Here is a 72,089-nt window from a genome sequence, read left to right as displayed (position 1 = left end):
GTCTGTTCCAAAATAAATAACACATTTATAAATTTAAAAATAACTCAACTTTAAACTCTTCATTTTACTCATTTTACCCTTAATGAGAAGTTTTAATAACCACAAAAAATCATGGCCCCACAAAGATTTTATCCCTTAAACTTTTAAGACCACAAGTTTCAAAAGTCTTTTTTTTTTCTTCTTAAACTCTGTGCCGAGTCAAACTACATCATCTAAATTGAAACGGAAGAAGTATTTTATATGGCTATATATTATATTTGAACACCCTTAACACAGTTGACTGAGGCAGTCCAATGATTCAGGTTGTTCAAAGTAACGTGTTGTCACGGGTTCAAAGTTCTGCTCATTTTATTTCCCAAAACTAAACGGAGATCACCATGTATGGATTAATTGATTCTTTTTCAATCTAAATAATTTCCTAATAAAATTACTCTTAAAACTTAAAATTTGTGTAGAAATAAACAAATCTTAAAACCAAATATTTAGCTAAAAGATTATTTCTTAAGTAAATTTTATAATTTAAAAGTCAAGCTTTACAAAAATAATTTCAACAAAAGCTCTCTGCAAACTACAAATCCTCTTGACTCTCTCTTTAATTTGGTTTTATGCTTACTTTTATTAGTAAAATTTCTAATATTGTCTTTTTGTTAGTTTAATTTTGATTTATAAAATTATAGTTCTATTAAAAAAAAAAATTATATAGTTTAGCTAAATGTTGTGTAGTTTGATTTAAAATTTTGGTACTCCATTCATTGACAAAAACAATTATTGACTTGTTTAAAGTTTGAACACCCGTAACAAGAATTCGTGGCTATACCACTTCAAACAACAACTAAACATATCACGACTGTAGTTGGATAATGCTCCTTCACAAGAATCAAAGATCTCGTTTTTTTTAAGGTGGATAGAATTTTGGTTGTATATTCATATTGGGACATAGTTGAATCACTGGGCTCTCAAAGCGGATCGGGTGTTAAGATATGAAGCATTAAGCAAGGTATTTAATAGAAACTGAAATATCAAATCGAACCAAAAATTGACTCAAATACATTGAAAATATTATCGATGTGTTTTTATATTAATTACAGCTTAAATGTACGAAAACGATAATATTTTATTTGGTTTGATAAAAAACGGAATAAGTTGAGCTGAAGTCGAAGGAATGATAATATATGTGCTTTGTAATTTTATATTGCAAATAAATATTTTACATATTTTTTCTTTCGTTTTTCCTGTCGGCTTCCTCCTAAAGCCAAAGTTGATTAATTTATATGTCAAAGGAAACAACATATGATGATGTTATTGAACATTTGTACGAAACATGCACAGTTGAACAATAAAATTACTATCATTGGAATAATTATGGTTAAACAAGTTTTTTGTTACTACCATGCACCGTTGTTGATTAAATAATTTAATTATTTTTTCCTTTGTTCTTAGAATAGTATACACAAATAGTTTATCAGTTAAAAAAAAACAATTGTGCCTACCCATGGTGGATGGGCAATTTGGGTGTGTTGCTATGACTTGATCAGTTTCAATTCCATGGTTTGTTGCTAATGCACCCATAGTGGGCGAGTTTGTAAAGTCACCTTCTTTAATCAAGTTCATGGCTAACACACCCTTGATGGGTGTTTTTGTTTTTCCTCAAAATCGGATAACAATTAAATTTGTAAGTGATTTTAAGGATACGTGGATTAATTCGATACGAACGATAAATTGCGTTAGATTAAACAAATAAATGTATAGTAAATTCAAACCATGTGAGTAGGATAATTCCAGCCTTGATGAAATATCCATCCTCGATCTGGACTCACGATGGCCAGCATTGATGAACGAGAATAAGAACTATGAATAATAGTGAAAAAAATAACAGTATATTGCTTTGGGATGCGTGTTACAATGTCTCCAATGAATAATCAGACTACCCTTTATGTAGTAGGGTAGTTCTACCCTAAGTACAATTCTATAAAATGTAAAGTTCTCCCGTTTAACTGATTACTGGATTCCCGTTGGTACGTGCCGAGATCTGCACTGTGATATCCGGTCAATCGCGGATATCACGGCCTTCCGTTAATCGTGTTTGATCGCCCAATAATGATCTTCGAAGTCTCTTGAGATTTGAACCGATCCGGGGTCATGTTCTCGATTTATTTGAGGGCGGGCGACGTGCCCCCTATGCCTGACTCGGTGAGTCCCTTACCTCGATTTTGGTTCCTTGCCATCGCGTTCTTTACTCAATTTATTTTATCGGAAATCAGGCAGGCTTATGGGTCCGGTTTCACCCGTATACAGATAGTCCCCTCGTTTCTCAGAGAGTAAGTTTTACGGAAACAACGAGGAATGACATGAGTTCTTCGATCTCTTCTTCAACACGCTGCGACACAAAACGACAAAGAAACCGAAGCGTCCTGTCAGTCGCGTCATAATGACCTCAAATGCGTGTCAGCCGTTGGCTGGCTGCCCCTGGACGCGAAACATCGTGGAAACCCTATAAATATCCCTTCCTTCGTTCATTTTCCATTTCACGTCCAAACTTCTACCCTCAATCCTTTAAGATATTACAGTCTTCTTTTATCCCTCAATATTCTTACCTTCGTTACTCAAAATTTCTCAGTACGTTGCAAAAATTTTACTCATCCTCTATTCAAGCCAACACATCTGAGCTTTCAACTTTCACCCTTTGTCTATCTTTTTCAATTTTTTGCAGATAACAATGGCCAAAACCTCCAAATTTGTTCCACAAAAGGTCGCTTCTATCTCCCAACCGACTGCCAAAATTAACGAAACCGCTCCCGATGTGGTCGACCTCGGGAGGTCTGCCGCTGACGTTGCTACCGATGAACTGGCTTCGGAACCTCCCTTAAAGATGTTCATTCCCATAGGTTGTTCGATCGCTGACGACTTCAAGGTTGAGAAGCCTTCTTCGGTGCAGGGTCGACGTGAGGAGGCATCGGGATACACTTGCTCAATTACCGAAGATGACCTCCCCGCGGTCCAAAAGGATTGCAACTGTACCGACAAAGACATAGTAGTCCCCGACTCTGAGGAGGCCATTACTACCCATATTGAGGGATACCTAAGTATTTACACTTATCCCTTCACGCTGGGTCCGATGGACCCGGTCATTATAGACTTCTGTAAGAGGTACCAGGTATGCCTTGGTCAGATTCACCCATCGCTGCGGAGGATCGTAATCCTCCTTCGATGTTTTGTGAAGCTCGTGCGTCGGGCTAATAAAGCCCCATTCTCAAGCATCGATGAAGATCGGGATCGAGGCTGACAGAGACACTTTGTCTGGGTAGGGACCTAAACTTGATTTCGGCCGAATTTAGGCCATTCCCTGAGAAGTGGAATGCATCACGTAAGTTTGTTTCATGTGCATCTCCATTTTCCTCATTGGTATTCATGGCGGTGCAGCTGTTGCTCGGGTCCCAAATGCTATCCCTTGGTTAAAGGAGTGGATTGAAGGAATTGATTCACAGATGCCCTACTCCGAGCGCTCGTGGCGCAAACTCTCGAAGGGCCATTGGGAGGCCTATTCCCATGGTAAGATCTCTTTCCCGAATAAGTCACGTTAGGCTTTTTCTTCTAGTATCACTTTCTTATTTCTTGTATTTTCTTTTTGTAGGTTTGCCTAGGATCGTCGAGCTTAGGCCTCCGGTCGGGGACGAGGACTTGCCCGTTGATTCTTCTTCTTCGGCGTAGCCCGGAGCCACGGCAGGAGAGAAGAAAAGGAAAAGGTCCCTAAGCTCGGAGAAAAAGAAACCAAGGAGAAGGTTGGTTCGTAAGTCAAAGAAAAGCTCCAGCTCCCAAGTGCCTGACTCGGGCTCACTTTATCGGCTCAGGGACAAGCCCGAGGAGGATGAAGTTTTTGTGGCCCACGAGCCATCTGTCCCTGAGGAGCAGGTGGCACCCGAGGGGGAAACGACGGAGGCAAATCCCCCTTAAGTGTATGAGGCTGGCGCATGGGTGAGGGTTGAGAATCCTGGAGACGTCGGCTCCACCCCACCCGGTGTCATAGAAATTTCAGGATCGCCCTCGTTCACAGAGTCTATGAATAAGCGATCCAACGATGACGTGGCGATCCAACGAAGGGGTCCATGGAGAGGACGATCCCCTTCGATGCTTCTTTGATGGTGTGGATTCAACCGCTCTGGAAAACTTCACTGGGTTGGGAAATTTAGAGGTGCCAAGGAAAAGTCCGTCCTTGGAGGTCGGTGGGTCAAACTCGAGCCGAGTTTGATCAATCGGTTCCCCGCTCCGAGCACTGATCCTGGACGGAAGCGATCAGTTGTTATCACTATCCCGAAGAATGCCCGGGTTCTTTTAGCCCATGTCGGGGGTTGCTAGCTACCTCCGATGCCTGGTAACTGAAGAAGATCAGGAAACAATGAATGATGTGGATGCGCCATGCTTGTTCAACGAAGCACAACAGGCGTTGAACTGGGTGAGGCATTATCATACTCTTTTATCTTCAAATTTGGGTTTTTGATGACTCTAATGCCTTCTCTTTTTCACATTTTGCATGCCTCGGTGCTTCATCATGAAACCTTTCTCTGGTACCGGGATGAGCTTAGCCAACTCGGTGTCGAGGTCAAAGAGCTTGCTGAGAAGAGAGATATGTATAAGCTTCTCAGCGAGCAATGTGAAGGAGAAGTTAGGACCCTTCGAGCCGAGTTGGACGCGGCTCAGAAAGAACATTCCAACTTGGTGGAGCAGGTAAAGATCTTTGAATTTAGTGATGACGAGTTAGACATGGTGACTAACGATCAGAACCCGCAGGTCCAGCAGAAGGTTGATCGGGTCAACCAGCTTTGAGCCGAGATGGACCAGGTCAAGGCCATGTCCGAAGAATGGAATGGTAAAATGGACTGATTGGCTTCGGAAAAGGAGACTGCCCGGGAGCAGCTGGCCTCGGCGGAGGCCCAACTTCGAGCGGCGAGGGAGAAAGCTGAGGCCCGGTCCTAAAAAATCGAAGACCTCCAGTCTCAACTGGCCTCGGTCATTGCCTAACGGGATACCCTTGCCAAGAAGCTTAAAGCGGCCAAGTCAGTGCCGGAAATAACCAAGGTTGATGCTGAAGAGATGGTGGCCCAGTACAAAGCTGGCATTGAGGCAGCCCAGGACCACCTGAAAGTTATTGTCGATTATGTGAAGTGGTAGTCCCAAAGGGAGGCTCTCGAGGAAGTTCATGCCCGGGGTTTCGACTTAACAGTCGAGATCGAAAATGTTAAGAGGCTCGAGGCCGAGGCCAAAAAGTTGGCATATCCCGAGGACGAGTGAGGCTCTGAGGGCTCCAACTGATCCAAGGGCGGAGAAGACCTCGATGATCCCGGCGATAAGGCGCGCTTCGGCGAAGATCATGCTTAGGTGCCTTGTAGATTTTTCCTTGCTTTTGTATTTTTGTATGTTTTGTTGAGGCAGATTAGACTTTTTAAAGATCTTTATATATATACAAGGCTTTTATTTTTTCCCTTTGGCAATTTTCAAGTTTCGTTTCTTTCGGCTTTTTCTTTACGATTACAAATATTTCAAATACCTTAGAACGTAGTAATAAGGTCTTGTTCGGAGGTTCGAACAAGGCTCGTTCTTGATGTGACTTTATTTATAACTCGTAAGGGCTTGGTATGATCGGAAGCTTTCCCCAAAGTACTTATTTAGAATTTTTTAGATTATAATTTTGCCAAGGGTAGCCTTTGGACCAGTTTAGAAATTTTGAAGGCCTTATGTTTTGGTTACGGGTTTCAGAAGTCTCCTAGCCATTTCTAGGATGGTCGTAGCCTTTTAAGTTTGGGTATTGCCCAATAGTCTTATTACCCCGAGCTTCGATGCCCGAGCCATCCGGGCTTGCCCAGGATGACAGTCCCTAAATGGGGGTGGTCGTAGCCTTTAAAGTTTGGGCATTGCCTAATAGGCTTTTGTGCCCTCGAGCTTCGATAGCTCGAGCCGTCCGAGTTTGCCTTGGACGATAGTTCGCGAGTGGGGTGATCTCTTGGATCCGGATAGAGGTGGCCCTTGGGCCCGATGTCCTTAATGAGCAAAATGTGGTAGCTTTTAAGAGACAAAATATGTATCTGCAAGGTAGAAACTTTCTTTCATTTTTGTGTGCAACATACAAGATGGAAAATGTGTACGAGCTTCATGTTATGGCTTAAGTGGTCTATGTGGGCACGGTTCATTTAACTGTTTGGCCCTTATAATAAATCCTATCCACTAAGCTCAGGTTGTTCGAGCACAAAGTTTCTTTCCTTGCTAAAATAATTATCAAGGTTGATGGCCCCCAGTATTCGAGGCCGATCGTACAGAGGGCTCGGATACTGTTGATGTGACCCTCGACTCTATTTCATAGCCGGTCCTCAATTCTATGTTAGCACGATCTATTGTTGTCTCGTTAAAAACCTTGCCGGAAAACCCATTTGGGATAAAATCGGCCCAAGGAAAAAAGAATGCAATGCGTGCTTTCTGGCCTAATAACTGCATCATTCTTTGGCCGTTGCATGCAAGTGTTAGTTCAATTCGTAATATTAGGTAAAGAAAAAAAAATGAAGGGGGTCATAGCTTAGCAGTAGTACCGTTTTAAGTGGGTCACATTCCAGTTGTTCGGTAGTCGCTCACCATTCCCTGCTTCGAGTTTGTATGATCCTTTGCCGGTGATCTCAATAATTCGATATTGACCTTCCCAATTCGATCCCAGTTTTCCTTCATTCGGGTTCCGGGTGTTTAGTATCACTTTTCTTAACACCAAATCCCCGATATTGAAGTGTCGGAGGTGGGCTCTCCGGTTGTAATATCTTTCAATCCGTTGGTTTTGGGCAACCAACCGGACGAGGGCGGCCTCACGCCTCTCGTCCAATAGTTCCAGGTTCGTGCTCATGGCTAGATCGTTTGACTCTTCGGTCGTGTATCAGAACCTGAGACTCGGTTCCCCTTTTGACCGGTATTAGCTCTTAGGCATTGTAGACCAATGAGAACGGGGTAGCCCCGGTACTAGATTTTGATGTCGTTCGATACGCCCACAGGACTTCGGGCAAAACTTATTTCCATTTCCCTTTGGCGTCAACCAACCTCTTCTTAAGATTTTGGAGTATGGTTTTGTTCGTAGACTCTGCTTGCCCGTTTCCACTAGGGTGGTAGGGTGTCGATAGGATCCTTTTGATATTATGGTCCTCGAATATTTTACTCACTTTACTGCCGATGAACTGCTTTCCATTGTTGCACACGATCTCGGCCGGTATTTCGAACCGGCATATTATGTGGTACCAAATTAAGTCAATAACTTCTTTCTTCCTGACTTTCTCAGATGTCTGGGATTCCACCCATATAGTCAGTCATAAATAATATAAATTGAACCTTACCGGGTGCCCATGGCAGGGGGCCAACTATGTCCATTCCCTATTTTATGAATGGCCAGGGTGACAAGATCGAATGTAGTAGCTCCTCGGGCTGATGAATCATCGGTGCATGTCTCTGTCGCATTTTCACACGAACTCCTTCGCGTCTTTTTCCATGTCGATCCAGTAGTATGCGGCTCTGATTATCTTACAAAACAACGATTCAGCACTCGAATGATTCCCGCAGCTGCCTTCGTGAACTTCCCTAAAAACATACTCGGTATCTCCCGGTCCCAGACATATGGCGAGTGGGCCATCAAACATTCTCCTTAATAGGGTGTTGTCTTCGGACAAGCTGAACCTGGATGCCTTCGTACGCAGAGCTCTCAATATTTTAGGGTCCGAGGTCAATTTTCCGGTGTTTAGGTAATCTATATACTTGTTTCTCCAGTCCCAGGTTAATCTTGTAGAGTTTATCTCGGCGTGGCCTTCTTCTACTACCGATTTCATTAGTTGTATGACCGTTCCCGAGTTGAATTCATCTTCATAAATCAATGATCCTAAGTTGGAAAGAGCATCGGCTTCGCTGTTTTGTACTCGAGGTACATGTTGCAAAGTCCATTTCTTGAACCGATGTAGCGTCACCTATAGTTTGTCCAGGTACCTTTGCATTCATTCCTCTTTGACTTTGAACGTTCCATTGACTTGGTTCACCAAAAGGAGGGTATCGCACTTAGCTTCAATCACCTCGGCCCCCAGGCTTTTAGCTAGTTCTAGACATGCAATCAAGGCCTCATAATCGACCTCATTGTTAGTCAATTTTATAATTTTAATAGATTGCCTAACTACATTACCCGTTGGTGGCTTCAACATGATGCCAAGTCCGGACGCCTTTACGTTTGAGGCACCGTCCGTAAATAGGCTCCAGATCCTGAGGAGGTCCCCGAGTTCAACAACAACTCCTTCTCGACCTCGAGTATCAGGGCTGGCATGAAGTCGTCCACGAAGTTTGCCAAAATTTGAGATTTGATGAAGGTTCGGGGTCAATACTCGATATCGTACCCGTTGATTTCCACGACCCATTTGGCCAATCTTCCCGAGAGTTTGGGCTTATGCATTATGTTCCTCAACGGGTAAGTAGTCACGACACATATGTGATGACATTGAAAATACGGTTTTAGCTTCCTAGAGGCGCTTAGCAAAGCGAGCGCCAATTTTTCCAGGTGAGCATACCTAGTTTCGGCCTCGCCCAGAGTTCTGCTAACATAGTAGATAGGAAATCGCGTACCTTCTTCTTCCTGGACTAGGACTCCATTTACCGCTATCTCGGATACCGCTAAGTATAGGTATAACTGTTCATCTGCCTTCGGAGTATGAAGTAAAAACTGGCTCGAAAGGTACCGCTTGAGTTCTTCCAAGGCTTGTTGACACTCCAGGGTCCATGAGAAATTCTTCTTCTTATTCAATAACGAGAAGAACCGATGGCTCTTGTAGGAGGACCTTGAAATGAATCGGCCCAGAGCGGCTATGCGCCCGGTTAACCTTTGATCGACCTTGACATTGTCCACCACTGTAATGTCCTCTACGACCTTGATTTTATCGGGGTTGATCTCGATTTCCCGGTTAGACACCATAAATCCAAAAAATTTCCCGGATCCGACTTCCAACACGCATTTCTTCGAGTACAGCTTCATATTTATTTCTTCAATATGTTGAAGGTTTCCTGCAAATGTTTCAAATGGCCCTCTGCTCGCAGGGACTTAACTAACATATCATCAATGTAAGCCTCCATTGATTTTCCCATTTGTTCTTCGAACATCCGATTTACTAGGCATTGGTAAGTGGCACCGGTATTTTTTAGTCTGAATGGCATCACGTTATAGTAGTAGGTACCGTACTTAGTGATGAAGGACGTCTTTTCATGGTCGCCCGAGTCCATCCGAATTTGGTTGTACCCGGAATAGGCATCGAGTAAACTGAGGATCTCGTGGCCGGCCATCGCATCGATCATGCGATCGATGTTGGGCAGAGGAAAAGAGTCCTTGGGGCATGCATTATTCATGTCCTTGTAATCTACACACATTCTTAATTTATTCCCCTTTTTAGAGACCACCACTACGTTTGTTAACCAATTCGGGTATTTAACCTTCCGAATGGGCCCTATTTTAAGGAGTTTAGATACCTCGTCTTTGATGAATGCATGCTTGACTTCGGACTGAGGCCTCATTATCTGTTTGACCGGGTGGAACTTCAGATCAAGGCTCAGCTTGTGAGTAGTTATTTCCGGCGGAATCCCTATCATGTCGAGGTGGGACCAAGCTAAACAATATATTTTATCCATGAGGAATTTAATAAGTTTCTTCATGAGCTCGGGATTTAACCCCGTGCCCACGTATACCTTACGATCGGGAAGGTGCTAGATCAATATGACTTGCTCCAGTTCTTCGATCGTTGATTTGGTGGCGTCGGAATCGTCGGGGACTATGAAAGATCTGCGAGCTCTGTAATCGTCATCCTCATCCATACCCTGCTTCTCCGGTTTGGTCAGGGTCGGTGTCGGTGATTGGTATTTGGTTCCTTCTTTGGTGACCGAACTCAGATCCTTTGGTGTAGAAAGTGTGGATATCGGAACCACTTCGTCAACCGCGAACATCTCCTTTGCAGCCAGTTGTTCTCCATAAATTATTTTAATCCTTCTTGGCATTGGGAATTTCAACACTTGGTTCGGTGTCGAGGGCGCTGCCCTCATGTTGTGAATCCAAAACCTCCCGAACAGAGCATTGTATCTCATGTCTCCTTCGATCACATAGAACTTTGCTTCCTGAATGGTTCCGGCGGTATTCACCAGTAGTGTTATCTCTTCTTTAGTGGTCTCACGTGCCATATTGAATCCATTTAGAACTCAGGCTGCAGGCACAATTTGGTCTTGCAGACCCAGCTGCTCTATGACTCTCGATCTGATGATATTGACCAAGCTACCTGGATCAATTAACAAACGCTTAACTTGAGATTTATTTATGAGTACAGATAATACCAGTGCATCGTTGTGTGGTTGCACGATGCCTTCAACATCCTCATCGTTGAAAGATAAGGTTCCTTCTGGGATTAATCTCGAGTCTGTTTCTCTCTAGTGATGGACACTTTGGGGCGCTTTAACATCGGCCTCTGGGGGACGTCAACCCCACTGATGTTCATGTTAATGACATGCTGAGGTTCTTCCTGCTTGATCTACTTATTAGAGTCCTTATTCCTGAAAAGGTTTTTGGCTCGGTCGCTCAGGAACTCTCAAAGATATCCGTTGTTGAATAACCGGGCTACTTCCTCCCTCAATTTTCGGCAATCTTTCGTTCTGTGGCCGTAGGTGCTGTGGTATTTGCACATTAGGTCCGGTCCCTTTGGGCTGGATCGGACTGTAGAGGTTGAGGCCACTTGGCATCTTTGATGCATCCGATGGCAGATACAACGGAAGCGGCATCGACATTGAAGTTGTACTCTGATAACTTTGGCGCTTCCCAAGGTCCGATAGGCATGTCGAAAGTTCTTTTACTCATGAGTCCCCGGCTATTTTGACCTCGATCACTTCTCCTTTCACTTCTCACAGAGTTTCATCCGGACCCACTACCTCTTCGGTCTCTATTGTATGGTTGATACCGATCCCTATTTGATCTGGTTCATGATGAATGTCTCTCTTGGATATGTCGATAGCTATGACGAGATAAAAAGACCCGGAAGGGGCCCCAAGCTGATCATCGTTGACTCTAAGATTTGACTGATACCAGTTATGTACGTCGGCCCAAGACACAGCCGGATATTCTATCAAATTTTGCTTCAACTGATGTGAAGCCAGTGAGCTTCGAGTATTGAGTCCTTGGGTAAAGGCTTGTATGGCCCAATCGTCTGCGACCGAAGGCAGGTCCATTCATTCCATTTGAAAAGGTCTGACTTCCTGGTCTCGACCTTGATGACCCTGGTGTGTGCTTTCACGAAGAAGTCTGCGAGCATAGCAAATGAGTCAAAAGAATTATGAGTAAGTTGTGATACCATATCATATCTCCCTTCGAGAAAGTTTCCCCAAATGTTTTCAGCAGGACGGACTCGATCTCATCATCCTCCAAGTCGTTCCCTTTGATAGCGCATGTGTAGGAGGTCACATGCTCATTTGGGTCGTTTGTTCCGTTATGCTTAGGAATTTCGGGCATGCGAAACATTTTTGGAATTTGTTTCGGAGCCGCGCTCGGAGGGAAAGGTTTCTGAACAAACTTCTTGGAATCCAGACCCTTCAACAGTGGTTGTGCTCTTGGGATTTGGTCGACCCTGGAATTGTTGGTTTCCACCTTTTTGTTATTGGCCTCGATTTTCTTTTCTCCCGATTCTACCTATTTTGTCAGTTCCTTGAGCATTTTTATGATCTTCGGGTTAGTGTCGGGTTCAGCTTTGCTCGGCCTCTCCGTAATTGATTAGTTTCTGCGAGTGATTTCCAAGGACGGTTCGGGCTCAATTCTGCTGGGGGAGCGATTTTGGTTCCGCAGCTGGGCTATCGCCGCCTGTTGGGCCTGCAACATTTTGAAGATCACTCGCAAGTTAATCTCACCTCCTTCACCATTGCGTGTATTTTGGGCTATCGATCGGACTTCCCCCGCGAATGGTGTTCTCAAGATCGGTAGGCATATTTGCATAGATGGCCACATGTGAGTTAGCATCGACCCGGTACGCGATCAGAACTACCATATTGTTGTTCTCGCCGTGTTGTTCTCAAGTTCCTCGAGCATTTTTATGATCTCCGGGTTAGTCCCGAGTTCAGCTTCACTTGGCCTCTTCGTGATAGATTCATTTCTACGAGTGATTTCCCGGGACATTTCGGGCTCAATTCTGCTAGGGGCGCGGCTTTGGTTCTGCAGTTGGGCTATCGCCGCATGTTGGGCCTGCAGCATTTCAAAGATCACTCGCAAGTTGATCTCACCTCCTTCACCGTCGCGTATATTTTGGGCTATCGATCGAACTCCCCCGCGGACACTGTTCTTAGGATCGGTAGGCAGATTCGCATTGATGGCCACATGTGAGTTAGCGTCAACCGGGTCCGCGATCGGAACTCTGCTGGAATCGATAGGGGGCACCTCGTTACTAGGTACCATATTGTTGTTCTCGTCGTGGTGACTGGACTCAGCATCCACATTTAGAAGTGCAGATTGGGAGTTTGACATTTTGAATTTTGACCTGAAATTGAAGATACTTCAAAGAACAAGTGTAAAATAGGGTGCTATGGAAATTCGTATCAAATTGCCACTATTATCCTTCGCCCCATGGTGGGCGCTAAACTGTTTACCCTAAAAAATGGATAACAATTAAATTTGTAAGTGGTTTTAAGGATACGTGGATTAATTCAATACGAACGATAAATTGTGTTAGATTAAACAAATAAATATATAGTAAATTCAAACCACGTGAGGAAGATAATTCTAGCCTTGATGAAATATGCACCCTCTATCCGGACTCACGATGGCCAGCACTGATGAGCGAGAATAAGAACAATGAATAATAGTGAAAAAATACCAGTATATTACTTTGGTATGCGTGTTACAATGTCTCTAATTAATAATCAGACTCCCCTTTATATAGTAGGGGAGTTTTACCCTAAGTACAATTCTATAAAAGGTACAAATCTCTTGTTTAACTGATTATGGATTCCCGTCGGTACGTGCCGAGATCTGCGCCGTGATACCCAGTCGATCGCGGATATCACGGCCTTCCATTAATCATGTTCGATCATCCAATAATGCTATCCGAAGTCTCTTGAGATTTGGATCGATCCGGGTCATGGCCTCGATATATTCGAGGGCGGGCGTCGTGCCCCCGATGCCTGACTCGGTGAGTCTCTTATCTCCGAAGTCTCTTGAGATTTGGACCGATCCTGGGTCATGGCCTCGATATATTTGAGGGCGGGCGTCGCGCCCCCGATGCCTGACTCGATGAGTCCCTTACCTCGATTCCGGTTCCTTGCCATTGCGTTCGTTACTCGATTTATTTTATCGGGAACCGGGCCGGCTTATGGGTGTGGTTTCACCCATATACAGTTTTCTCAAGATACCACGTTGTGGTGCCACAATCAGTAAAGTGTTCACTTCCGTAGAATCGAATTTGGAAAAGGTAAAATGAATGTGTAGTTTAGCGGATTCGTTTTTGTGCTCTTACATTATTTATTCTGTAGAGATACACTTAGTAACTATTTAGTTACATATTTAATGTAATTTCCTACTATTTCCTTACTAACTAATGATTTCATTTGTCGGGTGAATTTCATTGTATTTAATGTAATTTCCTATTTCCTTACGATTCTACACTCTGATCAATACATATATAAGAATCATCTTTGTACAAAGGAATATCCAAATTTGTAGTCCAAGAAAAAAAAAAAAAAAAGGGTAACATTGCTGAGCTACGAATGTTTGCCAATTTTTTTTTAGCGATTATTAATGATTGTGTTCATAAGTTGTAGGAAAGCATAAGCGAGGGATATTTATAGTGCAACCAACAAAGATATGGAAGAGACGACGAGAACAATATAATTTATTATGGTATTGACGAGTGGGTATCTGCTACCATGACAAAGAAAGGGACAACGACCGTTGCCAATTTTTCTTTATTTTTCCTGTCTGCTTTCACCTTGGACAAAGTTTATTTATGATCATTTTTGTGTCAAATTACATATGATGATGTTACTGAATGTTTGTAGTAAACATGCACAATCGAATAAAAGAATAATAGGCTTATCGAAACAATAAATGCAGATTCAACTTTGTCTTCTTACTTCATAAACAATTTATGAGTAAAATTTTTAAAAACAAATAGTGTCCCCCCCATAGCGGATGGGCATGCCGCAACAGTTATTGACATTATTGTGTGGGATCGGATGCACACCACAACGGATAATTGTATTACTGATTGGGATCGGGTTGCACGTCGCAACGGTATATATATATATATATATATATATATATATATATATATATGGATCGGATTGCGCGTCGCAACAGAGGAGACTTATTATTGAGATATAATTATGGATCGGTTTGCGTGCCGCAACAGAGTATGATGTGCAGTACTGTAGATGTTGTATAATTTATTCTGGTACTGTGATGTGAGGTTTGAGAACATGTTATTCTGGGGCACTCTGGTAGTTGACTTTCTTGTCCGTCTATATAAGTTTACTGCCTTATCTTTTTTTCATGTTTAGTTGTTATTATAATTATTCGTACAGGTTTATTGTGAGTGTCTTGTCATAGCCTCGTCACTAATTCGTTGAGGTTAGGCTCTGCACTTACAGAGTACATGGGTTCGGTTGTACTCATGCTACACTTTTGCACTTCTTGTGCAGGTGCCAACGTTGGTCCCAGCAACGTATAGAGGAGTTCTTGCCCGGATCGACTTACAGCAGGAGACTTGAGGTAGAGCTGTTGGCGTTCACAATCTTTAAAGTCTCCTTCTATCATATCTTTACTCTTTACTTTATTTCAAACAATTGTGTTTCGTTCAGACCATACTTTGTAGTATTCTCGTTGCTCATGTACTGGTGACACCAGATTTCTGGGTTTAGACTAGACCGTGTTATATTATGGATTTATCTTTTGTAACTCTGTTTTAACATCGTTAACAACTATTATTGCTCTATTTTAAATTGTTAAAATGGTTAATTGACTATCTAACATTGGCTTGCCTAGCAAGAAGATGTTAGGCACCATCACGACACCGAGGTTAGAATTTTGGGTTGTGACAAGTTGGTATCAGAGTACTAGATTGTCTAGGTCTCACGAGTCATGAGCAGGCTTAATAGAGTCTAGAGGATTGGTACGAAGATGTTTGTACTTATCTTCTAGGGGCTATAGAGCTTTAGGAAATGTCCATTCTCTCTTTCTCTATCGTGCGACTTTATTCTATCACTAAAGTTTGAACCACTCTATTCTTGTTCTCTCGCAGATGGTGAGGACACGTACAACATCCACAGTCGGGCGGAGCCGGAGCCCCAGGTTGCAGCCACTACCAGGGGTAGGGGCCGAGGTAGCGCCCAGCCTAGAGCACGTGCAACAACACCCACCATAGAGCATCAGATTGAGCAGAAGGAGGAGATCCCTGCTCCAACCATACCAGCTGAACCAGCTCAGGTCCTGGAGGGGTTCATAGCCACTCCCGTACTTTAGGACACCCTAGTTCGCTTGGTGAGCCTTATGGAGAGTGCGGACCAGGCCGGGGTACTTCCTATGGCACTAGCTGTCTCTTAGGCTGGGGTAGGAGCTTAGACTCCCGACACTCACTCTCTGAAGCAGTTGGCTCCCTTATATCAGACTCTGGTGGTTCCAGCAGTTGGAGTAGTTCAGCCCGTTATTGCTACGCATACTGGAGAGAGACTCTCTATGTCGTCAGAGGGGTTGAAGAGGTTGGACAAGTTCACCAAGCTCTTTACTATTCATTTTGGTGGTACACCTTCTGAGGACCCACATGACTATTTGGATCGTTGCCACAAGGTGTTACACAACATGGGTATTATGGAGTCCAATGTAGTTGACTTTGTTATGTTTCAGATGACCGGTTTTGCCAAGAGGTAGTGGCAGGATTATGAGCGACGTAGACTAGCAGGTTCACCTCCACTCAATTGGGATCAGTTTTCACAGATATTTTTGGAGAAGTTCATTCCTTTTACTCTAAGAGAAGAGTACTGCAGCCAGTTTGAGCGTCTACAGTAGGGTAGGTTATAGATGGTCTCACTTATGATATGTTACCCAGTACGAGACCAAATTTGTGGACCTATCTCGCCATGCAGTTGTTTTGATCCCTACTGATAGGGAGGGAGTGGGAAAGTTTATAGATGGCCTCTCCTACGGTATCAGGCTTTAGATGGCCAAGGAGATTAGGGATGATATTTTGTTCCAATAGGTTGTAGAGATTGCTAGACGGATCGAGAAGGTTCGTGGTCAGGGTAGAGAGGCGGTATCTGAGAAAAGGCCTCGTCATTTTGGTGGTTTCAGTGGCTCCTCGTCTTGAGGCAGGGGTTCCTTTGGTAGAGTCTATCCTCAGAGGCCGATTCAGTCACCGCTTCAGGTACCGCGCAGTGCTTCGGGCAATCGTGGTTTTATGGGTCTCGTCCTAAGCAACTAGCCTATAGTGCACCTTCACCTCCCATCAGTGCATTGCTGATTCAGAGCTATCACGATGGTTTATTTGGGTCGTCAAGGTCAGTCTCAGATTCAGCAGCCACAACGGCTGAGAGAGTTCTTTGAGTGTGGAGGTACGGGTAATGTGCCTCAACAGGGTTATAATTCCATGGTTCCGGCATCGGTTGCTCTACAACCCACTTATCCAGCTAGAGCTGGGGGTCAGACAGCTAGAGGAGGTATTATTCCAGTTTGCTATAGAGATGCATCAGTTCTATTTGATCCAGGCTCCACTTATTCATATGTGTCATCCTATTTTGCTTCATATCTAGACATGTATCGTGATTCCTTGAGTGCTCATGTTTACATGTCTACTCCTGTCGGAGATTCTATTATGGTAGACCGGGTATATCGTGCTTGTTTGGTCATCATCGGGAGCTGTGAGAGTAGGGTAGATCTTCTAACTCTTCATATGGTGGATTTTGATGTGATCTTAGGCATGGATTGGTTGCTACCTTATCATACTATTTTGGATTGTCACGCGAAGACTGTGACATTAGCCTTTCCAGGGTTGCCTTGACTGGAGTGGAGAGGTACTCCTGGCCATTCTACTAGTAGAGTCATCTCATATGTGAAGGCTCGGCGTACAGTCAAGAAGGGATGTCTGGCATATTTGGCCTATATCCATGATCCTAGTTCGGAGGTTCCTTCCATGGATTCAGTACTAGTTATGTGTGAGTTTTCGAAGGTATTTCCTACAGATTTGTCGGGGATGCCGCCCGAGAGAGATATCGACTTCTGAATTGACTTGGTTCCGGGCACTCAGCCCATTTCCGCCGCACTATACTGAATGGCCTCAGTTGAGTTGAGAGAATTGAAAAAGCAGTTACTGGATTTTCTTGACAAGGGATTTATTAGACCTAGTATCTCGCCTTGGGTGAAGAAAAAGGATGGAACAATGAGGATGTGTATAGATTATCGGCAGTTAAACAAAGTCACTATCAATAACAAGTATCCGTTGCCGAAGATTGATTTGAGAACTGGCTACCATCAATTAAAGATTAGGGCATCGGATGTCTCTAAGACAACTTTTCGGACTAGATATGGTCATTATGAGTTCTTAGTGATGTCATTTGTCTTGAAAAATGCCTATGTAGAATTTATGGATTTGATGAATCGGGTGTTCAAGCCCTATCTCGATTCTTCTGTGATCGTCTTCATTGATGATTTTGGTAGAGACCCGCAGTCGAGAGGAGCATGAGTAGCATTTGTGGATCGTACTTCATACTCTGAGGGATCAATAGTTATACGCCAAATTTTCAAAGTGTGAGTTCTGGTTGGACTCGATTGCCTTTTTGGGCAATGTTGTATCTTCTGAGGGCATTAAAGTGGATCCTAAAAAGATTGGGGCAGTTCAAAACTGGCTTGGACCTACTTTACCTACAGAGATTGAAAGCTTCTTGGGTTTGGCGGGTTATTATCGCTAGTTCGTGGAGGGATTTTCATCTATCTCACCCCCATTAACCAAGTTGACCCAGAAGGGTGCTCTTTTCAGATGGTCCGACGAGTGTGAGTTGAGCTTTAAGAAGCTCAAGACTACATTGACTACAACCCCAGTGTTGGTGTTGCCTACAGGTTTGGGATCTTTCACCGTGTATTATGATGTATCACATATTGGGCTTGGCGCGACATTAATGCAGGACGGTAGGGTGATTGCCTACTCATCTCGGCACTTGAAGGTTCATGAGAAGAATTACACTATGCATGACTTAGATCTGGAAGCCATTGTTCACACGTTGAAGATTTAGAGGCACTATCTATATGGCGTTCCATGTGAGATCTATACCAACCATCGGAGTCTCCAGCACCTCTTCAAGCAGAAAGATCTTAATTTTCAGCAGCGGAGATGGTTAGAGTTTTTGAAAGATTATGATATCACCATATTATATCATCTGGATAAGGCCAATGTAGTGGCCGATGCATTGAGTAGGAAGGCAGAGAGTATGGGTAGTTTGGCATTATTAAGCGGTAGTAGAGAGGCCACTAGCTATGAATGTTCAGGCTTTGGCCAATCGGTTTCTGAGATTAGATGTTTCGTAGCCTAGTCGGATGCTATCTTATGTTGTGGCACAGTCATCAAAGTTGGAGTATATCAAGGCTCGCCAGTTTGATGATCCTCACTTATTGGTGTTGAAGGATACGGTGCAATCAGGTGGTGCCAAGGAGGTTATGATTGGTGATGGTGGTGTTATACGGCTTCAAGGCCGGATATGTGTTCCAAATATTGATGGGTTGAGAGAGTTGATCCTTAAAGAGGCGCACAGTTCACGTTATTCCATTCACCCAGGTGTCACGAAAATATACTATGACTTGAAACAACATTATTGGTGGCGGAGAATGAAGAAAGACACCGTTTCTTATGTATCTCGGTGTTTGAATTGTAAACAGGTGAAGTATGAACATCAGAAACCGGGTGGATTGACTCAGAGATTGGAGATCCCAGAGTGGAAATGGGAGCACAACACTATGAATTTTGTGTTAGGCTTACCACGGACCTTGAGAAAATATGACGCAGTCTAGGTCATTGTGGACTAGTTGACTAAGTCCTCATCACTTCATTTCGGTTGCGATTTCCTATTCTTTAGAGTGGTTGGCTCAAATTTACATCCAGGAGATTATTCGCCTGCACAACGTGCCCATTTCCCTCATTTCTGACTGAGGCACGCAGTTCACATCGCATTTTTGGATAGTCGTGCAGCGTGATTTGGGAACGCGGGTCGAGTTGAGCATAGTGTTTCATCCTCAGACGGACGGACAGTCCGAGCGCACTATTTAAATCTTGGAGGATATGCTATGTGCCTGTGTTATGGATTTCGAAGGTTCTTGGGACTGGTTCTTACCTCTAGCAGAGTTCGCCTACAATAATAACTTCCAGTCAAGCATCTTGATAGCTACGTATGAGGCCTTATATGGGAGGCGATGTCGTTCGCCGATTGGTTTGTTTGAGCCTGGTGAGGCTAGATTGTTGGGCACTGATTTGGTCTATGATGCTATGGAAAAGGTTAAGGTGATTCAGGAGCGACTTCGTACAGATCAGTCCAGGCAGAAGAGTTATGCGTACCGGTAGGTTTGAGATATAGCTTATATAGTGGGTGAGAAGGTTCTTCTCCGAGTATTGCCTATGAAGGGCATGATGCGGTTTCGGAAGAAGAAAAAGTTGAGCCCGAGTTTTATCAGCCCATTTGAGATCTTGGAGAGTGTTGGGGAGGTTGCTTATAGGCATGCATTGCCTCCTACACTAGCAGGCGTACATTCGATATTTCATATTTTCATGCTTCGGAAGTACCACGAGGATATCTCACATATTTTGGACTTCAGCGGGGTGCAACTTGATGAAAATCTGACCTATGAGGAAGACTCGATGGCTATTCTAGACTGCCAAGAGTTTTTCTTCTGTGAAGGTTCAATGGATGGGTCATCTGATTGAGGAGGCTACGTGGGAGTCTGAGTCCGATATACGGGGTAGTTATCCCCACCTTTATATCAGTCCGGGTACTTTTCTATGTTCGTTCGAGGATGAATGTTTCTTTTAGAGGTGGAGAATATGATGACCCGATAGGTCATTTTGAGTACTAGCCTTTATTTTTATGTTTTGATGTCTTTATTAGCTCTATTTTATATTTCTTGATTTGCGTGTCTGGTCCGTGTTGTTTCGCATTTGCGACCACTGGTATATTAGCTTCGCAATTGCGAAGCTTTTGGGCGCATTTGCGATGAGGGTAGTTTTGCATTTGCAATCAAATTGTCGCATTTGCGACTTCTTGCCGTCTGATGCACTAATTGCATGCGAAGTTCGCATCTTCTAACAAATATTCACAGATGCGATACCTGCAGCTAGGTAAAAGAGGAGAATTTTTTTTATTTTTTATTTTACACCATTTCTCAACCCTAAATACTCTAGAGGCGATTTTTCAAGAATTTTTCCTTCCCAAAATCATTGGTAAGTAACTCTAATCTACTTTCTTTCAATTCCCCATTACGTTTCATGAGATTTTAATATAAAATCTAAGATTTTTATGGTAGAAATTCGGGATTTGGGTAGGATTTAGGGACCTCAAATTGAGGTCGAATTTCGAAACAAATTACATAATCAGGCTCGGGAGTGAATGGGTAATCAAATTTTGGTCCGGATCTCGGATTTTGACCAAGCAGGTCCGGGGTTGACTATTGTTGATTTTTCAATTTCATCAAAGATTGAACCATTTTCATCTGTGGGTAGTTTCTAAAGCTTATTTTGAATTGTTTGATCGATAATTGGCTAGATTCGGTTGGTTTGTAGGCTTGTTCGAAAGTCAAGGTCGTGGTTGGTTGATTGATTTGGTTGCGAAGTGAGGTAAGTATCATGTCTAACTTTTATTTAAGGAAATTAGGACTTGCCGGTCTATTTGTTATGTGAATTATGTAAGAGAATGGTGTATATGTGAGGTGACGAGTATATATGCGCCGACACGGGTTGGGGTATTTATTTATTATTTACAATTATTTCATGCCTTCATTTAATTTGTGTTATTGCATGTTAAATGTTTTAATTGATACTTGCTTTAATTGCTAATTATTTGCATGTATCCGTATCTTTATTTATTAACTGTCTTTACTTGATTTTTTTGAACTTGTGTGTTAATAGATAGCTACTTTTATCTGCCTTATGCCCTTAATTGTTTAGTTCTTTTATTGCATTTTATTCAAACTATGTCGTAGTTGTGTGAACGTTCACATTATTATTCTTCTGTGGTATCGGGTTGCAAGTCGCAATGGTTATTGATATTATTGTGTGGAATCGGGTTGCACGCCGCAACGATTATTGACATTATTGTGTGGGATCGGGTTGCACACTGAAATAAATATTGATATTATTATTTTGGATCGGGTTGCACGCCGCAACAGTATATATATATATATATATATATATATATATATATATATATATATATGTGTGTGTGTGTGTGTGTGTGTGTGTGGATCTGCTTGTGCGTCGCAATGGAGTATAATGTTCAGTAACTGTAGATGTTATAGAATTTATTCTGGTACTGTGATGTAAGATTTGAGAACATGTTATTCTAGGGCCTTATCTATTTTTCCCATTTTCTGTTATTATTATTATTCGTACAGGTTTATTATCGTCACTACTTCGTCGACGTTAGGTTCGGCACTAACATAGTACATAGGGTCTTATATCTGGTCTATTTGCTTTGATGACCTTAGTTGATAGCCATGTTATTGAAGCCATGCATGTTCTGTACATTTAATAATTCATGTAAGCCTGTCATTATAGTATGAAATCATGTAGTGAATCTGCTATCATAGATATCACATAACTTGCTCACTTGCAATGTTTTGATCTGCCATGTCCCTTTGCTATTTCATAACTATGAACTTTGTAGTAGTGGCTACCTAAAATCTTAACTGTTGTGATGGTTGAATGACTCTTATTGACTTCTATGCTTGTGCCCACATTCATCATGTTACTTCTTCTAGTCAAGTGATATTTATGTACCCTCACATGCCCTTCAGTTGAGAAAGTTTCATGGTTAAACTACTATGTCCCTTGTTGAAAGCTTCTCTTGTCAGATTGAGTACTATCTACTTTAATAACTTAGTAATTTGGTTGAATGATGTTGAACATAGGATCTGTAATGAGAAGTATGTTGTTGTAACCTGCAAGTAAAATTACTTACATGTTTAAGTGAACTGGTTGAGGTCTGTTTACCTTGTTTTAGCCTACTAAAAATGAAGAACTCTACTTATTGGATCATGTCTGCTTGACATCTCTGTTTATAAAGAATTTAATCATGGATTTGAAGTTACTTGGATTTGGCAATTTGGAATCTGTTAGACTGTATATTGTCACAACTAGATACCATACCATTAGGTCTAAACAAGACTAAAACTAATTTTTTTTGTTTACATTGATGTCTCTGTTGGTAATCATCTTCTGTAGGAAGTCTGAACAAGGTTGTTAGTTCAAGTGTTAGTGAAGTAAGGTCTCAGTTGTGTATATATTTGCTCTGAACTATTCTGAAGATTGTTGAAATATCTGTTGACCTATTCTAAGTGTTATGAACCTATTTAAGGATCCATAAATGTGGAACCTTTATTAGAATTGATGAGACTAATACATATGACCTTACCTGTCATTTACTTATGCTTAGATCACTTAACAAGACATCTCTGAATCTTAACTAGTTAGAGATAACACCTATCTATTGATGATATACAACTAGCCCTCTTCATCCAATAACTATCTTCTAGTAATGATCCCCTAAAATATTCCCCTAGAATGTTTTGATGCATGTTATGATCAACCTTTAAGGTCATTGAGGTTACTGGACCCTATAAGTTCACTTGCAGTGATTTGTATTTATACTTATTGTTCTGGTAAGAGACCCTAAGGTCAATATTATGATTGGTTCTGAACCATTCATATCTTTGTACTCTAATGATAGAGTAATGTTCTTTATAGCTGTTTGTTGAACTCCTGTATGTCTGAACCTTTATGTTCACTTCTGTCATTGTAAAAACTGCTAACTTGTCCCTTCTAAACCCTTGAGGAAGAGTTATAGTGAATGGCTAAGGGTATTTAGGGTAGATTTAGTTTGTGGTTAAGGTACCCCTTCCTGACACAAGCACTTCTCAGGGTCCATGAGACCATTGTGAACTCTGAAGTGTTAGGCGCCCATAGGGATATTTTATACACAAATAAGACTTTACTCTGAGCCTTTGGTCATCAACTCTCATTAATCCTCATATGATTAACACAAATTAAATTGTCTTTATTGTATTCCTTACACCTTTATTATTATTACTTGTTTATGACTTTTATCTTGTTTACCCTATTTGACGTACACTAATTACTTTCTCAATCTTTTGCATGCATGTTCGAATTGGGCCTGTTGAGTTCTTTGGGACTCAGGCCCAAGTCTCAGATATGGATCGCTTGTTTACCATGCTTTGTTGGAGTTTGCCCCTGATGAGAACCCTATTGGGTCTGGCCTGCTCGCCAAACCAATTCCAAGAGTCCAACTCTCCTCTCTCTTATTTTGAAACGATAGTTAATCATTATGTGTTTCTACTGTATGTGCATATATACCTTTGAAAACTAACTTTGCTATTGGTTATTCTTTCACATTTTGTTGTTTAGGAAACATAGGAAAATTAAGACCTATAGGTAAAAAGGTTAAATTAGGTTATGAAATTAGTTTGCTTTTTATTACTTTAATATATTTTGAACAATAATATTTGAGGCTAATCTAGTCAATAAATAAATAGTCAACTTATGTTCTTCGCTAATGACTTTCAGTGATTTCAAGCTTTGGCAGATACAAAACGAAAATGAATCCTCTTTGAAAAATCATCAAATAAATCAAGAGCTATTTTTCAAGAAATAAAAACAACACACAACCAAGTTTGCAAAGGATAAATATCGATAAAGTTTAAAAAACACAAGGCTTTCCCTTTGAAACGATTTTCAAATAAGGTTTAATCATTTTCAACCAAAGTGTATATTTTAGTAGTCTTTTATTCATTAAGTTATCAAATCTCAAAAGTAATTATCACTCTTTTAGAAAGAAAATACATCATCATTTCCAAAACGATGAGTTTTCAAACAACACTTAAATATTTTTATTTGGCCAATTTAATCATTAACTAAACATAATATAGACATTTTTTTTCCCAAACTTAGCCTAAGTTTAAGGATTTACCTCAGGCAGATTTTAAGGGATGCCTAACACCTTCCCCTTAGAATAACTAGAACTCTTACCCAAATCTCACTGGTTAGCAGACCATTAAGATAATAATTTTTACAGACTTATATGTACCCTAATATACCTTAAATATTAGGTAGCGACTCTCTTTTATTAACATCATAAGAACCATTAGTTGTATTGTATTTTGACTAGTGCAAAATAGGGTGCAACAGCAGTGGTTGTGCCAGTGCACTGCTGGCAGTCAGTACAGTGAGACAGATTTTATAACTATAGAATTGACTGTATGACGACTGAGGAACTGATCACATCGAGTCTCTTATCTGGTTCCTTGCGAACATTTGGCCAGACATCAAAACATGAATAAATATATCACAACAAGCCCAAAGGAACTGATCACAGCTGGTTCCTATCTGGTTCCTCGAGAAAGTTTGGCAAATCATCAACATGTCTAACTTATCATCTCGCATACATATCTAAAGAAGTGTTTTAAAAGACGTGGGCAAGAAGTGAGACATTTTATCTAACATGGAGGCAAGGCAAAAGCCTTGAGGCGTGGAGCTTAAGCCCCATGAATATTTAAATTCTAATATTTGATAAATTAATAAAATAAATATATAAATAACAAAATACATTAAAATTATAAATAAGTCAAGAAAATTAGTATTTATATATATATATATATATATATGTGTGTGTGTGTGTGTGTGTGTGTGTGTGTGTATGTGTGTATGTGTGTGTGTGTGTGTATGTATATATGTATATATATAATGACCCATGCAAAAGAGTATGTACAAAGGAGAAGACTAGTTTTTCTTTTATACTCACTAGTTTGAAATTCATGTAAAATACAAACCTGTAGTGATGTCGAACAAAAAGTATAATTTCGTTAGGAAGTTACTTTAATATGTTGATTATTCAAGAAGGGATGTATCATATTATCTTGATGCTTTAATATTGTATTATATATATATATATATATATATATATATATATATATATATATATATATATATATATATATATATATATATATATATCACACACACATACACACATATATATACACACACACTAACATGTGCATGACCCATGCAAAAGAATATTTTCTTTTACTTGAAAAAGTAAAAGACGTAAAGATATATTACACCTTTAAGGCTAGCACATGACTATGATAGAAGTTTGCACTTTATAGGAAAGCATCTAAAGTGTATCTGTTACTCAATACTAAATGAAAAATAAAAAAGATTATAAAATTAGAATAAACAATTAGAAGAAAAAAAACTTTGACCTTTGAGATTTTTAGTTTGAAAATTTACTATAAGTTAACTTTTGATATTTAAGTTAAAAAATATAATTGTTAATTAATTTTAGCTCAAATTTTAAAAAGTTCATGGGCTTGCCGTCCAAATGAATACCTAGAACGTTGGGACTTATGCTTAGGCGAATGCTTGGAATGTTGGGGCTTACGCCCCACAATATTTATGCAAAGCCAGTATGCTTAAATGTGTTTCTAGGATGCCTTGCCCCGGAGCTCGCCCAGAAAATACCTTTTAAAATACGGATCCAAAGTAATATAAGTACATAGATACACTATAGCTCCTCCAATGATCAGTTCAAATGAATTTATAATGTTTAACTCGATTTTATTATTAGTTCTAACAACTGTGAAAAGAAAATCCAAGATTTTGAAAATTAATGTTTCTCCTTAGCCAAGCTAGATAATTTTAACCTGCCTTTGAGTGGTTGAGGAGATGCATCTTTATTATGAATCTAAAGAAGTAGCAAGTGAAGGTTGCTAGTTTAAGGCATGGGTCATTATTACTGTCATGGGCGGCTTTCCAGCCATACCTCATGACCCCTTGGACGCGCCCCATGGCGTCCTGGCAAGCCTCCCATTGCCTAGCACCATGGACGTCCCCGTGGTCTTGGCCGCACCAAGTGAAAAGTGCGCATGTGCCTATATCACACCACCGATAGCCTTCGTCAGCGCCCAGCCGCAGGCAGATGCCAACAGCGCCACGCGTGCAGACTCTGATGCTAAAGACAAGGTTGCTGTCAACGGATTTGTTTCTACCTTATAGGAATCTAAATCATTTCTATTATAAATATAGAGTAGTTTTATTTCATGTATTTTCATTATGTCTCTCTAGCTTAGTTATGTCAAGTCATGTAACTTTGGTTTATTTTTTTAAGCATTATTAGGGTTGATCAAGCAATCAAACTTTCGAGCAAGCAAACAATTCTCTGTACTGGTGTCTATCCCTCTTAACATTGTGTTGCCTTTCTGTAATAGCCTTCATTAATGCAATCAAGCATTCTTTCATTCTCAATTCTCTTTTTTGTTCTCTCAATTGCTCTTGACACTGGTTTTTCCGTACGGCACTGGCAGTCTCATCTAGTGTACAAAGGGGATCTCAGTTGGCGGATCGTAATTACACAGACATCAATTGCTTAGCATTACATCGCCCTTCCAAGAAATCCCAGGAAGGTGTCATGTAATAGTTGGCATCAGAGCCTAAGATCGACATCGAATGAGGGAACAGATTGTTGTTACCATCATTTCTGACCATGATAAATAATGGGGACCGCATTGCGGCCATTGAAGAGACAACTAAGGTATTACAACCTATCATGAATACGATGCCTGATCTAAGAACCAACCTAGTGTAAAGATTTGACGACCTAGACCATAGGATACGGTAGGCCGAAGGTGATATTGCCAACATCAGTCGCGACTCTGAAGGAGACCGGCAAACGGCAGCCACAGAGGCAGGTGAAATTTTTAGTAAATTCGAGGGCCTCCAACAGGAGCGGACCAAGAATTTAGCCTATAGAGCATAAGAGGCATACAAGGTGACTGTCATGCAGGAAACCATAAACAATTTGACAGGCCAGCTTAATATTGTCAATGCTGCACTACATGCCTACTTCGAGGGGGCAAAAATCAGATTGGGGGTGTTGTGAACCTCGCCCCTCTGCCACAAAACCTGAAGATTCCTGAGCCAAAATCATATAATAGAGCTCAGAATGTCAAGGAAGTGAAGAAATTCATCTTCGACATCGAATAGTACTTCGATGCCATGGGGGAGTTAGAAGAAGCAAAAAAGGTAGAAATTGCTGCCATGTATCTTCATGGTGATGTTAAACTCTGGTGACGGGTGAAATACGAAGCCATCAGGACCGGTGAAGATACTCTCGAGACATGGGAAGAACTAAAGGAAGCCATACGCCTACTGTTCTTCCCCGAAAATGTTGAGTACAATGCACGAAGAAAGCTACGGGAGCTCCACCAGACCAAGTCAGTGCGGGATTACGTGTGGGAATTCTCCGCGCTCATGCTGAACATACGGGATATAGGGGACAAAGATAAACTCTTCATATTCTTGGAAGGTTTGAAACCTTATCCTCGTATAGAGATGCAAAGACAAAGGGTAGATACTTTACCTAAGGTGATCCAAGCAGCGGAATGCCTTGGAGACTACCAAGTAGAAGCTCGAAAGGACATGCCTCAACCTCTTGTCCGAGAAGGATACAAAGGGGGCCAACCTAGCAATGGTGGACCTAGCAAAAGTGGGGGAGATCGGAGTGAGACCAAATACAAGACTCCTTCCTCAGGCAGCAATGGTGATGCGTCTCACGCCAAAGATAGGGGGAGGAAGCCCCCCTCAGGATGGTGTCATTGCGGCGGGCCATATTGGAATAATGAATGCCCACATGCACAAATGAACGCCCATCAAACTTTTGATGATGGGACGGATGACAACACGAATGATGATGACTAGACATAACCAATAATTGCCTTTAACACACTTATTTGTTGTGTTTCTGAGGCTTTAGCAGAAACCAGTGCCGATATCCGTAAGAAGAAGGACACATGTCCAACCACCAAGAAAGGGAAAAAGAAGGCGAATAAGGGACCTCCTTTTAACCAAGAGAATACCTTGATGTTCGCGAAATGAAAGTTAATGGCAAGCCCATTCGGGCGATGATAGACACGGGCTCTACTCATAACTACTTAGTCTCAACTCAGGTAGAGCGCCTTGGTCTAGTTGTGGGAAAGGGTATAGGTCGTATCAAGGCTATCAGCTCACTGCCTCAGGCAGTGGGTGGAATAGCCAAAGGAGTAACAGTGAAGCTAGGTCCTTATGGAGGAAAATTCAACTTGCGCGTGGTGATCATAGATGACTTCAAGCTGATAGTTGGAATGGAATTCATGAGACAAACCAACACCATTCTTGTATCTTATGCAGACATGCTGATGATGATGGGAGAAAATAGGGCCAAGCCCTGCATCATCCCATACACAACCATAAAGATGGCTGCGACGAATATCTCGGCCTTGCAGTTGAAGAATGGAGTCACAAGACATGAACCTATATTCCTGGCTACCCTCTATATTGAAGATAATGAATTCTCTTCAGGTCTTATTCCTGCACTCATAAAGGAGATGCTTGTCACGACCCTAAATTTTCCACCGACGGGACCGTAATGGCGCCTAACATTTCACTTACTAGGCAAGCCAACGTTAGAGAATCATTTACCAATTCCTTATTTCCGTTCACTAATTAGCAATAATTAACTACGATAAAATATAACAAGTGCGGAATATCATAAATCTGTATTAACTACTACCACCCGAATATGGAGTCACAATTCACGAACATTCTAGAACTTACTACAAGTAATAGTCTGAAAAAAATATAACTGTCTGAATGAAAGAAAATAGTAGAACATAAAAAGATAGACGGGGACTTCAAAGTCTGTGAATGCCGACAGATCTACCTTGAGTCTCTGGGCAGCGGACCAATAGCAAATCTCGATCAACCTGAGCCGGTATCAAAATCTGCACAGAAAGTGCAGAATGCAACATCAGTACAATCGACCCCATGTACTGGTAAGTGTCGAGCCTAACCTCGACGAAGTAGTGAAGAGGCTAAGGAAAGGCACCTACAATCAACCTGTACAATTTAATAGTGTATACACAAATAACAGGAATGAAGAACTAAATAGGAAATGTCGGGAGGGGAGACATACTGAGGGGAATACAAGATAAAGAACTACAACAGAATAATCACCGGAGCAGTCAATATACCATGCATCAACAGGAATAGTGAATACAGTAAAGAAGAATGCACGGCATCACCCTTCGTGCTTTTACACTCTCCCTTACCATAATGCAATGCATAAATAACAATATGGAGATAGAATAACAAGTACAAACCTTACTTCAACATTTGGTTCCATAATATCAATCTTAACTTTGAAATAAAAACTCAATTATCACCAGAATATATCCGTAAACATGATAAGAACGATAATTTGAACAACACCAGTATAACACATAGCAATTTGGCATAAGAATGAGACAATATCAGAAAAATAGAGAAACATGGAAAAACAGGTAATTTGGCGGCGCATAGGTACTCGTCACCTCACATATACGCCGCTCACATGAATTTCAATTAGCAAATAATCTAAGGCTAATTCCATCAAGTCAGGGTTAGACACAACACTTACCTCGCTCCGAAAGTCACTTAATTCTCAATCACAACTTTTCCTTTGGAATTCACCTCCAAATCACTCGTATCTATTCAAAAATGACTCAATAATATCAAATATAACTAAAGGAATCAATTATATTTCATAAATTAAATTTCCAAATTTTCCTCCAAAAAGTCAAAAAATCGACCCCGGGTTCGCTTGGTCAAAACCCGAGGTTCGGACTAAAATCCTTTTACCCATTCATCCCCGAGCCCGAATATGTAATTAGTTTTGTAATCCGACCTCAAATTGAGGTCTAAATCCCCAAATTTCCGAAATTCCTATTTTCTACCCTAACCCCCTAATTCTACAATGAAACTCTAGATTTCTAGGTTGAATTCTAGTGAAATGAAGTAAAAGATTGAAAACAACGAGTTAAGGAACACTTACCTATGATTTGGGGAAGAAAATGTCTTTGAAAAATCGCCCTAGGCCTCCTATCCTTTTGAAAACGAGAAGAAAAATGGCTGGAGTCCGAATTAAATGCTCACTGCCCAGCGACCTTCGCACCTGTGGTGCTTTGGTCGCACCTGCGCATCCGCATATGCGGACAGGGTGTGCGCTTCTGCGGAAAAGGGCTGGGCCAACTGGGGCTGCACCTGCGAACAGGGTTCCGCTTCTGCGGTCCCGCTCCTGCGGAGAAACGTCCGCATATGCGAAAAAATGAAGTCCAGTCCTGGGTCGCATCTGCGGGGCATTTGCTCGCACGTGCGACCAAAGGCTCGCAGGTGCGGGCACACCAGATTTGGTGCACCAGCAGCCTTGTTGAGGTTTGAACTCAACTCGTGCATCGCCCGAATGGCTCCCGAGCCCTCGGGGCTCCAAACCAAACATGCACGCAAGTCTAAAAATATCATGCGGACCTGCTCGCGCGATCAAATCGCCAAAATAACACCTAAAACTCTAAATTTAGTACCAAATCAAATGAAATTCTCAAGAACACTTTAAAAAATTTTTTGTCTCAACTGGACGTCTGAATCGCGTCAAATCAACTCCGTTTCTCATCATATTTCACAGACATATCTTAAATATCATAATGAATCTGTACCGATCTCAGGAACCAAAATACGGACCTGATACTAACAATGCTAAATATCAATCAATTCTTAAAAAAAAAATTCCAAACTTTTAATTTTCATCAAAAATTCATAACTCAAGCAAGGGACCTCCGAATTCGATTTCGGGCATACGCTCAGGTCCCATAATTCGATACGGCCCTACCAGGACCAACAAAGCACGAATCTGGGCCCGTTTACCAAACAATGTTGACCGAAGTCAACTAAAATTAACTTTTAAGACAAAAATTCTTATTTTCATTAGTTTTCAACATAAAAGCTTTCCGGAAACCTGCCCGGACTGCGCACGCAAATTGAGAAGGGTAAAAAAAATTGAAATTTTTAAGGCTTAAGAGAGCAGATTCGAGTTCTAAAATATAAGATGAACATTCTCCACCTCTAAAATAATCGTTCGTCCTCAAACGGACATAGAAAAGTACCTGGGCCGGTGAAAAGGTGGGGATATCTACTCCGCATATCAGACTCGGACTCCCAAGTAGCTGCCTCAATAGGCTGACCGCTCCACTGCACTCGAAATGAAGGTCAACTCTTTGATCTCATCTGGCAAACTTGCCGGGCTAGAATTGCCACCGGATCCCCCTCGTAAGTCAAATCCTTGCCCAACTGGACAGAGCTGAAATCTAACACATGGGACGGATCGCCGTGATACTTTCGAAGCATGGACACATGGAATACCAGATGAACAGCTGATAAACTAGGTGGCGACGCAAGCCTATAAGCCACCTCTCCCACTCTCTCCAGAATCTCAAAAGGTCCGATATACCTAAGGCTCAACTTGCCCTTCTTTCCAAACCTCATTACACCCTTCATGGGTGATACCCGAAGTAACACTCTCTCTTCGACCATGAGTGCAACATCACAAACTCTATGGTCGGCATAACTCTTCTGCCTGGATTGAGCTGTGCGAAGTCGATCCTAAATAATCTTGACCTTATCCAAGGCATCCTGTACTAAATCTGTACCCAATAACCGAGCCTCCCCCGGCTCAAACCACCCAACTGGCGACCTACATCATCTACCATATAATGCCTCATAGGGAGCATTCTGAATGCTCGACTGGTAGCTGTTATTGTAGGCAAACTCCGCTAACGGCAAAAACTGATCCCAAGAACCTCCAAAGTCAATAACACAGGCATGGAGCATATCCTCCAAGATCTGAATAGTACGCTCGGACTGCCCATCCGTCTGAGGATGAAATGTTGTGCTCAACTCAACCCATGTACCCAACTCACGCTGAACTGCCCTCCAAAAGTGCGAGGTAAACTACGTACCTCGATCAGAAATGATGGACACGGGCACACCGTTAAGACGGACGATCTCACGAATATAAATCTCTGCCAACCGCTCCGAGGAATAGGTAACTGCCAAGGGAATAAAATGCGCTGACTTAGTCAGCCTGTCCACAATGACCCAAGCTGCATCGAACTTCCTCTGAGTCCGTAGGAGTCCAACAACAAAGTCCATAGTGATACGCTCCCACTTCCACTCAGGAATATCTAACCTCTGAAGTAAGCCACCAGGTCTCTGATGCTCACACTTTACTTGTTGGCAATTTAGGCATCGAGCTACATAGGCAATTATGTCCTTCTTTATTCGCCTCCACCAATAATGCTTCCTTACGTGCTGATACATCTTGGCGGTGCCCGGATGAATAGAATATCGTGAACTGTGGGACTTCTCAAGGATCAACTCACGAAGTCCATCCATATTAGGCACACAAATACGACCCTACATCCTCAGAACTTTGTCATCTCCAATAGTAACCTGCTTGGCACCATCGTGCCACACTGTGTCTCTAAGGACAAGTAAATGAGGATCGTCATCCTGTCGATCTCTGATGCACTCAAATAAAGATGACCAAGCAACTATACAAGCTAGAACACGGCTGGGCTCAGAAACATCTAACCTCACGAACTGGTTGGCCAAGGCCTGAACATCCAATGCAAGCGGTCTCTCACCAACTGGAATATATGCAAGGCTACCCATACTGACTGACTTTCTACTCAAAGCATCGGCCACCATATTGGCCTTCCCGGGATGATACAATATGGGGATATCATAGTCTTTCAATAGCTCCAGCCACCTCCTCTGCCTCAAATTAAGTTCCTTTTGTTTGAACAAATACTGCAAGCTCTGATGATCAGTGAATACCTCACATGGCTTGCCGTAAAGATAGTGCCTCCAAATCTTCAGCGCATGAATGATGGCTGCCAGCTCTAGATCATGAACATGGTAATTCTTCTCGTAAACCTTCAGCTTTCGTGAAGCATATGCAATAACCTTTCCACCATGCATCAATACAACACCCAGACCAATACGAGATGCATCACAATATACTGTATAAGATCCTGAACCTGTGGCTAACACCAATACCAGTGTCGTTATCAAAGCTGTCTTGAGCTTCTGAAAGCTCGCTTCACACTCGTCTGACCACCTGAACGGGGCACCCTTCTGGGTCAATCTGGTCAATGGGGCTGTTATGGATGAAAATCCCTCCACAAATCGTTGGTAATAGCCCGCCAAACCCAGGAAACTAGGGATCTCTGTAGCTGATGTGGGTCTAGGCCAATTCTGGACTGCCTCAATGTTCTTAGGATCCACCTGAATACCCTCTGTTGATACAACATGACCCAAGAAAGCAACTGAACTCAACCAAAACTCACATTTTGAGAACTTAGCATATAATTGGTTGTCTTTCAGAGTCTGAAGAACGATCCGAAGGTGCTGCTCATGCTCCTCTCGACTGTGGGAGTAGATCAAGATATCATCAATAAACACAACCAAAAAGGAATCCAGGTAGGGATTGAACACCCGGTTCATCAAATCCATGAATGCTGCTGGGGCATTTGTCAGCCCAAATGGCATCACTAGAAACTCATAATGCCCATACCGAGTCCGGAAAGCTGTCTTCGGAACATCGGATGCCCTAATCCTCAACTGATGGTAGCCAGATCTCAAATCGATCTTTGAAAACACCTTGGCACCCTGAAGCTGATCAAATAAATCATCAATCCTCGGCAATTGATACTTGTTCTTGATGGTGACTTTGTTTAATTGCCGATAGTCTATACACATCCTCATCGATCCATCTTTCTTCTTCACAAACAACACAGGTGCACCCCAGGGCGAGACACTAGGTCTAATAAAGCCCTTATTAAGCAAATTTTACAACTGCTCCTTCAATCTTTCAACTCTGGCGGGGCCATGCGGTATGGCAGAATGGAAATGGGCTGAGTGCCCAAAGCCAAATCAATGCAGAAATCAATATCTCTGTCGGGTGGCATCCCCGGCAGGTCTGCAAGAAACACCTCTGGAAACTCACGAACAACCGATACTGAATCCATGGAAGGAACCTCTGCACTAGAATTGCGGACATAAGCCAAATAAGCTAGACACCTCTTCTCGACCATATGCCGAGCCTTCACATAAGAGATAACCCTGCTGGCAGAATGGCCAAGATTCCCTCTCCACGCTAATCGATGCAACCCCTGCAAGGCTAAGGTCACCGTCTTAGCGTAACAATCTAATATAGCATGATAAGGTGACAGCCAATCCATACCCAGTATGACATCAAAATCAACCATGTCGAGAAGTAGAAAATCTACACGAGTCTCAAGACTCCCAATGGTGACCACACACGAACGATAAACACGATCTACAATAATAGCATCTCCCACTAGTATGGACACAATCACAGGAGCACTCAAAGAATCATGGGGCATAACCAAATAGGAAGCAAAATAGGATGACACATAGGAGTAAGTAGATCCCGGATCAAATAGAAATGAAGCATCTCTACTGCAAACTGAAACAGTACCTGTGATAACAGTGTCAGATGACTCAGGTCAGGCCCGGCTGGGAAAGCATAACACCGGGGCCGGGCCCCATCACCCTAAACTACGTCCCTAGGACGGCCTCTAGCCGGCTGGTCTCCACCTCTAACGGCCTGACCTCCACCTCTAACTGTCTGGCCTCTACCTCTGGCTCCCTGACCCCTGCCTCTGGCTGGCTGAGCAGGTGGTGAAGCAACTGGTGCCGGAACCATGGCACGAGAACTCTGATGCTGTGAGATTCCCGTTGCCCGAGGGCAAAATCTAGCAATGTGCCTCGGATCACCACAAGTATAACATAACCTCGGCTGCTGTGACTGCTGACCCTGAAACTGACCCTGTCGACCTGAATGACCACCCTGATAACTCTGGAGTGGATGTGCACTAATAGGAGCTGGTGGTGCACTGTAGGCTAGCTGGTAGGAATAATGCATCTGAGGGCCACGACCACCTGAGGCACCGTGGGATGCTTGGAGTGCTGAATGAAACGGCCTGGGAGGATGGCCTCTACCAAAAGTACTCCTACCTCTAGATGAGGCACCGCTGAACTCACCGGAATGACAAAGCCTCTTGTCAGACCCCTAACCTCCCTGAGTAAGAACCATCTCGACTCGTCTGGCGACATTAGCAGCTGCGTGAAAAGAAATCTCACTCCCAGTCTCCTTAGCGATCTGCAATCTGATAGGCAGAGCAAGTCCATCAATAAACCTCCTCACCCTCTCTCTCTTGGTGGGAAGCAGAAGAATGGCATGACGGGCCAAATCCACAAAATGGGTCTCATACTGAGTAACAGTCATACCGCCCTGCTAGAGACGCTCAAACTGACGGCGACGCTCCTCTCTCAATGTGATAGGTAGAAACTTCTCTATGAAGAGCTGAGAATTGGTCCCAAGTAAGAGCAGGCGACCCAGCTGGTCTGGTCAACAAGTAATCTCTCCACCATTTATTGGCAGAACCAGTCATCTGAAATATAGCAAAATCGACCCCATTGGTCTCCACTATACCCATGTTCTGTAGAACCTCGTGACAGCTGTCAAGATACTCTTGGGGGTCCTCTGAAGGAGCACCACTGAAGTGAACAGGAAATAGCTTGGTAAACCTATCCAATCTCCATAAAGCCTCAGAAGACATAGCTGGCCCATCTCCGACCTGCGCCGCAATAACCGGCTGAACTAATCCGATTGGCTGAGCTGTTGGAGCCTAATATTGGGGAGCTATCTGCTCTGGAGCGGGAGTGGTAGGAGTCTAAGCTCCTCCTCCAGCCTGATAGACTGCTGGTGCCATGGGAAATGCGCCAGTCTGGGCCACACTCTCTATAAGGCCCACCAAACGGACCAAAGCATCCTGAAGTACTGGGGTAGCAATGAACCCCTCCGGAACCTGAGCTGGTCCGACAAGAACAGTCTGGGCTGGAACCTCCTCGTCAATCTCTATCTGAGGCTCCATTACTGGGGCTGCTGCTCGGGCCCTAGGCTGAGCCCTGCCCCTGCCTCGGCCTTTGGCACAGCCTCGACCTCTGCGCCGTGTAGGAGCTATCACTGGAGACTCTCGTTGCTACTCAGCTGAGGAAGCGGTACGTGTTCTCTCCATCTACGAGAGAATAAGAGTAGAAGAGTTCAATCAGTATTGAGAAAGCAAAATCGCACGACAAAGAAGAATAGAAATGAAACTTGTTCCTAAACTTCATAGCCTCTGGAAGATAAGCACAGACGTCTCTGTACCGATCCTCCAGACTCTACTAAGCTTGCTCGTGAATCGTGAGACCTAGGCAACCTAGTGCTCTAATACCAACTGTCACGACCCGAAATTTCCCACCGACGGGACCCTGATGGCGCCTAACATTTCACTTACTAGGCAAGCCAACGTTAGAGAATCATTTACCAATTCCTTATTTCCGTTCAGTAATTAGCAATAATTAACTATGATGAAATATAACAAGTGCGGAATATCACACATCTGTATTAACTACTACCACCCGGATCTGGAGTCACAATTCACGATCATTCTAGAACTTACTACAAGTAATTGTCTAAAAGAAATACAATTGTCTGAATGAAAGAAAACAGTAGGACATAAAATGATAGACGAGGACTTCAAGATCTATGAACGCCGACAGATCTACCTTGAGTCTCCAGACAGCGGACTAATAGCAAATCTCAATCAACCTGAGCCGGTATCAAAATCTGCATAAAAAGTGCAGAGTGCAGCATCAGTACAACCGACCCCATGTACTAGTAAGTGCCGAGACTAACCTCGACGAAGTAGTGATGAAGCTAAGGCAAGGCACCTACAATCAACCTGTACAATTTAACAGTGTATACGCAAATAACAGGAATGAAGAACTAAACAGGAAATGTCGGGAGGGGAGACATACTGAGGGGAATACAAGATAAAGAACTACAACATAATGATCACCGGAGTAGTCAATATACCATGAATCAACAGGAATAGTGAATACAGTAAAGAAGAATGCACGGCATCACCCTTCATGTTTTTACACTCTCCCTTACCATAATGCAATGCATAAATAACAACAGGGAGATAGAATAACAAGTACAAACCTTACTTCAACATTTGGTTCCATAATATCAATCTTAACTTTGAAATAAAAACTCAATTATCACCAGAAAATTTCCGTAAACATGATAAGAATGATAATTTGAACAACACTAGTATAACACGTAGCAATTTGGCATAGGAATGAGACAATATCAGAAAAACAGAGAAACATAGAAAAACGGGTAAATTAGCAGCGCATAGGTACTCGTCACCTCACATATCACATGAATTTCACTTAGCAAATAATCTAAGGTTTCTAATTCCCTCAAGTCAGGGTTAGACATAACACTTACCTCGCTCCGAAGGCCACTTAATTCTCAATCACAATTTTTCCTTTGGAATTCACCTCCAAATCACTCGTATCTATTCAAAAATGACTCAATAATATCAAATATTACTAAATGAATCAATTATATTGCATAAATTAAATTTCCCAAATTTTTCTCTAAAAAGTCGAAAAATCGACTCCGGGCCCGCTTGGTCAAAACCTGAGGTTCAGACCAAAATCCTTTTACCCATTCACCCCCGAGCCCGAATATGTAATTAGTTTTGGAATCCGACCTCAAATTGAGGTCTAAATCCCCAAATTCCCGAAATCCCTATTTTCTACCCTAACCCCTAATTCTATCATGAAACTCTAGATTTCTACGTTGAATTCTAGTGATATGAAGTAAAATATTGAAAGAAATGAGTTAAGGAACACTTACCTATGATTTGGGGAAGAAAATGTCTTTGAAAAATCGCCCTAGGCCTCCTATCCTTTTGAAAACGAGAAGAAAAATGGTTGGAGTCCGAATTAAATGCTCACTGCCCAGCGACCTTCGCACCTGCGCATTCGCATATGCGGACGGGGTGTGCGCTTCTGCGAAAAAGGGCTGGGCCAACTGGGGCCGCACCTGCGGACAGGGTTCTGCTTCTGTGGTCCCGCTCCTGCGGAGAAAAGTCCGCATCTGTGCAAAAATGAAGTCCAGGCCTCGGTCGCATCTGCGGGGCTTTCGCTCGCACCTGCGACCAAAGGCTCGCAGGTGCGGGCACACCAGATTTGGTGCACCAACAGCCTTGTTGAGGTTTGAACTCAACTCGCGCATCACCCGAATGGCACTCGAGCCCTCGAGGCTCCAAACCAAACATGCACACAAGTCTAAAAACATCATACGGATCTGCTCTTGCGATAAATAACACCTAGAACTATAAATTTAGCACCAAATCAAATGAAATTCTCAATAACACTTAAAATTTTCTATTTTCTCAACTGGACGTCTGAATCACGTCAAATCAACTCCGTTTCTCACCAAATTTCACAGACATATCTTAAATATCATAATGAACCTGTACCGGACTCCGGAACTAAAATACGGATCCGATACTAACAATGCCAAATATCAATCAATTCTTAAAAATAAATAATTTCCAAACTTTTAATTTTCATCAAAAATTTAGAACTCAAGCAAGAGACCTCCGAATTCGATTCCGGGCATACGCCCAGGTCCCATAATTCGATATGGACCTACCGGGACCATCAAAGCATGGATCCGGGCCCGTTTACCAAAAATGTTGACCGAAGTCAACTAAAATTAACTTTTAAGGTAAAAATTCTTATTTTCATTAGTTTTCAACATAAAAGCTTTCTCAAAACCTGCCCGGACTGCGCACTCAAATCGAGGAGGGTAAAAAAATGAGATTTTTAAGGCTTAAGAGCGCAGATTCGAGTTCTAAAACATAAGATGACCTTTTAGGTCATCATAATGCTAAAGGAGTTTAAAGACGCCATGCCACAGGGCATGCCAAAGAGACTCTCGCCTAGGCTCACTATGGACCATGAGATTGAGTTGGTTCCGAGTGCGAAGCCTCCTGCCCGGGCGCCTTATAGAATGTAACAACCCGAAATCATCGAGTTTCGGAGACAGTTAACAGAAATGGATCGTTGTGCCCTCCAAGTCCTTTATGGGTCCCCTGTTCTATTCCAAAGGAAATAGAATGGCACCCTGATGGTAGGCTATAATCTTGTATTTTAGTCACTTATTGCACGCTAATTTACTGCACTTTATTCATTTTGAGCTTTAATTGATAGTGTTCTATACTTATTTTGTGGTTTATGCCTTGTAGGAGTGATTCTGAGCTATGTAGATGTTATGGAATAAATTCGAGTGAGTTGGAGCTTTGAAGTCTGCATAAAAGCCCCAAGGGATTAAGCTGGGATCGTGTTCGGGGGTCGAGGACCAAGTCTGGACGTTAAAACGTAAGAAAAGTCCGTACTCTGAGAAATCCTCACTGTCGCGGCATGGGCGGCATATGGGGCACCGCGGCTTTGAAATCCTCTATTGCCTGTCAGAACTAGCTCTCTAGATTTCCCCACTAATGTCTCGCATGGCGCGTCGCCCCATGTGGCACGCCTGTGCAATATTATCAGAGTGAAAATCCAATTTTGGCTAGGAGAAGGTGATTTTGTCTAGGCCCGACCCAACTTGGTATAAATAGATGGGAAAATATTATTTTCTAGACTTTTGACACATATGCGACCTAAGGAGGCTAAGAAGGAGTTGGAGGAACACGACCACAAGGATTTCATCATTCCGTCCTCACTCAAAACCCGAGTTTGGATCGGAAATATGTTTTCCTATACTTTTATTATATTTGTGATGAATTGCTCCATGTCTATGGAATAGTTCTCGTTAGGATTTGATGGAATTGGTTTATTGATGATTGTTTGTAGATTAAAACTCTAGTTTTATATATTGAAGCATTTTTGGATGATTTAATTGTTGCATCTATAATCACGTGTTCATGTAATCGAGAGAGGCATAATTTGTGATATCTTTGCATTATATTGTTGGTTGAGTTCATTAATTCTTCTTAGTAATCGCTAGAGGCTAGTTGAATCATTGATTAAACCTAGTTAAGAGGATAATTGAGAGGTTCTCCTAAAGACCAATCTACCACGTATGCTTGCATATCTTCACGTGCTTAAATTGGTTCATCTTGTGAGGTTAAGACTTAATCGAGATAGGAATTTTGCCTAACGTTTGAACTGATAATTGAGTGAATTCGAGAGACTCACTTGAACATTAGAAGTAAATTATCTAGAGTTAGATCCCAAACAATTATATTGCACCTATCCTATCAAAACTCTATCTTCTCCCATCGATAACCTTCTTTACTTATTTCTTGCTTCGATTGTCATTAGTCAATAGCTTTAGATTCTTAGTTAATTTTAGTTAGACATCTTATAAATCTCAATTGTTGATTCTCCTATATAGCAAACACGCTAGAAACTACGAGAATACTGTTTAAATTCGATCCCTGTGGATACGATATTATACTATACTATATTTGATTAGCGAGCATAATTTAGGTGTGTGTTCTGAGCTCATCAAATTTTGGCGTCGTTGACGGGGATTGGCAACCAATAGCATTTGAAATAGTTTGTAGTTCTAATTTAGGAATTTTTTATTTTATTTTATTTTATTTTTTTCTTTTTATGTTTGGTGTTCTTTGACCTTGCGCAGGTGACAAGTTTAGAGTGGTGCATGACTCGAGCTTCTGCGAAAGTAGTGCTACCATACGAGCCAGAGTTAGAAACAAAAATGTGATAACTGAGGAAGGGAAGAAATCTCACCGATACATCAGAAAAGGTTGGGGAATCCTCAACCAAACAAACTATGGTTGAAATTGGTGACGATAATATAGATTTGGCTGCGAGAGAAGCAGCCCAACAAAGAGAACAAGTTTCACGGGATGTTGAGGAAGCAGCTATTAGAGATGCATAGATTATTTACGAAGAAGACAGGGGTCGGAGAATTACTCAAAATCAACCCTTGGGGGCAGACAAGTTCAGAAATATAGCTCCCATGCCTGGGAGACCACTTAGCGATTATGCTAGACCGGTCTACAATCAAGGTTTATCAAGTGTGAGACCACCTCCAATTGCAGCAAATAATTTCGAGTTGAAGCAAGGATTGATTCAAACCCTTCAGAATTGTTGTGTTTTCAGAGGGAAGCCTAACAAAAATCCAAACACCCATCTAATAGACTTTGAGGAGATTATGAACACCTTTCAATACAATTGAGTGTCACAAGATGCAGTGTACTTAAGGTCATTCCTCTTTTCACTTAAAGATGATGCTAAGAAGTGTCTAAGGAGTTTGCCCAGTGGATCGATCAGAACTTGGGAGGAGAAGACCAGAAAATTCCTTGATAAATATTTCTCCTCAGCTAAGACGGGCAAGATTAGAAGAGTAATCGATAACTTCTTCCAGAAAGAGACTGAAACTGTTTTTGAAGCATTGGAGAGGTTTAAGGAGATAGTTAGGAAGTGTCAACATAGCGGAATTGAACTCTGGATACAACTCCAGGATTTTTGGGAGAGATTGGCACCGGCCTCGCGTTGAACATTGAGCAATGCAGTTGGAGGCCCTTTGATAAAGAAAACTCCTGAGGAGATAGTTACAATTCTTGATGAGTTATCTAAATATGTTAATCAATGGCCTTCTGAGAGTGCTGAAAGAAGAAGATCAACTGGTGTTCACCAAGTTGATGCTAATACACTTGTGTAGGTATAACTTGATGCTATGGATAAGGAAATAAGTAAGCTGGCCTTAGCCTCGATACAAAATGATCCTCACGCAGCTTGTGATCATGAGTGTCAAGCCTCAACTGAGGAAGTTAATGTTGTGGGAAACTACAATTATAATGCATTGGGTTAGAGGCACCCCAGTTTTTCATGGAGTTCGCCTGGAGGTACTGCGAATGCTTGGCAACAAAATAACTCTAGACCCCGGGGACAAGGAGCTCCAGCATACCAAAATCAGCAGAGGCAGCAATATCAGCCTCAACAGCCCATTCAGCCTAGTCTAGAGGATCTAATGAAGGCCTTCATTATCAAGACAGATGAGAGGTTGGACGCCCATGGAGCAGCTATCAAAAAACTGGTCACTAGCTTTCGAAACATGGAGAGACAAGTGGGACAGATTGCAACAACATTATCTGAGAGGGCTATAGGAACGTTCTCGATTGATACTAAGAGAAATCCCAAAGAAACAACAAATGCTGTAACTCTGAAAAGTGGGCAAGTGTTGAAAGATCCCACCCCGATCCAAAATGATGTGAAACTTGAAAAAGAAAGTGCGGAGTAGCTGAAAGGTGATGTTGATAAGAAGAAGAAGAAAGGCCCAATGAAAACTGAGAAGAAGAAGAAGAAGAAGAAGAAGAAGAAGGAAGAAAAATCAAGAAGGGAGGAACATGATGAGAGCGAGCATATGCCTGCTTTACCTTTCCCCCAAAAGCTATATAGAAAAAAGTTGGACAACCAGTTTGGGAGATTTCTGGATGTGCTGAAATAGGTTCATGTAAACTTACCATTCACAGAAGTGCTCTCACAAATGTCTTCTTATACCAAATTCTTGAAGGAGATCCTTACAAAGAAGAGGAAAATCGAGGATACCTCAGTGGTCAAGCTCACAGAGCATTGCAACGCGATATTGCAAAACAAACTCCCACAAAAGTGTGGAGATCCAGGGAGTTTTATTATACCTTGCTCTGTAGGAACTATTCATTTTGATAAGTCATTATGTGATTATGGTACCTCAATTAATTTAATGCCTCTATCTATTTATAGGAAACTAGATAAGGAGATTGGAGAGATAAGGTCTGCACCCATATCTTTGCAGCTGGCGAACCAAACCACTTTAATACCCAAGGGGATAGTGGAAGATGTGTTAGTTCGGGTGGATAAGTTCGTATTTCCTGTGGATTTTACAATGGTGAATATGGAAGAAAACAAGGAGGTCCCCTTCATCCTAGAAAGACCATTCTTAGCGATGGGTAGAGCTATATTGGATATACACCAGATAAAACTCATGCTTAGAGTGGGTGAGGAGACTGTGACTTTTGAGATGAATGTAGGAAAGGGGGTGCAAAAAAAAAACTAGCTGCGAGTGTTGAGTGAAAAGTGAAGGGGTCAAAAGAGAAGGCTGCAGTGAGCGAGAAAGATAAGTGTGGGGTGTACCCCAAAAAGGTTGAGAAGAAGTTATTTGCATGGATGTGCGCATTAGTTCGAAGGCGAGGAATGGAGCCCGACTTCGATTCAGACCCCGACTAAATGTTCAGGAAAGTTTTCTTTACCTTATGCTTTTTAATTGTGTGTCATGGGAAAATGCCACAACTTAAAGTGTGGGGTGGGGATATTTGTATGTATGTATATTAGTTTTAGTTTTGTTGTTTTAGTAGTTAGAGATAAAATATAATTGAAAAATTCCATAAAAATTGAAAAACATTCGATTTTTCCCGACGATGGATATCATCGACAGGTTTCTCGAGGGATTAAAGTCAAAAGAAAAAGATAGATTTTCTTTTGGTAGCTAGTGTAATAATTTCCCCTTGGTTTTTCTTTGTGTCGCGGTGCTTTTTCAAGGGTTTTGTGTGAACTGGGTGTAGTTAGTTTCTAATTTTTGGAGTAAAAAATCTTGTACTATGAATTGAATTGAAGGCAATATCTCTTGAATTTATTAAACCTTGAGAACAGTAAGTGCTTTAGTTGTGACGCTTAGGCTCAGTTTTGGACTCTTGTATAAGTACCTTAAATTGTATGATCTTTACTTTTCTTAACTGCTTTGACTAGAGTGTCTTGATAGTCCAATCTTGAGTGAGTTATGTGCCATGAGCGTGTGAGGTTTTGTATTATTATGTGCATTGCATTTGATGTCCAGAACTTGCCCTGTGTGTTTGCAAAGTGAAATAGTAGTTTTATTCAGTCTTGGAAGTGATATAGGCATTTCTTTATTGAGCCAGTGATATGTGTTTACCCACCTAGTTGTTATGTATCATAGTTGTCACGACCCAAAACCTAACCCGTAGTGATGGCACCTATCGTGGTACTAGGCAAGTCGACCTTTCCAAAACACTTTCAAAATTTAATAGAAATGAATTAAGATATTTAAAATAACCAGAATTTCCTCATAAATACGGGGTAAACCCAAATAAAACATAAGTGCGGAAAAGAAATTGCTAGGCATCGGGGTGTCACTAATTCATGAGCGTCTAAGTATTTAAAACTATTGCATCCAATATCTAAATATCAGTACTAAAACAGAAAGAAATGTGGAAGGAGTAACAAGGTCCTGCGGACGCTGGCAGCTACCTTGCAGTCTCAGAAACTCAAACAGGCCTGGACTCAGCAATCTCCGTGTTCAGACACACCTGGATCTGCACATGTAGTGCATGGTGTAGTATGAGTACAACCAACTCAGCAAGTAACAAAAATAAATAAGGAATCGAGAAGTAGTGACGAGTTATACAGAACAATTCAGTTGATAATTTTCACAGTTAAGAGTAAACATGAGTAGAAGATCAGTTGCATAATTACCAATTTCAGCCAGACAAATTTCAGCTAAATGCAGCAACAAAGTGAATTAGATGAAACCTCACAGACACTGCCACTCAAACCCTCAATGACTCGACACTCGACTCTCAACCCTCAATGCACATGCTCAATAGGTACATGCGCTCATTGGGGGTGTTCAGACTCATGAGGGGCTCCTACAGCCCAAGCGCTATAATCTGCACGGACAACTCACGTTCCCAAGTATAAATATCTGGATCCGCACGGACAACTCATGTGATGCACGGACAACTCACGTGCTATAGTATAATATAAGGATCTGCATGGATAACTCACGTGCTATAGTATAATATCTCACAAACAGGCCATCGGCCTTACTCAGTCATGAACTTCTCTAGTCTCATAGCTCTCAATAAAGAAAGGGACAACAGCCCAAATCAGAGTATTACAGTATATCATACGGGAAAATAACAAAGACTGAGGTAATATGTACAAGAATCACTATGAATGAATATAACTACCATGAGCAGGAATATAGCCTAAGCATGATTTCTAACATGAAAGGCAGTCAAGTTCTAGTAGACAGGAATGCATATAAACACAAATAAAGGCAATTAGACTTCACAATCTCCCGGGACGGACCAAATCTCAATCCCATACGGCGTACACCCACACGCCCGTCACCTAGAATGGATGCCACCTCCAAACAGTCACATTATACCAAACTCCGAGTTTCATACCCTCAAGACCAGATTTAAAACTGTTACTTACCTCAATCCGAGCAACATCCTACTCCGCAATGCCTTTGCCTCTCAAATCAGCCTCCAAACGTCCCGAATCTAGCCACAAGTAATACAATATGATCAATATAGGCTAACGGAACCAATTCCACAAGAAAAATACCAAATTACAGCCAAAATACGAAATCGGCTCAAACCCGGCCCCCTGGCCCACGTCTCGAAATTCGACAAAAGTCATAAAACCCGAAAGCCCATTCACTCACGAGTCTAGTAATACTAAATTTACTAAAATTCGACAACAAAATCCCCTTCAAAACCTCAAAATTCCATCTCAAGAACTCTTCCACTTTTTCCCCAACTTTTCACCCCAAATCACAATTTAGATGATACAAATCAAGATATAAACATGGAATTTAACCAAAACCAAGTGAGAAACACTTACCCCAATCAACTCCGTGAAACTCCCTTCAAGAATCGCCCAAATCCGTGATCTCTAGCTCAAAATATGAAAATTGAGCTTAAATCCTCGATTTTTGAATTTAACACTGCTGCCCAGATTTCCTTCTTTACGAACGCAGAAGTACCCTCACGTTCGCGAAGCACACCTGCCTCTTCCAAAAATCTTTTCTACACGAATGCGATCTACCACTCGCGAACGCGAACCTTTACTGAACCTTCTCTTCGCGAACGCGACCTCACTCTCTCGAACGCGTAGACCAAATGAATGGGGTCCCCAGCTACCTCTTCTCTTCTTTGCGAACGCGTTACTCATCTCGCGTACGCGATGCACTCTACTCCTAAACCTTCGCGAACGCATCCCTTACTTCGCGAACGCGAAGAACAATTCTTCCTCAATTCTAGATACTCTTCGCGAACACGAGACTTACCTCGCGAACGCGTAAGAGGAAACCAGCAACAGCAAAAACCAGCAGACCAGTTATCTCTCAAAGGCCATAATTTGTCCATTAACCACCCAAAACTCACTCGAGACACTCGGGACCTCAACCAAACATACCAACACGTCCCATAACATCATACGAATTTAGTCGAACCTTTGAATCACTCAAAAAAACATCAAAACACCAAATTACCACCGGATTCAAGCCTAAGAACTTCTAAACTTTCGAATTCCACAAACGACGCTAAAACCTACCAAACCACGTCCGAATGACCTCAAATTTTGTACACAAGTCAGAAATGACACCACGAACCTACTCCAACTTCCGGAAATCCAATCCGACCCCGATATCAAAATTTCAACTGCCGAACAAAATCGCTAAAATTCTAACTTTCGCCAATTCAAGCCTAATTCTACCACGGACCTCCAAATCACATTTCGAACTCGCTCCTAAGTCCAAAAGCACCTAACGCAGCTAACGGAACCATAAAAATTCAAATCCGAGATCGTTTACACATAAGTCAATATCCGATTGACCTTTCCAACTTAAGCTTCTAATAAAGAGACTAAGTATCTCAATTCACTCCAAAACCACTCCGGACCCGAACCAACTAACCCGACATATCATAATATAGTTGAAGAACACAAAAAGAAGCAGAAATGGGGGAATGGGGCTATAACTCTCAGAATGACCGACCGGGTCGTTACATCCTCCCTCTCTTAAACAAACGTTCGTGCCCGAACGAGTCTAGAAACATATCTGGAGTCTCAAATAGGTGTGGATATCTGCTCCGCATCTCCCGCTCGGTCTCCCAGGTGGCCTCCTCCATAGGCTGACCTCTCCACTGCACCTTCATTGAAGCTATATCCTTTAACCTCAACTTCTGAACCTGCCGATCCAAAATGACCACCGGCTCCACATCATAAGTCATATCACCATCCAACTGAACCGTGATGAAATCCAAAACATGGGACGGATCGCAAATATATTTACGAAGCATAGAAACGTGAAACACCGGATGCACACTCGACAAGCTGGGTGGTAAGGCAAGCTTGTAAGCCATCTCCCGTATCCTCTAAAGCACCTCAAAAGGCCCAATAAACCGGGGGCTCAACTTGCCCCTCTTCCCAAACCTCATAACACCCTTCATGGATAATACCTTCAGCAAAACCTTCTCCCCAACCATGAAGGACACATCACGGACCTTTTTGTCCACGTAGCTCTTCTGCCTAGACTGCATCGTGCGAAGCCGCTCCTAAATCGATTTCACCTTGTCTAATGCATCCTGGACCAAGTTTGTACAAAAGAGCCTAGCCTAACCTATGAAGAAAACCACCCGGTCTCTGTTGCTCATACATAACCTGCTGATAGTTGAGACACCGAGCCACAAACCCAACTATATCCTTCTTCATCCGCCTCTACCGATAGTGCTGGCTCAAATCCCGGTACACCTTCGCGGCACCCGGATGGATGGAATACCGCGAGCTGTGGGCCGCCTCAAGAATCAACTCCCGGAGCCCATCTACATTAGGCATACATATCCAGCCTTGCATCCTCAACACGTAGTCATCTCCAATAGTCACATCCCTAGCATCACCTCGCTGAACCCTGTCCTGAAGAACGAGAAGGTGGGGGTCATCATATTGACGCTCCCTTATACGGTCATAAAGAGAAGACCTGGAGACCACACAAGCCAATACCTGACGCGGCTCCGAAATAACTAATCTGACAAGCTGGCCCGCTAAGGCCTGAACATCCAATGCCAAGGGTCTCTCTACTACTGGGAGATATGCTAAAATCCCCAAACTCTCCGCCCGGTGACTCAAAGCATCGGCCACCATATTGGCCTTCCCCGGATGGTACAAAATAGCAATATCGTAGTCCTTCAGAAGCTATAACCATCTCCGTTGATGCAAGTTAAGATCCTTCTGCTTAAACAGATGCTGCAAACTCTGGTGATCAGTATAGATCTCACAATGAACCCCATACAAATAATGACGCCAAATCTTCAAGGCGTGAACAATGGTTGCTAACTCAAGATCATGGACATGATAGTTCTTCTCATGGGTCTTCAACTGGCGTGAGGCATAGGCAATTACCCTACCCTCCTACATCAGAACACATCCAATACCTACCCTCGAGGCATCACAGTACACGGTGTAAGAACCTGAAGCTGATGACAGAAGTAACATTGGAGTTGTGGTCAAAGCAGTCTTGACCATCTGAAAGCTCTCCTCACACTCATCCGACCACCTAAATGGAGCACCCTTTTGGGTCAATTTGGTCAAGGGTGATGAAATAGATGAAAATCCCTCCACAAAGCGACGATAATAGCCTGCCAAACCAAGAAAGCTCCTAATCTCTATGGCTGAGGACAGTCTAGGCCAACTCTGCACCACCTCTATCTTCTTCGGATTCACCTGAATACCCTCACTGGACACCACGTGCCCTAAGAAGGATACTAAACCGAGCCAAAACTCACACTTGGAGAACTTTGCATTAAGCTTCTACTCTATCAATCTCTGTAACACAATCCTCAAGTGTTGGGCATGCTCCTCCTGGCTACGAGAGTACAGCAGGATATCATCAATGAATACAATAACAAACGAGTCCAAATAAGGTTGAAACACATTGTCCATCAAATGCATGAACGTTTTTGGGGAGTTAGTCAGCCCAAAAGACATCACAAGGAACTCATAATGGCCATATCGGGTCCTGAACATTGTCTTAAGAATATCCGCATCCCAAATCTTCAGTTGGTGATACCCTGACCTCAAATCAATCTTGGAGAACACCCTCGCCCCCTGAAGCTGGTCAAATAGATCATCAATACATGGCAAAGGATACTTGTTCTTGACTGTGACCTTGTTCAACTGCCTGTAGTCAATGCACATCCTCATAGAACCATCTTTCTTCTTTACAAATAGAACCGGCACACCCCAAGGTGACACGCTAGGCCGAATAAACCCCTTATCAAGGAGTTCCTGAAGTAGTTCTTTCAACTCCTTCAACTCCACCGGTGCCATACGATACGGTGGAATAGAAATGGGCTGAGTTGTCGGCACCAAATTAATACCAAAGTCAATATCCCTGTCAGGCGGCATGCCCGGCAGGTCTGCAGGAAACACATCCAGAAAGTCATGTACCACAGGAACAGAATCAATAGCAGGGACCTCTACACTAACTTTCCTCACAAAAGCCAAATAAGATAGGCAACCCTTCTCAACCATCCGTTGAGCCTTCAAGTATGAAATTACTCTACTGGGAACATAGTCTATAGAACCGCTCCACTCAACCCTCGGCAACCCTGGCATCGCCAACGTCACAGTCTTAGCGTGACAATCTAGAACAACATGACATAGATACAACCAATCCATACCCAATATCACATCAAAATCGACCATACTGAGCAGCAAAAGATCCACTCTGGTCTCCAGACCCCAAATGGTCATCACACATGACCGATATACACGGTCCACAATAATAGTATCACCCATAGGAGTAGATACATGAACATATAAAACTAAAGACTCACGAGGCATATCCAGAAAATGAGCGAAATACGAGGAAACATATGAATAAGTGGAACCAGAGTCAAATAATACAGAGGCATCTTTGTGACAAACTGAGACAATACCTGTAATCACAGCATCTGAAGAAATAGCATCTGGTCTAGTAGGGAGGGCATAGAAATGGCCTGGCCATCCCCTAATCTACCCCCTTCCCCTCTCGGGCGACCCTTAGCTGACTGGGCTCCACCCTTAGCTAACTGAGCTCCACCCCTGGCTGACTAGGCAGGTGGTGGAGGAACTGGTACTGGTGTCATCGGCCGAGTACTCCTATATGGAGTCCCACTCAATAGCTTAGGGCAATCTCTCATAATGTGACCAAAATCTTCGCACTCGAAACAACCCCTCCTCTAACGGAACTGCTGCTCCTTATGCCCAAAAGAACTGCTCGGGGATGTCTGAGCGAATGGGGCATGATGAGAACTCTGCACTGGTAGTGCACTGAATGATGACTGGCCCTGCTGATGACTGTGAGAACCATGGCCATACGCACCACAGTGAAATGGCCGAGCTGACTGAGCCTGTCTGAAATGACGACCTTTACCGTGCTGGAATTGACCCGCAGAAGGAGCATCGCTGAATCCACCCTGACCACGAGGCCTATTAGCCTCCCTCTCAACCCTCTCCTGACCGCGAACCATCTCAATCTGCCGAGCAATGTCGACAACCTCATCAAAGGTAGCAACACACACCCTCTCTCTGGTCATAAGCAATCGTAGCTGAAAAGTGAGACTATCTATAAACCTCATGATCCTCTCCCTATCTGTGGGAACCAACTAGATAGCATGACGGGCCAACTCCGAGAATCACATCTCATACTGCATCACAGACATATCACCCTGGCGAAGCTGCTCAAACTGTCTTCGCAACTCCTCTCTATGGAACTGAGGCACGAACTTCTCCAAAAATACCACGGAGAACTGCCGCCAAGTAAGGGTTGTTGCGCCAATAGTCCTACGCCTCTCGTAAGTCTCCCACCATCTGAGTGCAGCCTCAGAAAACTGAAAGGTAGTGAATGAGCCCCCACAAGTCTCTAGAATACCAGATGTACGGAGTATCCTCTAACACCTGTCCAAGAAGTCCTGGGCATCCTCTCTCTCTGTGCCACTGAAAGGTGGAGGATGGAGTCTCCCAACCCTCTCCAATATACGGTGATCATCCTTAGGCATACAGGAACCACATAATCCTGAGCAGCTACGACCGGCTGGGCTGGTGGTGCCCCTGGTGTCTGGAATCCCTGTACCACCTACTCTGGTGTGCGGGTAGCGGGAGTCTGAACACCTCCCCCGGCCTGAGAACTGGTTGCTGCGGTCGGAACAGAAACCACCTGAGCAAGACTGGTACACGCGGTCAGAATCTGAGTTAAGGCCTCCTGAAGGCCTGGAATCACAATAGGCATAGGTGGTGCATGAGTCGGTGCATCAACAACTAGAATCTGGTCCTGATCTGGGACAACTGGTGAATCTACAGGTACTTCCCCAGCTGTTGTGCGGGTTGCACCTCTTCCCCTACCACGGCCTCAACCGCGGCCTCGGGCTCTCACGGCCATGGCTGGTAGTACTGGTGGCTGGCCCTCCTAACCGGTAGCATGAGTCCTCACCATCTGTGAGAGAATGAAACAACGGGTGTTTAGTTACCAGAAGAGACAGATTTGCACTACAAGAATCCAAGAATTTGAAATTTTCCTAAGGGTTCTGCAGCTTCTCGAAGATAAGTACAGATGTCTCCGTACCGATCCGCAAGACTCTACTAACCCGCTCATGATTCGTGAGACCAATGTAACCGAGGCTTTGATACCAACTTGTCACAATCCAAATCCTAACCCATAGTCATGGCACCTATCGTGGTACTAGGTAAGCCGACCTTTCCAAAACACTTTCAAAATTTAACAGAAATAAATTACGACATTTAAAATAATCGAAATTTCCTCATAAATAAGGGGTAAACCCAAAAACAACATAACTGCGGAAAAAATAATAGCCCGACATCGGGTGTCACTAAGTCATGAGCGTCTAAGTATTTAAAATTATTATAGCCAATGTCTAAATATCAGTACTAAAACGGAAAGAAATGTGGAAGGAGTAACAAGGTCCTGTGGACACTGGCAGCTACCATACAGTCTCTGAAACTCAAACAAGCCTGGACTCAACAATCTTCGTGCTCAGACACACCTAGATCTGCACATGTAGTATAGGGTGTAGTATGATTACAACCAACTCAGCAAGTAACAGAAATAAATAAAGAATCGAGAAGTAGTGACGAGCTATACAGAACAATTCAGTTGATAATTTTCACATTTAAGAGTAAACATGAGTAGAAGATCAGTTGCATAATTACAAATTCCAGCCAGACAATTTTCAGCTAAATGCAACAACAAAGTGAATTAGATGAAACCTCATAGACACTGCCACTCAAACCCTCAATAACTCGACACTCAATTCTCAGCCCTTAATGCACACGCTCAATAGGTATTTACGCTCACTAGGGGTGTTCAGACTCATGAGGGGCTCCTACAGCCCAAGCGTTATAATCTGTACGGACAACTCACGTGCTGCACGAACAACTCACGTGCTGCACGGACAACTCACGTGCTATAGTATAATATAAGGATCTGCACGGACAACTCACGTATTGCACGGACAACTCGTGTGCTATAGTATAATATCTCACAAACAGGCCTTCAGCCTTACTCAGTCATGAACCTCTCTTGTCTCATTGCTCTCAATAAATTAAGAAAGGGAAAATGGCCCAAATCAAAGTGTTGTAGTATATCATACGGGAAAATAACAGAGAGTGAGGTAAATATGTACAAGAATCACTATGACTAAATATAACTTCCATGAGCAGGAATATAGCCTAAGCATGATTTCTAACATGAAAGGCAGTCAAGTTCTAGTAGAGAGGAATGCATATAAACACAAATAAAGGCTATTAGACTTCACAGTCTCCCGGGACGGACCAAGTCCCAATCCCTCACGGCGTACACCCACACGCCCGTCACCTAGCATGGGTGTCACCTCCAAACAGTCACATTATACCAAACTCCGGGTTTTATACCCTCACGACCAGATTTAAAACTATTACTTACCTCAATCCGAGCAAAATCCTACTCCGCAATGCCTTTTCCTCTCAAATCGGCCTCCAAATGTCCTGAATCTAGCCACAAGTAATACAATACGATCAATATAGGCTAAAGGAACCAATTCCACAAGAAAAATACCAAATTATAGCCAAAATCCGAAACCGGCTCAAACCCGGGCCCCCGGCCCATGTCTCGAAATCCGACAAAAGTCACAAAACCATAAAGGCCATTCACCCACGAGTCTACTCAAACCAAATTTATCAAAATCCGACAACAAAATTCCCTTCAAAATCTCAAAATTCCATCTCAAGAACTCTACCACTCTTTCCCCAAAACCAAGTGAGAAATACTTACCCCAATCAACTCCACAAAAATCCCTTCATGAATCACCCAAATCCGTGATCTCTAGCTCAAAATATGAAAAATGAGCTCAAACCCTCGATATTTGAATTTAATACTGCTGCCCAGATTTCCTTCTTCGCGAACGCGGAAGTACCCTCGCGTTCGCGAAGCACAACTGCATGTGCCCAGAAATCCCTTCTATGTGAACGCGATCTACCACTCGCGAATGCGATCCTTTACTGAACCTTCTCTTCGCAAACGAGACCTCACCCTCACGAACGCGTAGACCAAATGAATGGGGTCCCCAGCTGCCTCTTCTCTTCTTCGCGAACGCTTTACTCATCTCGCGTCCGCGATGCACTCTACTCCTAAACCTTCGTGAATTCGAAGAACAATTCTTCCTCAATCTCCAGATACTCTTCGCGAACACGAGACCTACCTCGCGAACGCGTAAGAGGAAACCAGCAGACCAGCTATCTCTCAAAGGCCATAATTGGTCCGTTAACCACCCGAAACTCACTCGAGACCCTCGGGACCTCAACCAAACATACAAACAAGTCCCATAACATCATACGTACTTAGTCGAACCTTCGAACCACTCAAAACAATATCAAAACACCAAATTACCCCCGGATTCAAGCCTAAGAACTTCTATACTTTCGAATTCCACAAACGACGCCGAAACCTACCAAACCATGTCCGAATGACCTCAAATTTTGTACACAACTCAAAAATGACACCACAAACCTACTCCAACTTCCGTAAATCCAATCTGACCCTGATATCAAAATTTCCACTGCCGGCCAATATCGCCAAAATTCTAACTTTCGCCAATTCAAGCCTAATTCTACCACGGACCTCCAAATCATATTCCAAATGCGCTCATAAGTCCAAAATCACCTAACGGAGCTAACGGAACCATCAAAATTCAAATCCGAGATCGCTTACACATAATTCAATATCCGGTTGACTTTTCTAACTTAAGCTTCTAATAAAGAGACTAAGTGACTCAATTCACTCTGAAACCACTCCGGACCCGAACCAACTAACCCGGCATATCATAATAGAGTTGAAGAACACAAAAAGAAGCAGAAATGGGGGAACGGTGCTATAACTCTCGAAATGACCGGCCGGGTCGTTACAGTAGTTAACCCTTTTTGAGCCTGTAATCTTGTTTGTTTGGCAACCATATTATAAGTATTACCCATTTGTTTGAATTGACCATCTATTTGAACCTTGTACCTCTCGTGAGCACTTGAAATTGTTATGAACTTTGTAAAATTTGAAGTGTGGGATGGTTGATTTAGCTTTTGAGTGGAACTAATTAAATAAGGAGAAAGGTGCATTACATTGAAAAAAATAAGAGCCACTTGAATTGAAAAAATAAAAAATAAAAAAAGTATTTATATTGTCGTGAAGAAAGGATATTCATTGATAGTGGTAATTCTTAATGTAATTGTGCTTAAAGAAGTAGCGGGTTTATGTATATTGATGTGAAGGTGGAGGTATGGTTTGACATAAGTGTGGGATTTTGAACAATGAATTGTATGTATTAAAGTGCTTAGGGAGGTGTAGTCACTCTTATATCCAAATGTATCATGCATATCCCACAGCCTACATTATAACCAGTTAAAGTCAATAAACTAGTACACTACGGGCAAGCCTATGGTACGTATTTTGTGGCATATGAATGTTGTTTCTATCTTGAGTTCCTAATTGTTCTTAAATTTCATTGTATGTAGAACTACTCTCTATTGTTGTGTGAGGGCACCTGATTCATGAAGGAAAGTTAATGCTTGAACTCTATGTTACAGTAAGTGAGCGGGTTATATAAATGTGTGGTGCTTTTGAGTTAATTCTTGAGGCGAGGATGTTACGGTATTGTGCTTATTTTGTTTTAAATATTCTTGGTGTGATGAGTTATTAGAGTTGTTGAAAAAAGGCCGTCTCTATATGAAGTGTAGTTTGATTACTCGAGGACGAGCAATGGTTTAAGTGTGGGGTGTTGATGGTAGGCTATAATCTTGTGTTTTAGTCAGTTATTGCACTCTAATTTACTGCACTTTATTCGTTTTGAGCTTTAATTGATAGTGTTCTGCACTTATTTTGTGTTTTATGCCTTGTAGGAGTGATTCCGAGATAGTTAGATGGTATGGAATGAATTCGAGTGATTTAGAGCTTTGAAGTCTGAGCAAAAACCCAAGGAATTAAGTTGGGATCGTGTTCGGGAGTCAAGGACCAAGTCTGGACGTCAAAACGCAAGAAAACTCTGTACTCTAAGAAATCCTCACTATCGCGGTGCGTGGGGCAGCACATGGGGCACCGCAGCTGTGCAATCCTCCGTTGCCTGTCAGAACTAGCTCTATGGATTTCCCCGATAATGCCCCGCATGGCGCGTCACCCCATGCGGCGCGCCTATGAAATTTTTACAGAGTGAAAACCCAATTTCGGCTAGGAGAAGGTGATTTCGTCTGGGCCCGACCCTAGTTGGTATAAATACATGAAAAAATGAAATTTTCTGGATTTGTGACACATATTCGACCTAAAGATGCTAAGGAGGAGTTGGAAGAACACAAGCACAAGAATTTCATCATTCCTTCCTCACTCAACACCCGAGTTTGGATCGAACTTATGTTTTCCTATACTTTTATTATATTTGTGATAAATTGCTCCATGTCTATAGAGTAGTTCTCTTTAGGGTTTAATGGATTTGGTGTATTGATAATTGTTTGTGGATTAAAGCTCTAGTTTTATGTATTGAAGCATTTTTGGATGATTTAATTATTGCATCTATAATCACGTGTTCATGTAATCGAGAGAGGCATAACTTGTGATATCTTTGCATTATATTATTGGTTGAGTTCATTAATTCTTCTTAGTAATCGCAAGAGGATGGTTGAATAATTGATTAAACCTAGTTAGGATGATAATCAAGAGAGGTTCTCCTAAAGACCAATCCACTACTCATTCTTGCATATCTTCACGTGCTTAAATTAGTTCATCTTGTGAGGTTAACACTTAATCGAGAGAGGAGTTTTGCCTAACGTTTGAACTGATAATTGAGTGAATTCGAGAGACTCACTTGAATATTAGAAGTGACTTATCTAGAGTTAGATCCCAAATAATTATCTTGCACCTATCCTATCAAACCCCTATCTTCTCCCACTGATAACCTTCTTTGCTTATTCCTTGCTTCGATTGTCATTAGTCAATAGCTTTAGATTCTTAGTTAATTTTAGTTAGACATCTTATAAATCTCAATTGTTGATTCTCCTGGATAGCAACCAAGCTAGAAACGTGCGAATATTATTTAAATTCAATCCCCGTGGATACGATATTATACTAATCAATATGGATTATCGGGCCTTAAATAAAATCACTGTGAAGAATAAATACCCTATCCTACTAATGGAAGACTTGTTCGATAGACTGGGTGGTGCTACAGTGTTCGCCAAAATACACTTGAATACAGGTTACTAGAAAGTCCAAATTGCTGAGGGAGACGAACACAAGATGATATGTGTGACAAGATATGGGTCGTACAACTTCCTAGACATGCCATTCGGCTTGACTAATGCCCCCGCCACATTTTGCACCCCGATGAACCAAGTCTTCCGGGAGTACATTGACGAATTCGTAGTGGTCTACTTGGACGACATCGTGGTATATAGAAAAACATTGAAGGAACACTTGAAGCACCTGCGGAAGGTCTTAGCCTGACTGCGGGAGAACGAACTATATGTGAAGCTATCCAAGTGCTCCTTCGCCCAAAAATATATTGACTCCCTCGGACATGTCATCGAGGAAGGGCGAATCAAGATGGACCAACAGAAGATTAAGGCTGTCATAGATTGGTCGCCACCCAAGGATATTCAGGCCTTGAGAGTGTTCCTTGGCCTGTGCAACTTCTATCAATGATTTGTGAAACATTACTCCCTCATTGTAGTGTCGTTGACAGAACTTCTAAAGAAAGTCATGCCTTGGGATTGGAGTCCCAGGCGAGCGGAGGCCTTCAACGCATTGAAAGCGGCTATGTCTAGTAAGTAGCCCCGTCTTGGCCCTTCCTGATTTGGGCAAGCCAGTCAAAGTACAAACAGATGCCTCTAACTATGCTCTAGGCGAAGTCTTGCTACAGGAGGGGCATCCAATTGCATATGAGAGCTAAAAGTTGAAGGATGCAGAACGGTGCTACGCTGCTCACGAAAATGAATTATTGGATGTCGTCCACCACTGCTTATGCCTTTGGAGGCACTATGTGCTGGGAACCCCGTTCGTAGTCAAGACGGACAACACAGTTGTTATTCATTTCATGACCCAGCCAAAGCTGAATGGCCGACATGCCAGGTGGCAGGAACTCCTAGAGAAATTTCACTTCAACCTGGAGTACCGATGTGGGAAGACCAACGAAGTTGATGATGAGCTTAGTCGGAGAGCTGATCTAGTATCGGTGTGCCTACTCGCCACCCTAAAGGGGAGCAAAGTGGCCACCACTATAAAAAATCAGATATAGGATCTACTCATCAAGGATCCTGCTGCACAGTATTTGGTCGATTTGATAGGACAGGTCAAGACTCGCCAGTTCTACATGGAAGATGGGTTCCTGAAGGTGAAAGGGAACCAACTTTATGTTCTTAAAGGAGGAGATATGCGAAGGACTCTTCTGATGGAATTCCATGATACTTTGTGGGTCGGCCACACAGGCGAAGAACGCACCATTGCATTGTTGCGATGTGCTTATTATTGGCAGCAAATGGCTGATAACGTTGCACATTATATGAAGACCTGCCTAGAATGCCATAAAGACAAGTCGGACTGCTTGACACAAGTGGGACTTTTGGAGCGATTGCCTGTTCCAAAGAGACCTTGGAAAAGCGTGTCACTGGATTTCATTACCGGATTACCCAAAGTCGGAGATCTTACAACTATCTTGGTTGTGGTGGATCGGTTTTCCAAATATGCTACATTTATAGCAGCCCCAAAATATATATTAGTAAAAGATACAACTCAGCTCCTCTTCTCCATGTTGTCAAATATTGGGGCCTGTCGAAAGGCATCGTTAGTGATCAGGACTCTCGCTTCACTAGCAACCTTTGGACTCAGCTCTTTAAGTGCCTCGGGTCCAAGTTGAGCCACAATTCAAGTTTTCATCCGCAATATAATGGACAGATGGAGCGGTTCAATATCATGCTGGAGAAATACCTCTGCCACTTTGTTACCGGATCGCAGACGAACTGGGTGAAGCTTCTGGATACTGCTCAACTGTGTTTCAATCCACAAAAGAGCTCTAGTACAAACAGAAGCGCTTTTGAAATTGTTACCGGACAGCAACCTCTACTCCCACACACTGTAAATTCCCTAAACATGTCGAAATCTCCTCGAGCTGCTAACTTCTCGAAGGAATGGAAGCAAAATTTGGAGATAGCGTGGAGCTATCTTGTCAAAGCCCAAAAGCGGATGAAAAAGCATGCTGATCAAAAGCATCTCTTTGTTGAATATCAAGTAGGAGACAAAGTGATGGTGAAAGTCCCAAAGCGATACTTGTTTGTAGGGGTCTGTGACCCATGCCTATTGCAAAAGTACATTGGACCCTTGTCCATTGAGAAGTGCATTGGGAAAGTTGCATAATGTGTAGATACCCCAGCATGGTGGAAGATTCATCCAGTCTTTCATGTTAGCCTTCTGAAACCTTTTCAGGAAGACATGAAGGATCCTTCGCGGAGCCAACTTATAATACCTAGTATTCGAGGCCCTAATTCAACCGGAGAAAGGCGTGTAGAAGTTATTCTTGATGATCGAGTGATTCATACTTCAAGGAAAGATCACCAAGAGTTCTTGGTGAAATGGCAGGGCTGTGATACAGAGGAAAATACTTGGGAGAGGAGAACAAACCTCAAAGCCTACAAGAGCCTGGTCCAAGATTATCTTGCAAGTAAGGCACCGAGGACGTCGTCAACTCAGGTGGGGGAGAATGTCATGGGCGGCTTTCCAGCCATGCCTCATAACCCCTTAGACGCGCCCCATAGCGTCCTGGTAAGCCTCCCAACACCTAGCGTCATGGAAGGCCCCGTGGTCTTGGCCGCACTAAGTGACAAGCGCGCATATGCCTATGTCGCCCCACCGACAGTCCTCGCCAGCGCCCAACCACAGGTAGATACTAACAGCATCGTGCACGTAGACTCTGATGTTAAATATAATGTTTCTGCCAATGGACCCGCTTCTACCTTGTAGGAATCTAAGTCATTTCTATTGTAAATATAGAGTACTTTTATTTCATGTATTTCTATTATGTCTCTCTAGCTTAGTTATTTCAAGTCCTGTAACTTTGGGTTTTTTTAAAAGCATTATTATGGGGGATCACGCAAGCAAACAATTCTCTGTACTAGTGTCTCTCTCCCTCGACACCGTGTTGCCTTTCTATACTAGCTTTCATTAATGCAATCAAGGTTTCTTTCATTCTCAATTCTCTTTTTTGTTCTTTTAATAGCTCTTGACATTGATTTTTCCGTACGGCACAGTTGGCGGATAGTTATCGCACAGACTTGCTTAGCCTTACGTCACCCTTCCAAAACATCTTAGGAAGGCGCCGTGTAATATTACGCGTGACATCAATTGCCGTATTTTCTTCTCAACAAAGAAGCAAAATGATTAGAATCACCCAAGGGGAAAAGGTTTCACTACATAGTTTTGTTTTTTCAAATTATTCATACGGGAAAGGGATAAGAAAGGCCAGACGGATTATGAGATGGATAACTTTCACCAAGAAAGTAAAAATTCAGATAGTCAACCACTGGACTACTAATATTATCCATTTCACTAAGCAATTATTGGTAAGAAAGCTTGCTTTCCAAATGAAATCACTCACTGTCAGCCTGTCGGTGAACCCTGGATTATGTTTGCTAGGGATTATCAACGGTTCACTCTATATTTGGAGTTTCCTCGATTGTACTATATTCCACTGAATTCTTGACTATACTTTATACATAGTTACACATACAATCTGTGCATTTTGAAGTAAAAAGCCAACATTAATGCATTATGGTACACGACAATCGCTTGCATAACTGGCCGATGTAGTGGTTGAGTGAGTTCTCTTCACTCTTTCCAATCTTTTTAACACACTCAAAATCTCTACAAGTATGCAGACCAAATTTAATTCAGCTAATTCATTGACCTAAATTTCTTTTTAAATCTGTAGTTAATGATGATTAGTCATATGTCAAGTAAATTGAGGGAATTAACTGCTTAACCGACCAAATATAATTACATAAAAATTTAAAAAATAATTATGATAAAGCCCTCAAGAGGTAGCTAAATAGCTGTAAGAATTTGGAGTATTTGAGAATCACACATGCATTTCTGCATATTCCTTCAGTGAAAGCATAATGGGGTTTCAAGCATCTCTAACACACTATGCTGACCATATGAAATCTTCATCGTAGAATTTGCTTTTCAAATATTTGTTAAGAAAATCAAAATCCCACTTCCCAAATGTAAAACCAGAACGTTTTTATTCACAAACAGAATCTCTAACGGTCCTTATCCCAAAACCTCATCCAAATGCCCTTTCCCTCCACCTCTCAGTTCCTCCTTTCCTAGTCATCCAATACAACCAAAAACCAAGAATTCTACCATTGTGATAAGCAGGGGCGGAGCTAGCCCATCGAGTACGGGTTCGGCCGAACCTAGTCGCTTTGGTCCAATCTATATATTTATCTTAAAAATTCCATTGAATATGCACAAATTATTAATTTAGAACCCAGTAACTTAAAAGGATTAGAACTCTGAACTCATAAGCTGCTCCGCCCCTTGTGATAAGAATTAAAAAGAAAAGAAATAACCCCTAAACAAAAGCCAGCATACCTCCAATTCCCTCTTTCTTCTCCTTCTTCGGCTGGCCTATTGCTTCCCCATAGCCACCTTTTAATAGGAGCTAAGAAAATTGCTCATTTTGCCAAAACCATGTCCTGCTCAAATTTTACAATGTTGGTGTCCTCAAAACCATTTCTTTCCGACTCCTCTTCACTTTCTTTTCGCTCTTCTGTCATCCCTTTTCAGCTTCCTAACCAGAATTCAGCCCCTTCAACTCTCCTTCTAGATCATCATCTGTCACCCCAGTTCACTGTGGTCCTCGTGAGCTACGTGATCAGATTGATTTAAAAAAAATACCAAGAAAATTACTGAGGCAGTGAAACTTGTGGTTGCTGCTAAAGTCAGAAGAGCTTAAGAAGTTGTAGTGGGTGCTAGGCCTTTCTCTGAGACTTTGGTTGAGGTCCTTTACAATATCAATGAGCTACTTCAAACAGATGACATTGATGTTCCCCTCACCAAAGTGATACCTGACAAGAAAGTGGCTTTGGTTGTTGTCACTGGTGACCATGGACTTTGTGGTGGTTTTAACAACAATCTCATCAGAAAAGCTGAGGCCAGGATTAGGAATTTGGAAGCTCTTGGCCTTGACTACACTGTTATCAGTGTTAGAAAAAAGGGTAATTCTTATTTCATCCGCAGGCCTTACATTTCTGTAGATAAGTTTATTGAAGGTAGCAATCATCCCACTACTTAAGATGCTCAAGCCATTGCTGATGATGTTTTCTCACTTTTTGTGAGTGAAGAGGTTGACAAAGTTGAGCTTTTGTACACCAAGTTTGTCTCTTTAGTGAAATCTGATCCAGTGATTCACACCTTGCTTCCATTGTCACCAAAAGGAGAGATTTGTGACATCAACGGGCAATGTGTTGACGCTGCAGAAGAAGAGTTCTATAGGTTGACAAATTGACAGTGGAAAGAGATGTCGTGTGGATTAAGACAAGTGAATTTTCTCCAATCTTGCAATTTGAACAGGACCAGGTTCAGATTCTTGATGCCTTGTTTCCACTTTACTTAAACAGTCAAATCCTGAGGGCATTGCAGGAGTCATTAGCCCGTGAGCTTGCTGCTAGGATGAGTTCCATGAGTAGTGCAACAGATAATGCAGTTGAATTGAAGAAAAACCTATCTAGAGTGTACAACAGACAACATCAGGCAAAGATTACAAGAGATAGATGCCTTGGTTTAAGCACATTTTCTTATTCTCCCAATGATCGCGCTTCTCGCTTGGTACTCTTTTGTGGGTGATCAATGTCTCTTTAAAGACAATAATCAACCATAGAAAACTTTGATATTTTAATTCTCAAACTCTTACAAACATTGTGATCAAAATGAGAACGTTGTATATTTTGCAACATAAGGCAGGACCCAACTCATCTTTGTATCTCAATATTTATGATGTAAAAGATTCACTTCCTCTTCCTCATATGGGTTTACTAAGTAATAGTGTAAAATAGTACATATATTAGATCGTTCATTTCAATATACTACAATATCAAGTTCTTTATAAGATGGTACCCTCTATGCACCATGAAAAAGATTGGTTGCATGAATATATCACTCTTTATAGCAGAATACGTTGTTCTAATCAGTTAGTTATCTTTGAATGTCTCAAACTTTCATGGATTTTTGTCATTCTGAACGTTATTCATCAAGATGATCTGCTATGATTCTCAAAATGGACTTTAAGAAACCACTTGGAATGCTTGATCACAGAAGTAAAACATGTCATGTACACTTGAATGAAAACTAGCCAATTCCTGCATATTGTTTGATTTGCTTGTTGGAGAAGTAATAGAAGTTGGCTGGCATTAAACAGGTCAAAGATACATGATGTAACAGTAATATAATAGAAAGCGTAGGAAATCAGGATGACAATGCTAAATCAGAGGGAGCCAAAGGAAATCAGGATTACAATGCTATCAAAAAGGAAATAAGATCAAGTGCAACTGATATGGAAAGCCAGTTTGTAAATTACGGAGAATTTTAGTAAAAGCAATCGGAAGATTCTGGTGATTGATCAATCAATCCATGTCATAAATCACTCCCTTAATCAGGAAGGCGAAAAGGAAGGAGATCATTGAATCAAGCCCATCTTGTGAGCAAGATTTAGAAGCAACCCTTGGGTCAAAACTCTTAGAATATTCTTGCCTCAGTAAATGATCAATCTGCAACGGTTAGCTCAAAAAGAAGATTACAAGATCTCAAAACTCTCATGTAAGAAGACTAAAAGACAAAAGAAGTTATGCAACTTACCACTATTTATATACCTTTCTAATTCTTAGGAAAAATATCGTATTCTTGAATTTACAAGTGTGACAAAAGATAGGAAGAGTTAGAAAATAAAACAAGAGTTGTGTCAAGTTTAGACAAACATTGTTGTTGAACATCATTGGTGGTGAACGAACTAAAACCACTACTGTTGTAACGAATTATTGAAGATCTAAGAGAACCCTTGTGACCCAAGGAAACTGGATGTAGGTACCATACCGGTACTTAACCAATATAAAATCTTGTGTCTCTACCTTTTTTATTCTGCACAACTTACTTTTCTGTGAATCGAACTTGCTGGAAAAGTTTAGTCGACTAATCCCTCTCTTAGTCAACTAAGGTTTTAATTTGGCTACAATCCCCCCCCCCCTTCCCCTTGTACTTTCAATTAGTATCAGAGCGAGGACTCGCAAGTATTTCCTAACAACAAGTGAGGAAAGGATCATGGCGTCAAACACAGTCGTTGGAGCACTATTTCAAGAAGGAACCTCTCGGGTAAGACCACCCTACTTTAATAGCCAACACTTTTCACACTGGAAAGTGCGTATGAAAACATATACGATGTCATACGATATTAAAGTATGGTGTGTGATCAAAAAGAAAAATCTTCCAATTCCACCAAGAAAAGATAAAGATGGTGAGATCATTGTATCATCTGATCCTCTTGACTGAGATGATTACACTGAAGAACAAGGAGCAATTATTTAAGTGAATGCTAAGGCTAAGAATCTCTTATACAAGGCCATAAGCGGTGAAGAGTATGAAAAGATATCAAGTTGTAAAACTGCGAAAGAAATGTGGGACAAGTTAGAAGTCACATACAAGGAACAAACAAAGTGAAGAAAACAAGAATAAATCTCTTCGTTCGTAACTATGAATTATTTCAAATAAAAGATGGAAAATCAGTCGAAGAAATGATGGAAAATCAGTCGAAGAAATGTTCTCTCAATTCAGCAAAATTCTTGGAGATTTGAAATCCTTTGGTAGACCAATCATTTGGCAACCCAAAGTTATTGCTCTGGAATGTCAAGATCTTGACAAGATGTCATATGATGAACTTAGAGGTGATCTAATTGCTTTTGAGAAAACTCACATAGACTGGAAAGTTCATTAAGAGAAAAGGAAAACAGTTGCATTTAGCACCCAAGGGTGTGGCCTAGTGGTCAATGAAGTGGGTGAGAACCATGAGGTCTCAGGTTCAAATCCCAGCGGAGGCAAATACTAGGTGGTTTCTTCCTATCTATCCAAGCCTTAGTGGATAGAGTTACCCGGTACCTGTTGCTGGTGGGAGGTGGAAGGTATCCCGTGGAATTAGTCGAGGTGCGCACAAGCTGGCCCGGACACCACGGTTATCAAAAACAAAAACAGTTGCATTTAAAGCAAGAGGTACGTTCACTTGTGTCCTAAATGCATTGAACTTCAAGAATTTATTGATATTCCACTTGCAGACATTGAGAAAGTTCTAAACAAGCTTCGAAAGATTCAACGAGAAAAGAAAGACTGGGCACTAAAACTAGAAAAAGACTGGGCACTAAAACTAGAAGTATGTGAAATTGAAAAAGACATGCTTCAAGAAGAAGTTCATGAACTTCAACTTCAACTGAATGGATTACGAAAATCCATCAGTCACAGTTCCATCAAATCAAACCGATCAACTTCTCGTAATAACTCATCTAGAACAAGAATTCATTCTGCATGCATTCATTGTGGCAAAGATGGTCACAACTCTAACCATTACAGGTTTAGAAATAGCAGAGAAAAGACTTCTGAAAGTCTTAATGATCCATCTTGTTTTATTGCGGGAAACCTAGCCATACATCTAACCATTGCAGGTTTAAGAGCAGCAGAAAATGGATTAGGCGACCCAAGGCCTCGAAACAGGCTAACAATCAGAATACTAACCGTCCAGGACCCAAGCAGGCTTGGATACCTAAAAACAAGTAATTTATTTTTGCAGGAACACGACAAGAAGATTCGAAAAGAGAAATGGTATCTCGAGAGCGCGTGTTACAGACACATGACAGGTGACAAACAATTATTCAAATCTATCACTAAGCTCGATGGTGGATCAGTCACCTTTGGAGACAAATCAAAAGGAAATATAATTGGAGTAGGAAGAGTCCCTCTCAGCTCATCATGTGATGTAGACGAAGTCTAATTGGTAGACGAACTTGGTTACAATCTACTCAACATCAGTCAACTATGCGACAGTGACTATGAGGTTTGTTTTAAAAAACATGGTTGGTTCATTGAAGACGAATTAGGTAAAATCATTCTATCTGAAAATAGAGATAGAAATGTTTATACTCTTAATAATACTAATAGTATAGGGAATCAAATTTGTCTAGCCTCTATGATTGATGATCCCTGCGTATGGCATAGAAAGCTTGGTCATGCTAGTATGCATACAATTCAAAAAAAATTCAAACACGATCTTGTCATTGGTCTTCCAAAAGTAGATTTTTCAAAAGACCAAATATGTGACGCATGTCATTTAGGAAAGCAAACTCGTTCCTCTTTTAAAGTCAAAAATATTGTCTCTACTACAAAACCTCTTCAACTTTTGTATATGGACCTCTTTGGTCCAACCAGAACTGCCAGCATTGGTGGTAGAAAATATACTTTCATTATAGTAGATGATTTTTTTTGATTCACCTGGGTTATTTTTCTGAGTCATAAAGATGAAGCATTAAGAAATTTTTAAGTCTTCTGCAAGAAGGTACAATAGGAAAAAGGATATTACATCTCTGCCATAAGGAGTGATCATGGAAGAGAGTTTGAAAGCAGAGCTTTTGAAAACTTCTACAATGATCAAGAAATTTCTCACAACTTCTTTTCCCCAAAATCACCTCAACAAAATTGGAGTGGTAGAATGCAAAAACAAAACCTTGCAAGATATGGCAAGAACCATGACTGTAGAAAACTCTCTTCCGCACTACTTCTAGGCAAATGTTGTAAGCACTGCATGTCACATCATTAACAGATGCCTGATTCGACCTATTCTCAAAAAGACTCCATATGAGCTATGGAATGGAAGACCCAACATCAGTTATTTTCATCCATTTGGATGCAAATGCTTTATCAACAACAATGGAAAGGATAAACTTGGTAAGTTTGATCCAAAAAGTGACGAAGATATTTTTTTTGGATATTCTCCCTCAAGTAGAGCATATAGAATTTTTAATAAATGAACTTTATCTATTGAGGAATCCATTCATGTTGTGTTTGTGGATACTAACCCTCGCTCAAGGAATGAAAAACTTCCTGAAGATGAGGAAATTTTCATAGTCCCAAAATATGTTCTTACTGGGAAGGACATTCACGATGAGGTGATTAACCAGCAACATCAGTCGACTGACAGCCACATGGAAAACCAGGAATCACCTACTACTGAACAATCAACTCCCATTGAAAAGGAGTCAGTCTCAGCCGTCCCAAATGAATGGATCAGTGAACCTGGATATCCCCATAAGTCCATCATTGAAAGTCCACGGGAAGGTATTACCACCAAAAGATCTCAAAAGCTTAACTCTCGCGTGGCTTTAATATCACAACTTGGGCCAAAAAAGTTGATGAAGCTCTCAAAGATGACAACTGGGTCAAAGCCATGAAAGAAGAAATTGATCAATTTGAAAGGAATAAAGTATGGAACTTAGTTCCAAAACCTTCTGATGCATCTATCGTAGGAACTAAATGGGTTTTCAAAAATAAACTGAATGAATTTGGTCAAGTAGTTCGCAACAAAGCAAGGCTAGTCGCCCAAGGTTACTCACATCAAGAGGGAATTGACTACGATGAAACCTTTGTTCATGTGGCAAGATTTGAATTCATTCGAATACTACTTGCTTTTGTTGCTCATAAAGGGTTCAGACTATTTCAGATGGATGTAAAAAGTGTCTTCTTAAAGGGATATATTTCTGAAGAAGTATATGTGAAATAACCTTCTGGGTTTGTAAAACAGTCTACCAAATCATGTCTTCAAGTTATCAAAAGCTAGTCAAACAAGTCTCCCGAGCCTGGTATGAAAGACTAAGCTCTTTTTTGTTAAATTATGGCTTCAAATGAGGTAATATTGATACAACTCTGTTTATTAAGCATTCAAATTCAGGTAATCTTATTACTCAAATTTATATAGATGATATTATTTTTGAAAGTACTAACTCTGTGTTATGTGAGGAATTTGCTCATACTATGATAGGAGAATTCGAAATGAGCATGATGGGAGAGCTGACTTTCTTTCTTGGATTACAAATCAAGGAATCTTCATTGGCCAAACCAAATACACAAAGCAGATTGTTAAAAAAATTTGGTATGGAGAATGTGAAGCCCAGTGGAACTCCAATGAGTCCGTCAACAATTCTTGAAGAAGACAAAAACGGGAAAAGTGTTGATGAAACTATGTATAGGGGAGTGATTGGACCCCTTCTATGTCTCACGGCTAGTGGACCAGATATAATGTTCAGTTTTTGTAAGTGTGCAAGATTTCAGTCGGTTCCAAAAAAATCTCATTTGACTACAGTAAAACGTATCATTAGATATCTCATTGGGACCACTAAATTGGGTTTATGGTATCTTCATTCTAACAACTTTGATCTAAAAGGATGCAGATTTTGCAGGTGATAGGACTGACAGGAAAAGCACTAGTGGTACTTGCCAACTACTGGGAAATGCACTAATTTCCTGGCATAGCGAGAAACAAAGTTGTGTTGCCTTGTCAATTACTGAAGTAGAGTATTTAGTTGTTGGAAGTTGTTGCACTCAAATTCTCTGGATTATGCATCAACTTCTTGATTATGATCTCAATCTTACTTCTACTCCTATTCTATGTGATAACACGAGTGTTATTTGTCTATAAAAAATTATGTGCATCATTCCAGGGCAAAGCATATAGAAATTAAACATTATTTGATTCGTGATCATTTTGCTAAAGGTAATATAATGTTAGATTGATTAATACTAAGTCTCAACTTGCTGATATTTTTACAAAACCTCTTTTGGAAGAACATTCTTGCCTACTGCGTAGTAAGATTGGTATCCTGTCTATTACGTAAAAAATCTGTTAAATATTTGCAAAATATTTTACTTCCTTTTATGAGTTGGCTTAATTGATAGGCTTCATTAATTTGATGTAAGTGTAATTATCACCTTCCATTGGTGCCGCCGAAGTAACTCCTCAAAAGTGTCACTTCAGTTTGTACCCAACCTTTCCTCTAACCAATGCAACCTTTCAATCTTCCAAACGCTTAAATAAGTACCCTCTTCTATCATTCTTCATTACTTTTCACCAAACTCCACTACCATGGCTAAGAGAAACCTCTCATCTTCTACTGTTACAAGATGAAGCAGACCGTTCCAAAAGACCCAAAAACCTGAAGAAACTGTCAACCTTGAGTCATCCCTCGACTTAGACCCTCTCAAAACTAATAATGAGAGTAGTGACTCGTCGGAAGACCAAACTCTAAGCCAGAAAAAAGCCGGTGAGAGATCCATGAATCAAACCCCCCAAAATACCTGCATGCAAGAAGGGGAAAGTGGAAAGCACTGATTTTGGGCTGGAGGACAAATTGAACTTCTACGGTCCAACTGAGAAATTGAATCATGTGTATGAAGAACATGTGTGAATGTTCTATACAAATCTGTTTGTAAATGACAAAGATGGCTTGGAGTCAATAGTTCTAGGTACTCGTATTATTCTTGATGCATATCAATTTGAGAAGATTTTTTTTGCTAAGTTTTATGGTTATGATATGTTTATTCAAAATTTCTGGCCAAAAGATTTTGAAGTGTCCCTAGAAGAGGAACTGTCTGAAAACCCCCCTAATATTGGCCCTAAAAGTCTTAAGTTTGAACATTGTGTGTTAGCTCATATGATTGCTACTACTCTTATTCCTAAGACTGAATCTTTCAGCACTTTAACCACTAGGGATATTTTTGTCCTGTACAGTTTTGTGAACAACAAAAGACTTGACCGATTTGTATGGACTCGTCAGTATATGCTTGAAAGTATTAGGGTCATATTTTCCTCTGCTACTTGTTTACCATATGGTCTGCTTATCTCACATATTCTAGAAGTAATGAAGGTGTATCTGGCGCCTTTTTCTCCCAAGTTTATCTCAAGTACCTATGATAAGACAATCTTGGCTATGATGGGCTACCCTTTAAGTGAAGATGGATTGGTTAGACATGCCAAGATTGGAAGCACTCCAGTACAGGTTGAGCCAACCACTGAACCCCCAGAACCTTAGTCGACTGCCACCAACAACTTACAGCAAATTCAGTAAGGACTAGATGGAGTAAAAACCACGCTCATTGCCATGAAAGAACAGGTGGACAAGATCAGGGAGGTCACTAAAGAAGCAGGTACAGATGTGGCTAAATTTAGGATGGATATGGGAGCCACAAAGAGGCAAGGAATCAGAGAATTCAACTCAATGACAGAGAAAATGGACAACTCACCAAAGAAGTTGTAACCTCTTATGACTATTTCTGCACCAAAGTGATCAATACCCTGAAATACTTTCTGGGAAGGAACTAAGGCCACTATGTTTGTGTTTAAAAATAATTTCTTTTGGTACTTTTTTTTTTGCTTTGGTCGATAAGAACCATTACTATGTGCCTAAGTTGAAGGCATAATATCTGCTACCTTAACTGGTATGTTCATTATCTGCTATATTACATATTACTTTCTGCATGCACCTTCTTCTTTCTTTTTGATTGATGTCAAAGGGGGAGAAACATTAGAGTAAAGCAGAGCAGAGCAACAACTTAGGGGGAGTAGCGTTAGGAAGTGTGCTCTGTTTACTCCTTTTGATTGTCATCATCAAAAAGGGGGAGATTGTTACACCTGCGTTTCAATGATGACAATAGTGCAAATCTAATCTAATCTACTTGATTGCAAGAAATCAGGATGACAATGTTAAATCAGAGGGAGCCTAAGGAAATCAGGATGACAATGCTATCAAAAAGGAAATAAGATCAAGTGCAACTGATATAGGGAGCCAGTTCATAAATTAGGGAGAATTTTGGTAAAAGCAATCAGAAGATTCTGGTGATTGATCAATCAAGCCAAGTCGCAAATCACTCCCTTAATCAGGAACGCGAAAAGGAAGGAGATCATTGAATCAAGCCCATCTTGTGAGCAAGATCAGAGGCAACCCTTAGGTCAAATCTCTTAGAATATTCTTGCCTCAATTAATGGTCAATCTACAATGGCTAGCTTAAAAAGAAGATTACAAGATCTCAAGACTCTCATATAAGAAGACTAAAAGACAGAAGAAGTTACGCAACTTACTATTGTTTCTATACCTTTCTAGTTCTTAGTATAAACATTGTATTATTGAGCTTACAAGTCTCACAAAAGATAGGAAGAGTTATAAAACAAAACAAGAGTTGTGTCAAGTTTAGACAAACACTGTTGTTGAATATCATTGGTGGTGAACGAACTAAAACCACAGCTGTTGTAACGAATATTGAAGATCTAAGAAAACCCTTGTGACCCAAGGGAATTGGATGTAGGTACCACACCATTACTGAAATGTATATAATTCCTGTATCTCTACTTTTTTTATTCTGCACAACTTACTTCTGCTGCGAATCGAACCTGCTGGAAAAGTTTAGTCGACTAATTCTCTGAGTCTACTAAGGTTTTAATTTGGCTACAATTCACCCCCTGTACTTTCAATATCTATCATTTCTAACATGTAGTATGTTTAAGCATCTGGTAGTGGACAGCTTCATCATGACACATACACAAACTCGACCACAAGTACATACCCAATAAGGTTGTATGTGTCTATCCTGTAGAGGTGTTGCTATTCTTTAGTGTATTTTTGAAGAATCCCTACCAAATACTCATGTCACATCCATTGGTGAAACAGGTATACCAAAGCAAATGAAGGATTGATGTAACATAGTCTGCGAGGATTGTTAATACTGCAAAATAAAAGTTCAGAGCAGATGAACAACTAAACGTACTTTTTACTAGACCGTGATTAGAAATTGGACATGTAATGTCATAAACACCAGAAGTAGAGCAGTAACTTCCAGCGAAATTACCACATAAAAATGGGGCATACAAGACATGCAAGAAAAAGATAATTTCTAACTTCATCATGGCTCAGAACATTTCAGTAGTGCTATGACAGAAGCCTCGCTGGAAGTGATTCTCAATGCAGACAGTTAATAAGCCAATGTTATGAAACCAAGACAGGTAAGTTATGTTAAAGCCAGCTGGAAAAGATTCTCACTTGTTCATTACTAGGAGAACACATCCTAAAGCTTGTGGAGAACTCGCCTACACCCCTCACCCCAGGAACACAAATTTAGGCGTATATAATGAAAGCATTCAACCATAGTATTCAAAATTCTCAAATGGCAAGACAATTCAGGTTATCTTCTCACAATTTTATCTACCTTCCAAACCACTATTTCCATGAAAAGCTCTACAATATTGAGTCGCGACTACACAGGTTGCATAGACATTCAAAAGGGATAGCCAGTATCATATTTACATTACCTTTTGAAACTTATTTTAGACCAAGATTGGCTAACTCTTCTTTAGTCATTCTACATCTATTCTGAGCCAATGAGAAACAAAATGCCTTCCTTGTAACTTTATCATCTTGATTTTGCTAAGCTCAATAAGAACATGGAATAGCAGAAATAGGTTTGTGTTCTTCTTCCAAAGTAAGCCATATTTTCACAAGTGTGGACTGCAGACGACTTTCCAATGATCC

At 41.6% G+C, this 72,089-nt stretch overlaps 5 protein-coding genes, 1 non-coding gene and 1 pseudogene across 6 annotated transcripts in view; 5 read left to right on the top strand and 2 right to left on the bottom strand.

The window, feature by feature from the left end:
• Positions 1–4,415, bottom strand: part of LOC138905828 (uncharacterized) — an 8,432-nt gene extending 4,017 nt beyond the window's left edge. Inside the window, exon 1 of the mRNA XM_070194344.1 lies at positions 4,358–4,415. Coding sequence (XP_070050445.1) covers positions 4,358–4,415 — 58 coding nt within the window. The remainder of the gene's footprint in view (positions 1–4,357) is intronic.
• A 12,120-nt stretch (positions 4,416–16,535) lies between these two features.
• LOC138905827 (uncharacterized) lies at positions 16,536–17,057 on the top strand. The gene has a single exon (XM_070194343.1). It carries the CDS (start codon positions 16,536–16,538, stop codon positions 17,055–17,057), a length of 522 nt encoding a protein of 173 aa, XP_070050444.1.
• A 24,415-nt stretch (positions 17,058–41,472) lies between these two features.
• Positions 41,473–41,579, bottom strand: LOC117276136 (small nucleolar RNA R71). The gene has a single exon (XR_004506363.1). It is a non-coding gene; the product is annotated as a small nucleolar RNA R71 (small nucleolar RNA).
• Positions 41,580–42,627: 1,048 nt separating this feature from the next.
• LOC138905826 (uncharacterized) lies at positions 42,628–43,176 on the top strand. The gene has a single exon (XM_070194342.1). The coding sequence runs from the start codon at positions 42,628–42,630 to the stop codon at positions 43,174–43,176; it is 549 nt and encodes a 182-aa protein (XP_070050443.1).
• Positions 43,177–58,383: 15,207 nt separating this feature from the next.
• Positions 58,384–58,842, top strand: LOC138905825 (uncharacterized). The gene has a single exon (XM_070194340.1). It carries the CDS (start codon positions 58,384–58,386, stop codon positions 58,840–58,842), a length of 459 nt encoding a protein of 152 aa, XP_070050441.1.
• A 2,249-nt stretch (positions 58,843–61,091) lies between these two features.
• Positions 61,092–62,674, top strand: LOC104093335 (ATP synthase gamma chain, chloroplastic-like; annotated as a pseudogene).
• Positions 62,675–66,961: 4,287 nt separating this feature from the next.
• On the top strand, positions 66,962–67,294 carry LOC138905823 (uncharacterized mitochondrial protein AtMg00820-like). Its single transcript, XM_070194339.1, has one exon. The coding sequence runs from the start codon at positions 66,962–66,964 to the stop codon at positions 67,292–67,294; it is 333 nt and encodes a 110-aa protein (XP_070050440.1).
• The last annotated feature ends 4,795 nt before the right edge of the window (positions 67,295–72,089 follow it).

The sequence above is a fragment of the Nicotiana tomentosiformis genome, chromosome 2 (assembly GCF_000390325.3).
Source record: "Nicotiana tomentosiformis chromosome 2, ASM39032v3, whole genome shotgun sequence".
Taxonomy (NCBI): domain Eukaryota; kingdom Viridiplantae; phylum Streptophyta; class Magnoliopsida; order Solanales; family Solanaceae; genus Nicotiana; species Nicotiana tomentosiformis.
Note: the sequence above shows the minus strand (reverse complement) of the source record. Positions and strands in the feature narration are given on the sequence as shown.

Bases quoted from the DNA above. Each gene is read 5' to 3' on its own strand.
- LOC138905823 (XM_070194339.1), top strand. From the start codon at position 66,962: ATGAAAGAAGAAATTGATCAATTTGAAAGGAATAAAGTATGGAACTTA.
- LOC138905825 (XM_070194340.1), top strand. From the start codon at position 58,384: ATGGAGCGGTTCAATATCATGCTGGAGAAATACCTCTGCCACTTTGTT.
- LOC138905826 (XM_070194342.1), top strand. From the start codon at position 42,628: ATGTCTTCTTATACCAAATTCTTGAAGGAGATCCTTACAAAGAAGAGG.
- LOC138905827 (XM_070194343.1), top strand. From the start codon at position 16,536: ATGGTTTATTTGGGTCGTCAAGGTCAGTCTCAGATTCAGCAGCCACAA.